Genomic DNA, 72,089 nt, shown 5'->3' on the forward strand with positions numbered 1-72,089 from the left:
CCACTGGTCCTCTGTGAGGGGTATCTGGAGATCTGGTTCCCACTGGAGTTAGCAGCGTGACTTTTTAATGCCAACTGTACATTTGAACCTTTAGGTACACAGATTAAGATGAATTGGAGCAGTATATACAGTTTAACTGATGCTGATATGAGCAGATAATCTGCTTAAATAATGCTTACATTCTCCCTGATTTCACATTGTGAATATAAGAATGTAAAATGTGCATAAAATATACACAAGAACAAAGTGGTCTGATGCTTTTTGCTTAATTGCTGCAAATAATTTTTATTAGCTAGTTAAGCAGACATGGCACATGTACATTGCTACAAGGCATAAGGGTAGTGTCCCATTCAATACAGAGAGATGGGTAATATATAGCACCGAAGTCGCTTTACAGCTATCTTGTCTTTAAGCATTTCCAATCAGCAGCCAGAGACCAATCCCAACCAGCGAGCTTATAATTCAAGTGTTCTTCAAGGAGGGAGCAGAGAAGGGCAGAGTGGAGAGGTAATACTGCTATCGAGTGCCTGTTATATTTATACAATGTAAAGTAACAAATGTTTACTTTTATATCTCAGCAAAATATATCCCATACATACTTATATTCATTGTATGTAGCTATATCAATAACTGTTTGGATTAATTGTAAATGGTGGTATAGTGCTCTTGCTGGGTGAGAAAGTTAATGTGAAAACACATTACATATATAAATGGTGAGAAGGAATTAGAATATAAAAGAGGTAACAATATCACTATCTGGGACACAGGCACTTAAGAGGAAGGAAATAGATAATGGTAACAAAACCCCTGAACGCTACTTAGATGACACTCAAAAGAAAGAAAGGAATCACTCTGTCAGGATAGCACAGGCTCCATGGTCTCAGGGGAATTCTGATATTTAGAGGTGTTACAGAGGCATCTGATCTCAAATTATCATTTTACTTCTCCCCTTCAGAAGATTTCTCCTTCCTGGACTCAGTCACAACCTGCTGTATGCAAAGATGAAAACAAATGTTATATATAGCCACAGACATACACAGTACTATTCTTAGCAAGCTATTAAGGTGCACAATAGAACATTAAAGGGGTTGTCCATTTTTGTACAACTTCTTCTGTTTCAATGATACCTTCCACAATTAGTGCTCCTCTCACTGCTCTGTTATATATTGGCAGCTACCATTTCCAGGAAGAGGAGCAAAGTGCTATCATCATGACTAAGTCTAACAGGGTAATTTAAATCTGCTTAGACTAAAGCTGTGTGTTTAAAGTGGTGCCTAACTGGACAGGAGCTGCGGCCAATCCGATCATGTGTTACATTAGTTATATACCTCCCATCTTGTAGTAGACAATGCTATGAGTGCGTGTGAAGCTCTAAGTTCTAGAAGTGATGGAGCTCCTCCTTCTGTGACTGGGGCAGTAATTAGGTAATGATAGGGGTCTCAAACATTCAGTCCATCCATAGTAGTAATTGGTTAAGGGTGAACTAGTGTTAGTGGACATCCTCTCTAAAATATAATATACCCTATTGAAGGGACAATGTGCTAGTGCCCACACTGATGGATATTACTTCCACAGGACTGGATCTGTGGAAGACAATTTGCTTACTGTCGGGATTTGTGAAATTTCTATGCCACAACATTGGGAAAATTGGTACAATATAAATGGGCAATCTGATACAGTTTGGGGGCCGTTTGGTGCTTTATGCGCATGTTAGCCCTAACATATATATGCAGTGTGACTCACCTCTCCATCTCGAGTCTCAATAGTTTTAATTACAACAGTTTTCCTGGTGTGAATCTCAGAGCTGGGTTCTAATTCAGGAGCTGCTGTGGGAGACAAGAGGGTGAGGGTGAGTATTGGCACAATTTGAAAACTGTCAAAAATGTTAAACTTGTAAGAATAATAAAATTGCAAGAGAATATTATCAAGAGACCATCATGAACGTAATTAAAATATTAACCACTAAATATCAGTATCAGTGGTCAGCATTGTTGCCTCACAGTGCTTGGGGCATGGGCTCGATGCCAACCATGGAATTACCTTTGTGCTCCTCTCTTCTCCCTATGTATGTGTGGGTGTTCTCCAGGTGCTCAGTCTCCTCCCACAGTACAAAAGCATACTGGTAGGTTAATTGGCCTCTGACTAAAGTAACCCTTGGGTGTGTTCTTGTAGTAGGGAATATTAAGCCCTGCTGTGGCAGGGACTGATGTGAATGATAACATACTTCCTGTATAATGATTCATAATATTTAGGTACTATATAAAGAGAGATTAACAAATAAACAACATAGGGTGTTTTATACCTTCATGACAGACTCCATTTTTGCTTCAGTGCATGACTACTGTTAATCTACACACAGTGGTCGAGTAGGGGTTAATTTATACCTGTGTGTAGGCAGACGTTTTCTCGGCTGAATCAAATGACAATCAATACGTGACATTAAACATTTATGAGGCACTAATGAATATCGGTTCAGTCCTCCACTATGGGTAGGCGATTAGTACAGTTCAGTGAGACTGCAAAAATTAAGTAAAGATGAACACAGTGTGTAGCCAAGTACAATGGCGAATTCTCATCTGCAGGGGTGACTTTTGGCTCCTTTGCTTTACACATAAATCCATAAATGGCTTTCAAGAACTATTTTAAAAACACACTTAAAATGCTTAAAAACTCTAATTAGAATCACTCACCTTGGCTTTTAAAACTGAGAGATGTCAGTGAATGAATGGGGACAGCAATCCTGAAATAATAGAGCAAATTCAAATGGTAAAACAAATTCTATGTAAATATGATACTATCCACAGATAGTACACAAGATCTTCATCTGAAATAATCTGTTTGCTTTATCACAGAGCACTATACTTCATATGCTGGCCAAACTCAAGCCAAGATCAACAATGATAACGCATGTGTGGCTAGAAAATAAAATTGGATCATCAACACACCCTTGTAAATGTCAGATAGTCAGTATTGCCTGAGACCACTATGTGAGTTAACTACTTGGCAAAAGTTCTGAATGTCCAGATTTGTTTTATTTGGGCAAATTGAAAAGTGATTATGTTGTTGCATACACAGACTGTGTGGCAGGATTGGCATATTTGTGGTTACCTTCGTCCTCCAGCATCAATTCTAGCACCTCATTTCATTTTTTGTTGTATATTAGATATATAATAATGTACATAGGATATTGGAAGTCATATTGGTGTTCTATAACAAAGCACGGTGGCTCAGTGGTAAGCATTTCTGCCTCACAGCGCTGGGTTATGAGTTTTTTTAATTCTTATAACTAATTTCAGAAACAGAACGTTCCAAGTTGTACAAGTAGACGTGACTGAGCATACGTGAAATGATCTAAGTAAAATCACTGAAATCATTCCAGAAATGAATAAAATAAGCAGTTGCTTTGTGCCAGTAAACTAGAAAGGCACATCTTAGGTACCATTGCAAAATTGTCAAGTGAATGTAAAAGAGGAATTTCTCAATTTAATCTGATAGCAACCCCACCAAAATCATCTCTGCTGATACAAACAACTTCTGCACTTATGTTCATCAAAATCATTGGGCTTCCTCTTACATAGTTCAACTCTACCAAGGATGTAGAATCATGGCTGCTGCAAGTCATCACTCTGCAGTGCATACTAACAGCAAGAAGTGATCACGACAAGCTTAAAGTGTGTCTGAAGGCTTGTCCAGCATATAGAAACTACTATAAATCTTGTATCAACTTGTAACTTTAGGTGAGTACCGGTTCCTTTTTCATAGAAAAAAGTGCTACCTATAATACTTAGTAACCTTACTACCAGTGGAGGCCAATTACTAAGTGCACTGGTTATGCACCACAGAACACTTTGGTCTTGCACTTGTGCACTACAAGGTGTATACCTCCTCTACGCTCTTGGGGGCTATCTCCACAAATTAAACCTGCACCTTGATGTGCAGAGAGAAGCTTCACATCAAAATCTAACCTCCTACCACTTTAGGACCACCACTTTAATTAAATAACATTTTAACTTTTTCTCCTAAAATAATGCTTGTTTTAGCTCAATATATGGCTTATATTAATCACAACAGTGTGGGGACATGGAAACTGTCTTGGTTACAGGTGACAATTTTGTGTGTGAAGTGTTTTTATATATTGCTCGGAGTGCTCCTGGAAGTGTATTTCTCATGCAGGGTCCCATTTAACACACAGAACAAGAGCCGAATTCCACCAGCTTAGAACTATGGCAAAATTGTATAAATGGCCGTGTGACTCTGCACTGAAATTGCACCCTCTCCATCTCTTTATCTCATTAAAAAATCTTGCTGAACTCTCCTCTCTTCTCTGCTCCGTAAAACAAGGATTGTCACTATGCCTGCTGTTGCTTCATCACAAATCTACCCATCATGCCCCACACGTGTATGTCCTCATCTAGGTGCACTTGTGTAAATTGAGGTACGCTGCTGGACCAAAGTTGATTTTGTGTTGCAAAGAGGCCGTTTTGTGGTTAATGCTTTTTACACAGAAAATTATAGGTATATTTTCGCCTAATATGTTTTATGGTCATGTCCACTATGATTGTTCCCTTCAATGAAATGAATCATTGCTCACCTGCTTTCTTCTCCTTCCAGGAGTTTTCGGTAAGTTGCAATCTCAATATCTAATGCCATTTTGACATTGAGCAGGTCTTGGTATTCTCTCAAGTGACGGGCCATTTCTTCTTTCATATGCTGCACTTCCAGCTCCAGACGTCCAATTGTGTCCTGGTAATTAACTGCCTCCACCCCAAACCGTTCCTCCATATCCCTCATTTGACGTATCAGTGCTTCATTCTGTATAGGAAAATAAGTGTGCTTGTTACTAGTTGTACCTTAAAACTAGGCTTGGCAAATCATAAAAAACTGCAGAGACCCCCTACAGTATTATCATTAAACAATGTAATAAAATAAATTCATGTCAGGGGTGGGCGGACAACATTTGGCCAAGGCATTAAGAAGAAGTAAGGTACAATGCTCTCATAGGAAGAGCTTCCTTATGAGAAGGTATGTAAAGGTAGTTAGACATAATTATTGGGCAGCTGTATCATCCTTCAGTTTAGTTAAGGTCAGGACTATTTCTTGTCCTGAAGACTTGTAGTGATATATACTATGTGAGGATTCATATGGAACAGCGACATACAGTAAATAGAGGTGCTTTATACAGTAATTGTACAGTACTGAGTTGACTATAGGCAGGACTGTAGGAAGCTCTAAAACCTTGCAAAACTGCCTGTTAAGCAATGGCTCTCGTCCACTGCTGTGTCATCCCAAAGTCAGTGTGTTTGAATCCCAAAGGACAAATCGCTGAGACCCATTGACCCCAGCAGATGTGTATGTATTTACAGCGTACACGTATGCAGGGCCACCTTAACAACAGTATGGGCCCCCGGGCACAGCAGTGCACGGGGCCCCTATATATATAAATATATAAGTAAAAAAAAAAGAAAATAAAAAGGATTATATCTAATATATATATATATATCTTAACTTACCTTTCAATCGCGATGCGTTGAATCCTCTTCTGTACTTCAGCGCTGTGCTCCTCCATGCTGTGCTCGCAGTGAATGTCGGGCGTGATGACGTCATCACGCCCGACATTCACTGCGAGCGCATCACGGAAGAGAGGACCAGGGAGTGAGCCGGATCGTCACCTGACCTGAACGGTCAGGTGACCGCAAAAGGTAAGTTTCTTTTTTTTTTTTTTTTTTTTTTACAGCAGACCTGCCAGGGCCCCCTTTCCCCCTGGGCCCCCGGGCACCTGCCCATCGTGCCCAATGGGAAAGACGGCCCTGCACGTATGCTCTTCTCTTTTCAAGTACTGTTTGAAGTACTTTACTAGACTGCTTTAAATAAGCTATCACAGATAGGTAGAGATTGGAGAAATATATGCCTTTGGGTCTTATACACTGACTGAAAAATCCAACAAAATATATATTCTTGCATTATGGGTCTCTATAACTTTAGAGCCTCTCTTTTTATGTGGTTTCTTTGCACTCGAATTGTAGCAGTTTTTATAGTAGGATTTAATAGATAGTAGTTTATTCACTTGTACAAATGTATGACACATACTGATGAATAATTTTCTTTGCTGTGTTGTCTGAAGTCAAGTTTCCATTATTGATACCACTCTATGGGGAGAATTCAAGAAGACCAAAAGAAGCTCTATCACCAATGACAGTGTCAGAGATAGAGTTCCTGAACAGCTAGCAGTCTACGAAGGAAAGTGAAGCGGCGCAGATAAGTGATGAAGTCTGGAATAGAATCTACAAACCAAACAATTGGGGCCTGCTTTTTACACTAGCCACCAAGATTGGGGTCTGCTTTCTTCACTAGCCACCAGGACTCGGATCTGCTTTCTACACTAGCCATTAGGGTTGACTGACTGAAACATGAGGTTGGTACTAGCAATGAAGCACCAGCAGGACGAGTGGAGGGAGAGGACAGAACGCCTGAGCCGAGGAATTACTTACTGTTCCTTTCAGTCCATCAACCTCACATGTTAAGCTCTGGATCTGTCGCCGTGATTCATTCATTTCCTGCTTGGCCTGACGCAGTGCCTCATTATTACGGTTTGCGGCATCGGATAGGTCAGCAAACTGTCCCAGAATAAGTAGAGAAAATATATATTTAAAGGTAACATCACTCTGCCTGCAAGTGTTTCGACTGCTATCTATGTAGATCTTAGTCATAGTTCCTTGTCAATGGTAAAGACAACAATGACAAAAAGACTATAATGTGATAAATTCCATTATACTGGACTTGGAGTGCAACATAAATAATATAAAAAGAAGCATACACAAATTCTAATGAAACAATTTGAAAATGTAAATTATATTCACTTTTTACAACATAATAAAATGCATATTTGGACAGCTGTTCTTTAATAAGTCTTGTTCAAAGAAACAGTACAATCTTGTCAATATTTGTGCCATTTTAATTCACTTATAAGTGAATAGTTTGAATAATTAAACGTAATGAAATTAATAAATTTCCCCCCTATCTAGTCATTACATTATCATGTTATCATGCTATGTCTCAGTGACAAATATATAAGCTAAGACAAATAAAGCTACACTTTATATTTACAACCTGTCTCAGATATCTAAAATATAAAGAGGAAATTATTATAACATGTGCTAATCTATGATGCTCTCCATTATTCCACAGTTACTTAGTCACCCATTACCGTGTCTATGTTGACCCATGTACCTTGGATTTGTACCATTCCTCAGACTCTTGCAGATTCTTGGCAGCAATGTTCTCATACTGACTACGAATGTCCCGAAGTGCAGAGGTCAGATCAGGCTGCTTTGTTGCTTCAATTTCCAGGTGAATTGGCTGTGCCTGTACCGTCACCTGCATATCTTGGAGTTCCTAAATGGGGATATTCACAGCATGAGGTTAAAAGTGACATATCAAGCTTCGGTCTACTTGAAGGAGCTTACAATACAATCTAGGTGATTTGCCACTACAGAAACCTGATAAATAGGTTGTACAGGCTGTGGTCAATGGAGATCAATGAATGCCATCATGCCACCCTCTATAGCACTGACTGTTCCCCTTTCATTTAAACCTCTCACGGGTGATCAAAACCAGAAATAGCATTTACAACAAGAGACACATACTGACTAGAGGTGCTCCTGCATTTGGCTGCAAAATGGCCTTTAGTTTCCACGGTTCTACCTACACCACATGGCATAATTAAATGACTGTCATTGGTCCAGCCTTATTCATAGACTGTAAATTCTACTAAATGCAAATGAATAAATACAATTTTTGCATTCTCCTTCTGCTTCTGCATTGTGGCCTGAATTATATAATCAAAACTCTTCTGTCATAAAACGCAAACTTACATGACATTATGATGATTTTGTGACTCTCTAGTACAAATCCTTTAACAGTTGACTTGTGGCTTGTACATGTTGTAATATCTTTATAATATCACAAACCTTTTAATACTGAGTAGAATATATAATAGTGTAATACCCCAATCCTTTAAATACTATGGATTAAGAAAAAGCACTATAGGACTTTTATCCAGTAGAACCAATATTATATGTAACATACAAGTAAGGGGAATTTAGGTAATAGCAGTTATAACGTGATAACTGATTTGTAGAGCTGCAAAATCCATGAATTTCATCTTTTTGAAAGAGGGAAAAGCCCTATTGTAGTATCACAATTTTTGGGGAGTTAATTTGTGGTGATAAGTAATTATTTTTTATCACCATGCAATAAAAAGACTTATCGCAATCAGGGCTAAATAAGAAAACATTAGAAGTGATAAAGGAAAAAAAAGATCTTTTAACATGTTTATCCTAGCATATATTATGGATGCATTAAATTAATACAGGGAAAATAATACAATCTGGAAATGAGCATATCAAAGATAGAAATTGAATAAAAAATTATTATAGAAAGTAAGTTTAATCCTAAATAAAATGTAACTGCACAAATAGCATTGGGCCACTAAAACATAGACAGGAGGAAAATATGCTAGGAAATATGTTCTGTCGTAATGAACATAACAGTTCTTTCCTGGTTCACTTGCTACTTATCAAACCACTCTTAGGGCTAGATTTACTAAGCTGCGGGTTTGAAAAAGTGGGGATGTTGCCTATAGCAACCAATCACATTCTAACTTTCATTCATTTAGTGCTTTCTACAAAATGACAGCTAGAATCTGATTGGTTGCTATAGGCAACATCCCCACTTTTCAAACCCGCAGCTTAGTAAATCTAGACCTTAGTGTCTCTACCTCTCCATTCCACTCCCACAATCTGTTGGGATCCCACAATGCTCTATTATCGTCCAGGTACTTTTCTCACTGTACTTCTTCTTTTGGAGAACTAATTTGCTCATATGACATCCAATACCACTTCTACACCGATGATACCCAAATTCCCTGACCTCTCTCTTTCTGTACTATCTGTGTAACCAACTGTTTCTCTGCTATCTCTACATGGAAATCCCAACACTACCTAACGCTCAACGTGTTCAAAACAGAGCTTATCATTTCCCCCACAGAATCACCACTTCTTGTTAAATCTCCTACACATCCCAATTACAGTCAATAATACTAGTATTTACTTAGTCTCCCTAACCCACTGCGCTGGTGTCATACTTACATTCAGTTACTCTTCCGGTTCTCTCTCTGTCACCTTCAGAAAATTCACAGAATATGCAATTTTCTTACCCAAGATGCTAAGAACGCATCCATTTTCTCATCATCTCCCACCTTGACTATTGCAACCACCTTCTATCTGTCATTCCCCTCACCCATATATCCCTGCTTTAATCTATCTTTAATGTCACAGCAAGACAGATCTTCCTCTCTTAACACTCCGCATCTGCTTCACCATTCTTCAAATCTCTATATTGACTCCCCGCGTCCTTCAGAATCCAACTCAAATTACTCACCTTTACCTACAAAGCCCTCAACACCACCACCCCTTCATACATCTCAAATCTCATCTCAAAATACTTAGATCTACCTTGTCTGTGGCAAACATCCCTCACTCCCGTCTACAAAACTTCTCCTTTCCTGCTATATACTTATGGGATCCCTACCACATTGAATCAGACTCTCCCACAGCCTACAAACCTTTAAACCCTCTCTGAAAACCAATCTCTTTATTAGAGTTTGCTGTTCTCCCACCTATACTACCCACACTAATACACCCTCCCAATGTCCCAATCTGCACTGCACCATGCTGTGCCCTCTTCCACTTGTAAGGCTTCTCATAAGCAGGGTCCTCCCTACCCTTTGTTTTCATGTCTGCTACCTATACTACTATGGGTGCTGCTCCCGGGTGCTATCTCAGGGGAAAATAATGTGGTGTCCACAGTCAGCAGGGAGTTTAATGATACCTCTGTTGTGTGACTGTGGACACCATAATTCATTTGAAACCTCTGAATGTTATACATGTGAAAAGATAAATTGATAGCTGCTTCACTGGAGTTTTGTTATCCTATGTTATAAAATATAGGAATTGGTTGGACCTAAAGAACTTTTTAAGTGGGCTTACTATAACTATATAACACACTTAAGTGTGACATTATGATATAATTGTGGTAGACATGACATGGACAGCAAATGTAAGTACAGAGGTCAAAATCATGTCTTAAACAAAGTGACAATTTCCAAAACACAGAATACATTGCAAGCTCACAACTTGTGACTCTCCAGCTGGTGTTGAGCTTCAAGACACCGAACGCTGGAACTAGATCTACAGGTTGCCTAAGCCTGCATTAGCTATATAAGCACCACTAAACTTTTTACTAACATGCACCCCCTGTCCAAGAACAAAACACCTATCCACCCGCTTACTAAAAATCCCTGCTGGGGAAACATTGTTTAGACTTGCTAATCCAGGAGCCAAATGAGTGCAGTGCAATACCCCCCCCCCCAAACCCTCACTCCTCCGCCCCGCCAAGTTCAGTTTTTAATGAGACAGTCCAAATGTTTGGTGTTGGGATGGGTTGAGTTACCAAAATATTGGGAAGGTATAGGGTGTGTTGAGTTTGTCCTGATTTTTATTGTTGGTATAGGGTGTGTTGAGTTTGTCCTGATTTTTATTGTTAAATGTTAAAAAATAAAGGAAAGGCTTTAGGAAAATGATGACTAGTGGATTTTTTTGGTGCAGATATACCTCCTCGTGAAGTTTCTTCAGAAATTCTATTTCATCCATTAGAGACTCAATCTTCCTTTCCAGCTCCAGGCGAGACAGAGTGGCATCATCTACATCCTACCAGATAATGGAGAGGAAAAGAAGTGATCTACCACAGCTGAGAAACTAAGTACATTTGTATATTCTATTAATATGTAGTATAATGCTATTCTGTAGACAGTGCTGTCCATGTTTTCCATGAAGAAGCTGCAAGAGAGAGACAACCCCTCCAACCCCCCCCCCCCCCCACACCAATTGCACCCCCTATGCTATGGTAGTTACATCTTTGAATCTGAGGATTAATCTAATGCTGAGGACTTCCTCCTTATATTTAGATAGATTGCTTTAAGCCTGTCTCTGAACTGTTCATTAGCTGCTGAAGTCGTTCCTTTTATTACAGCTAATCTGTACTTGTTACATATATGTGTAAATTCCTATTACTTGACCAATTAAATTCAAAGCAAACGTGTAGTGCATTTTAAAAAACAACTCATTTGCAGCCACTAAGAGTAGATTAGCTTGTAGGCTAATCCAATGACCAGTATAAAAGGATACATGGAGAGGGCAAACAATGAGAAAACAAAAACCTAAAAGTCTAATGTCATCAGGAAGCAAATTTACTAAATTACTGCCTGAGACCAGATAGATTTGTGCTTCCCTTCTGACCTGTCTAGAAGGACACAGCCCTATGTTGGGGCTTGCCCCTGACCTCGGCATACTGTGTAGCTTTACTCTCACTCATATTCTATGTTTTTACCTTCTCTCTTGTAAGTGAGCTAAGCTGGCTGTACACATATGTTTGTTTTCCTGAATTTGTATATATGCTTAAAATTAAATGATCAGGATAGATTGGAAATTCTTATCGATACAAATTTCTTCACAATCAAATGATTTGAGCGTTCTGGATTTGCCTTCAGAAAAAAAGGCAATACGTCCTCATTTGTAGGATGCATGAGTAGCAAACAGGAAAGTGTGGTCATTTCATCCATCACATCACAGAGTGATTGGCCAAACAGCAGAAATGTGGTTGTACAATGCATTTGGCGAGTACAAGTGACTGTTAGTCATGCACATATGTATAGATGCACACTCATTGTGGGAAGTAAAGTAAAAAGAGTGTGGAGTATGTACATTTATGCAACAATAAAGCTTGACTGATGAGCGAAACTCAAGAGCTTCAGGGTGGGGATCAGACTACTTCTATTTGAGGGATATAGCTTTATTTCCATGGAGTCTGAAGGGCAGGGGCGGATCTAGAAAATTGCTATACCCTGGGCGATTTGGGGGGGGGGGGGGGGCGATTTAGGCTCCGCCCCCTTTGTGACATCTAAGGCTGCCGGCGGCTGCACACTATGTGCAGGTCCGCTCGGCAGTGACAGTGTGCTGCCCGGCTGCTATGATTGTGTTTAAAACACAATCATAGCAGCCGGGCAGCACACTGTCACTGCCAAACGGACCTGCACATACTGTGCAGCCGTCGGCAGCAAGTCCCTGCTAGGGGGGGCGATTGCCCCGATCGCCCCCCCCTGGATCCGCCACTGCTGAAGAGTCACTCTGGACTAGATGTGGTCTAGTCCTCCATCATTTCTGCAATGGAACCTCTGGCTCTACAACCATTGAAAAACCAAAAATGTCAGTGATCCAAGCATGACATCAGACCAGCAATATACAATATAAGGACATAAACCAAATGAGCATGCCTTATCATACCTTATCATGCAGATGACATGAAGAGCAGGACTGATTATGAAGGGTATAATAGTAGGTTAATTGGCTGCTATCAAATTTACCGTCTGTTGTGTGTATGTTAGGGAATTTAGACTGTAAGCTCCAATGGGGCAGGGACTGATGTGAGTGAGTTCTCTGTACAGTGTTGATGAGTTAGTGGCGCTATATAAATAGATGATGATAATAAATGGACTTGTGAAGTGCAAATGTAAATTCCTTGGCTGACTCATGCCATCCATGGTGAGGATAACCAAATACGTCTCACTGGCCTTAGGACAAAACTGGAGCATCAGTTTTCCATTTTAATGACATTTACGTGGTTTACTGGTAGTGATAGGAAATGGAGAAAAGAAAATATGATTTCACATAGGGACATTGTAAACTCCCAGACTGAGATATGTTGCAGCATTTTATCATATATCAATAAGAGTACTAACAATAGCTCAGTTTAAAAAGGAACACAGCATTATCAAAATAAGTATAAAACATGTTTTTAATATGATATTTTATAAAATAAAATTATTTTGAAATTATTATTTTTTTTACATTATAGGAACTGAAAGTCTAAATCTGCAACCCGGATCAGCCATACACTCAGCTGTAAACTCTACAGGCCAGAATCAGTTGAGCTGCCTCTCTGACATCTTTTATTAAATTGCAATGATAACTGATTTTTTTATCGGCGTGCTAGGAGGTGATTAAAAAACATATGTAACAAAAAAATCAGACTTATCGCCGTGATCGGGATCTAATGATAAATAGATCCTTAAGCCCTACACCAAGCGTGAATTCTTGTCTTACAAATTGTGCATGTGAAACTATACAAACTACTTTGGGTCAAGTTTGGTATATTGACAATATTTTATTCCTGCCACAGAAAGTGCTACTTTTCCGCACAGGTTTGTTTTAATAGTCATATAAATTTATCAAATTCTGGACGAAAATAAGTCTCAGTGACAGATGGTTGTACATAAACTTTCAGGTTGTATAGCTCACTTCTGTCCATCTATCTACCATGAAGGGACACATGTATATGTAGAAGCTGAGAAGCCACAAGAAAAGAAAGCTTTGGAAGCAGGAAGGCTACAAGTTGGATAACCATTCCGTCGATAAACAAAGTAAATGTCTAATAAATGTGTCACTTACCTTCCTGAACAGCACTAGATTATTCTCAGCATCTTCTCTCTTGTGAGATTCTTCATCCAGCCTGTATGAGAAATCAGAGCAAATTGAGAATCGCTGACTGGCCGATGTGTTTGATTCATCCACAACTTAATAATTAAACTATGTACGGACACTCTAACATCTCTTGCAGATTACAGAGCTGTCATGTCTATTCTCCATGGGTGGGAAGGCACTCTGTGTGCACAGTTACTTCTGGCTCCTTCAATTCCATAATACTCTGCATGGCAATTCCACACCAGAAACTAAAAATACAGTGTGTAAGAATTGCTTAAACTCAGTGGGAATCTGTAAATTGATATGCTAAAGAAACCATTGGAGCTGTAAGCTTACTAACTGACATAGCTATTGTTGAAATGCATGAGAAAAACAAGCAGTTTCCCATTCAAAGACCCTGATTTCCTTTTTTTAATCATTCATAGATTACTAGTGACAAAGGGAGTGGTTTTCCACAGGCCTCGTAGAGAGGAATTAGGTATTTAGCTGACAGTCTACAGAGCAAGGCTGCAAACAGAGTTACACATTTGTACAGTAGTGAACCTAGGTTAAAGAGATCCAGGGTGGAGGACAGATGTGTGACAAAATAAAATAATAGTAAAGAGTGTGATGTATCTTACATATTTTGTAGAAGTTTAGAAGGACTTTTTCCACAGCTAACAGCAAGCTGAAAGGGTGTGTCTGCAGTGAGAGCAATCAAGCAGAGCACCTGATGAGAACTCCTTTTTAAAGGCAAGGTGGAATTGTCACCTGTCTATCAAACTAGGGCTTTGGGAGGAGTGTATACTATGTATGCCTGTCTTTTTTATTACTCATGGGTGACTGATGCCAGACAGTGGTTGGTGTCTTGGAAGTTGGTCTATGTCTATTTAGCATTAGGGCCACAAGAAAGTGTGTGGTGCTTTATGGAGGCAGCCATTTAGTTGTACAACATAATATCCAGTTCATCACTTTAATAGAAACTAACTCACTGTGACATGAAACACTTTGTGTGTGAACTCATAGGCTGCATTCTCATGATTATTGGCTGAACACACACTCCACTGTGAGTAGGTGACGGTCCTCATTAGTTAATCTTTCCATCCTGTAAATGTTGCTAGGCACAACTTGGGAACTATTCTCAATTAAGCTCGCTGGTCCAAAACAGGTAATTACGCAAAAAGCACTGTAAGACTTGTAAAGAATAGCATTATTCTATTCTTAAGACAATAAAAAAGACAAGTAATGGTGGGCAACACTATCTTTCTCTAATATATGTATAATCTTTATTGCTAGTCACTCAGCACTTTACTATAATACTGCTATTTATTAGAATGTCTAATGAAGTTGTATTATTTGGTTCCAGCTACATTGGCACTGGTCTAGCTGCGCATCTGCCAGATTTTCAAGTAGACATTCGCAGCCACACCCTAAAAATTATCTGTAATGGTCAGTCTGCTCTCAAGAAGGACGGAGTGTACGAATGTGCCTGTCTTAGAGATCTTACGAGTCAGATTTATTATTGAATAAAAAAACCTGCCTTCCACAAGTTATCCTGGCAACTGATTAATTGTATGCCCTGCAAACAATAAACCAACTTTTTCCAAACTGTATCTATCTATTGTACTGTTGGAGCTCCCTCCATTAATATTCCTACATGGGTGGGAATCTGTACTATGACAATAGACTGGACACAATAGATGACCATGAGTGTGATGAGTGTATTCAAAATCATTACTGGGCAAAAAGACTGTTTACACTGCGAACTGGAGACACAGCAATTGTGTCCCAATTATCCTGCTGTCACCTTCATTACATGTAACCTGCCTTTGTCTTGGCTCATCCTTCTTGTATCTTAAAGTGGATGGGTGCCCCAGTCAAATTATGTTATTTAATGCAAACCAGCCTGGAGGCTTGACAGCAGTGGGTGTATCTGGCCAAAGAAGGGTGTCACATGATGTCAGGAGATCACATGGTGACAACCTTTTTGGGCTGGTGTGCCCCACTGCTGCCAAGCCTCAGCGACAATTGCATTAAATAATAATACCATTTGCCCGTGAATATCAATCCCATTTATCACTCTGATCATTCTGAAATTTATTTTAGAAAGTATCAAAGTAAGAGAAAGATCCTGCAGTTAATACCCCACTTAGCCCTTGAACATAAAGTATATCCCATGATGTAAGGTTTGTATGTGTTATGATGTGGATTCAAGTGATACTTTAGCTTGGTAGTTATAACTTAACTGTTTCTTGTAAACGTAAAAAAACTATGTATGTTCTGCCTGTTGCTTGGACATTAGCTTCTTCTACAAAATACAATAAGGGAAAAACAAATCAGAGGGTTTACTTATATAAGTAACTTGCAGACATATAAATAATTAAAGCAAATATATGGATAAATCACACAATAGGAGAACTAAAACTGCAAAATATGCTTACAGTCTTATTCTAGATTTTAAGTCTTAAGAATACCATTATCTAATAAAGGAATGCCACTAACAAGAGAACAGCATCAACACAAGACAGACAATAGGCATCCTGTGGCTGTGCATGTTTAGGTCCTATTCTTTGCTTTAATTAAAGTGCAAATGTAAAGGGTCCCATTCTTCATGGAGACCCAGTAAGTCAGTTGCCCTGGGAAAATTAAGAGAACAAAAGGATAAAGGCTGCCTGTATCTTATGGTAACCGGCTGACATGTATCCATATGTAACCCTATTGTGCATTTACCATAGAAACAAGTGGTAAAGCTGAATCAGTACATATATCGCATGTTCAGAGTTGTCACATGTCATTAAAATCCCTTTCATTACAGATATCAGGAATTGTTGCTAATTATTATTTAATATCTGTTTGTCATATATGACAGTGACTACTCTAGGTTGGATTATGGTAGGGAAATGACAAAGGCTGAATTTACACTTGTTATGAGAGCCACACCCTATCTCAAGGAAACTTCTGTTTTGCCCATGCCTTACCTGTGGGGGGCGCCAATTCTCTCTTATAATGGATGTGGCATAACACTGTCTCAGGGGAAGTTCAAGGCTGTCACATGAATGCTAAATAACATTTTTATGTTATTTTTCTCTTACAAGGTTAACCAAATGAAGGCATGCCAGTAATTCAGATTGAACTTCTAATTCATGACTGGAACCCAAACATGGGAGACAATTATCTTCGCTTTGCAAAGCCATTGTGTACTACTTATTCATGCACTCATTGTTAATCAGGTTAAGTATTTTTGATTTACACAACACCCCATTTTCCTACTCATCTAGCTCAGTGATATATAATTATTTTGGAAACAATGGTGAAGTAATTAATTGAAGCACATTTCTCATGAAAATACTGAACAATGACTTGCAACACTGACTACAGACTTAGTTTGGTCCCAGTCGGAAATCCCTGTTCTATTTCAAAGGTAGGCAACTAGTGGCTCTCCAGCTGTTATATTGTTTACTAGTGCCAGCATGCTTGCTGTGGCTGACACAGCATGTTGTACATGGTAGTTCCACAACAGCTTGAGAGACACAGGCTGTCTAAAACTGCTCTAATTCATAACTAACTCAGTTGAACTTTCTGACATGAAAATACTTTATATCCTGATAACCAAGTCATCAGTGAATTTTCAGTGGCACCAATCTCATTGACAAGCACATGTCACTGTGCATATGTCTGCTCAAGAATACCCATTTCTCCAGCTATAGCTCTGTCAGACCTACACCCTCTGAACCCCCAGACTCTCACCTCTGCTTAAGATAATTGAGGTCCTCTGCCAGGTTGTCTCTCTCCACCTGGATGTGGTCTCTGTCCTTGCCCAGGGCATCTAGCTGTCTTCGCAATTCTCTCAACTCTTGCTGACACAGATCTGCTGCCCGGGTGGGCTCCTTGGACCTGGCTTGGTTGATCTCAGTCACCAGCACGGCATTCTGTTGCTCCAAGTATCGAACTTTTTCTATAAAGCTGGCAAAGCGGTCATTGAGTTCCTGCATTTCCGCCTTCTCATTGCTGCGGGTGGTTAGGAACTCCTGATTTAGAGCGTCAGCCACAGAGAAGTCAACTCTGTCCAGAGTGACGCGGACTGGAGTGCTGGACCTAACTCTATAGGCAGAAGATGAGGAACGACTAGAAGGACCAGGAGAAGGACTGCCTAAGTGCCTGGAGGGTTGAAACCTAGAAGAAGAAGAGTAGGACACAGGCGACAGAAGAGGAGCCCCAAAAGTACGGCGGTACGAAGTTGAGGTGGCTCTTAACCCAGAGTGACTCATGATGAGAGAGATGCTGTTTGCTACCAAATTACTTGTTTTGCACCCAACAAAGATGCTGCAGGTTGCTAGTTCTGGGATGCTGAGCAGAAAGTCTGTGTCTCCAGCAGGCTGCTTTATAAGGCAGCATGGACTATCATTGTGCAGTGCAGCCCCTCCCTCTGAGACCACATCTATCTATTATCCAGAGCTCAGGGAGGAGGGGGCTGCATCTCCATCCTACCACACCCCACTCTAAGCTGCTGGCCTCCCTGCATCTTATGCCAGTGCTGCTGAGATGCAAGTTTCTGACTTTCTTCATGTCATCTTACATCAAGGTGGCTGATGATACAGCAAATTAATACAGGCTGGTAGGCAAAATATCCTGCAATAAAACTAAATAATAGAATACCATTACCTCACATTTATACATATTAATAATGCGGAGATCAAGTTTTCCTGCAGTAATAAAAAAAATGCAAAGAACAAATGTTTGGGACTGAGTTTTACATATTGCAGTAGGAAATAAAAGAAGTGTTAGATTAGATACTGATCGATCCTGTGAAATAACCACATCGGCCAATGATGTATTTTGAAGTAGTTCACAGACATTGCATTCAGTCCACTTTAAATCATTATTCTAGCAATAGAGCTCATAGCATTTTTTTCAGCTTCATCTAATACACCGATATTGCAATCTGATCTGTCTATGAAAACACCAGCAGCACCGTGAGTGTCGTATAAATCAGCCTCATTTTTTGTCTTTGGAGACATGGCATATCTTTTAAAGTTAATCACATCAAAAATAAAACATGTTTTTACCTCTGACTTTAAAATAAAACCACTAGAAATAATTTCAATTTGCAGGTGATTTGTTTACAAATAAATAAAGTATAGTCATGTAAGAAGATATTTAGAGAAATTTAGGGCAGCAGACAAGTACTCTGGCTTTTATCACAAGATCTTCATCTCCGCTTCGGAAGCAGACAAGCTGTATGCAATGTCCCTAGCTATAGTTTACTTATGAAACTGGGAGGTGTACCTTTAGCCGGCCTCATACAATGAACTGTTAGGCATAGACATCAACAGAACAGGGACAGCTGGTCCCCAAATGAACATTTCTAGGATCCATGACCTGCATTAGCCGTCAATAACCTTTGGCTCATCTTACAGAAAACACAGGAAAAGAAAAAGACTTGTAGCATTGATCTTTATAAAGTATATTTCATTATAACAATGTGCTATGTATGAGCAATTTAGAGTGTTATTATTTTTATTTGCTCTTCATACAACACCAATGACAGCACACTCTACATCACTGTAAAATATGCACATGGATTATAATATATATGAATAAAAAGTATAAAGTATAAAAAAATATATGCATTCTATAGGTAAAAATAGAGAGAAGTAATTAATATTGCAAATTAGCCTAAAACTAGAGGATACATGGTGAAATGCAAATTAGGCTGTGGAGTATGCTAAGTGATGCGGCATGTGGGTGCTGGGGGTGTGTGCTACTTTGACTTTCCTGTACATTGCTAAACTCTGATCATGTCCACAAATGCACATCTCACATTTAGGGGCATCTTCAATTGTTGGCGGTTTCCGCTGCGGAAAAAGTATTACCGTTATTACGGTAATACTAAGCCGGATTTCAGCTCGCAGCTCCCTGAGCCGCAAGCTGAAATCCAGCGTGAAAAGTACCGTAATAACGGTATTTACGCGCTCTATTACCGTAATGACGGTAATAGTGCGCGGGACGCGTTACTTTAGGCTGTAACGCCGACAATTGAATATGCCCCTTAGGCTGCTGTCATAGTTGCATTTTGGAAACAATGTTTTATTTGTAAGTAAGAAGTAGCCGATATCTGTTATTTCATATCAGTAGAGTCCATGGAATCCCTTCTCTTCACAAACGCTACATACTTTCCAATTTTGTAACTGTCCCCTCCGGGAGAACCTTGAGGGGAGGTTAAGTGGCAAGGACAGTGTGGCATGGCGCTGCAAATCACAGCATTTTAGCCCCGCTCCCTGTGGCGCATACCATTATCGAGGCCACCGTCCTGCCCAGTTCACTAGTACGTTGGCAGGATCCGGTAAAAAGTCCTGCCCTCCCAGGAGTCCTGGAGAACTACCTAAAATTCCGGAGTCTCCCAGGCTTTCCAGATTAGTAGCCAAGTGTACCTAGCAGATAACAAAGGCACAAAGTTGTCTAACTCCAGGTTTATTGAATATAAAACATTATAGCCTCTCACAGATAAGCTGCAAAAAGCTTATTAAGTATAACAGTGTTCTTCCTAGTAGATAAAAAAACACTCATCAACATTCTTCTAACATTTTTGCATTTGTAAACAGCAGAAATGCTTCTGAATGCAGGTTATAGGTATTTAATTAATTCCATCCTGTGTCATTGATTTTTAAATAATCAAAGTAGGTTAAATAGAGTTCGTAGCTGTGACCTGTCATGAGATCTTGCACAGAACACTGTATCCTCATTGGACATACGCTGTGATATAAATTCTAAGAAGAGATATTAGTAGAGTGGAAACTGACAGTTATGTCAGGAAAATGGTGAGGGAGAGAGAGAGAGAAAGAAAAGGACAATAGCTAAACTGTAGCTGGGATAAATGCATTACATCCTCCTTGGGAAGCTTCCAGACAGACCATGGCAATTACCAGCTAATGGAGAGGTACAGACAGCTGCTGCTTACTATTATTGGAACGTCCCTCCTCCTTTTAGAAACTTTAATTCATTTTATCCTCTCTCATTGATTTGGAACCAATCACAGCAGATCTATTTTTTACACATCATAAACTAGCTAATCTGCCAGCAACATACTAATAACTGCCTGGCTACCAAAAACCCTTATTAGGAAAATCATTTTTATTGTAAGCCCACATATTCATTTTGTGCATTAGGTCCAGTCACACACGATATTGGTGTGTTAAAGGTCTCAAGTATGAAATATTCAGCGGGTATAAAAAACCATGAGGGGAAGCAGTAAAACAACACCCATCTCATGCCATGCTAAAAATTGCATGAACTTTTGTAGTGGGTTATTGTACAAATATTGTCACTTTAGTCATTATTAGACAAATCCCCATAATACATTGCAGTGTTATACAGCAAGGAGCCTATAAAGCCACCTGCTGACAGTGGACAGAGAACAAATATGATCCTTCTGAAGGGAGGTGTTGGATATATCAGTGTATTCTTTGCTAAATGTGATCCAGTTACAATGATGCATCTGATTCTGCAGACAATTAGATTTTTGTTTATTTGGAATATAAATTCTAATTTGTGCCCCAGAATCTGATTTAAGGGCCCAATATGCAATATATTCTACTAGGAACTGCTTCTTCTGGGGACTAAGAACAATTACACACTTAAACGGTGGGTCCCAGCTGAAATAAGGCTGAGCACCACTGTCATAGACTAAACTAGTAATTCCTATTAGGGGGATATGTCCACTGTCACCAGGGAGCTTTGTAGGCTCCTTGCTATGTAACCTTGCAATGTATTTGAAGTCCCCCTCGAACGCTGTGCATATAAATCAGCATTCTAGGGTTACAACATTATATTCTGCTCAGTCGGGAAGGGAATCCTGGAGAGGAGTCAGGTGGCCAGATCAATAAGCTAAGTAGGAGAGGGAATGGGAAAGGAGAGGCGGATGTTCCTCCCAAAATATATTATGGGCCTTAAAATATTTTCTGTGGTGTCCATAAATTTTGAGTTATACCATTGCATGTGAGCCTAGATTTAGCCTAACCTTTCACATTTTATAGTATGAGTTTTTAATAGTTTGAAAATCATTGAAGCTCACATTTTATTAGCCAAATATTTATTCCATTTAATTCAAGTGGTATATTTATGCTAATTTTTTTTTACTATACTGCTGCCCTTTAAATAAGGGCAAATTACTGCCTACATGTAACATGAAAGCACTTTCCTAAAATGAACCTGACCTGCTTCACCTAACTAATATACATGTCCCTTTCTCCATAGATGCCCCCTGGGAGCTCACTAATGGCATTGAGCACAGCTGTCATCCTGCTAAGTTTACAGGATCTCAGTGATCAGCAGCCAGGGAAGAGAGAACGGCAGCAAGCTGGCACAGCTGTGTCTTTATTTAATTAGAGGGGTGTGATGGAAGGGGTCACTGTCACTAGTGCAATGCTCTACCGTATATTAATGCTAATTGTAAAAATTTCTTTATGGCACTAAAAAATTTATCAGACAAGAATTTATCAGTTATCAGTTCAACCTTATCACCATAAATGGAACAAAATTGCATATGTTTAGAGAAGCATGTGTCATAGATTCAGGGCCGCCAAGTGGAATTTCAAGCGTCGGTACAGCAACTTCTTGGGGCCTTTTCTATAGACTCTAAAGGGGAGCGCCCCCAGACAGGCCCGGGCACCAGTATTTTGCACCTGCTCCCCACCCTCTTTTCACCCCCCCCCCCCACCCCTGCATATATTCCCCTCAATATTTTTGTTTATTGATTGAATGCTGCCTTTTAGCGTATTCCACCAAATTAAATTCTATAGATTCTACCTGCTGTAATGTCCTTTTGTTTGCACACAGCAGCTACTTTGGTGGCAGCTAGAAAATAGTACTATTGTTTTGTAAAGACCAAAGTAAAAATGAGGTTATGTGACATTCTCCATGAAAAAGATTTAAGGCTTGTTCCCAATGTTGGTGTTCCCACCATCGTTTCAAAATTTTAACATCACGTTTAAAATGTTACGTTGAGACATGACTTCTGTCTGCACTACCTGTGCAATATATTGTACTGGTAATAGTGCTATGTATGAATAGTGCAAGAAAAACCCATTAAAAATACATCACTAAACGAGCCCAGCGCTGAGTGCCGTAACTAGACATTTTAGTGCCCTGGGCGAGACAGGGCACCGGCGCCCCCCATCTAAGTGGGAGTGGCATATGACAAGTGGGTGTGGCCAACCTAATGTGTGGGTGTGGCTAGAAATGTACTGAAAGAAATCTGATATGTATGCAAAAAATATATAGCGATAGGTATTGTAATATTTTATGCACTTAATACTCAAATAATTACAAATTATTAGATACATTTTATAAATCACCCCGAATTATACAGCTTTGCACCCTGAAGCAGAATCCTTCCCAGATATAAATATTGCACCCAAAAACAGAACACACCTTAATACAGAGAGCAGCAGCCAAAGCAACACCCAGAGGCAGACCCTCCCTCACTTTTCAATCCCACTACAGAACATAGCAGCAAAATATAAAGCATCCTTCCAGCACAGCCGGCACTCAAAATGAAATGCAGCTTGTCACACCCAGGATTTAAATCTAGCAGGATGGCTAGCATAGATGAAGAAACTGAAGCCATTAGAGGGATAGCAGGACCATGGTGCCCCTTTTGCTGCTAGCAGCAGCTTACAATGGGGCATTGTGACTTTTTTCAGGATCTGTGAAACAGCACACAGTAGACACTTCTTAAGTGAACAGGAGAGAACCATAAACCATTCCACCCAAAAGTACAAGCTCTTTTTTGTACTTTACAATGCTTAACCACACACTACAAATACATAGCTTGCCCACACACACTACAAATACATAGCCTGTCCACACACATAATATAAATACAATTTAACTTACCTTTCCATCGCCTTTATCTCTTCAGTTCTTCTTTCTCCTGTGTTGCGCTGCTGCTCCTATCTGCCCCAGCAGTGCTCCTCGCTGAATCCTCACTGAAAATTACGTCGGGCGTGATGACGTCACGCCCGACATTCAGTGGGAGCGAGGAGACTGCCGGGAGCCACCGGGAAGTCAGGTGACTTCTTTTTTTTTTTAATCTTTATTAACACTGCCGTAATTTTTTTTTTACTATGCCGGCGGGGAGGGGATGGTAGCGGACGGCTGCTGCGCCCTCTTGGGCTTGCGCCCGGGGCGACGGCACCGCCCGCACCACCCTAGTTACGGCTCTGCCAGCGCTTGTTAGTTTTCATGTGTTTGTACTCATTTTCCCAGTGCATATGTGTGAACAAGCCCTGCTCTTTCTATCAGCTAAAAACTGAACTTTTTTACAGCAGAATTCACAAAAGTTGAGTTGTAAAATCAATTGCTGAAAAAATGAAAGATTTTGTTTCCCACAAAATGAAATTTTTTTCTATGAGGGAATTCAATTGACAGTGTTACTAGTGAGTATAATAGTAAAATACAATACAGTCATGGCCAAAAGTTTTGAGAATGACATAAGAATTGCTTTTTACAAAGTTTGTTGCTTCACTGTTTTTAGACCTTTTTGTCAGATGTTGCTATGGTATACTGAAGTAAAACTACAAGCATTTCATAAGTGTCAAAGGCTTTTATTGACAATAACATCAAGTTTATGCAAAGAGTCAATATTTGCAGTGTTGACCCTTCTTTTTGAAGACCTCTGCAATTCGTCCTAGCATGCTGTCAATCAACTTCTTGGCCACATACTGACTGATGGCCGCCCATTCTTGTCTTATCAATGCTTGGAGTTTGTCAGAATTTGTGGGTTTTTGTTTGTCCACCCGCCTCTTGAGGATTGTCCATAATTTCTCATTGGGATTAAGGTCTGGGGAGTTTCCTGGCCATGGGCCAAAAATGTTGCTGTTTTAATCCCCGAGCCACTTAGTTATCACTTTTGCCTTATGGCAAGGTACTTCATCATGCTGAAAAAGGCATTATTCATCACCAAACTTCTTGGATGGTTGGGAAATGTTGCTCTTGGAGAATGTTTTAGTACCATTCTTTATTCATGGCTGTGTTCTTAGGCAAAATTGTGAGTGAACCCACTCCCTTGGCTGAGAAGCAAACCCACACATAAATAGTCTCAGGATGCTTTATTGTTGGCATGACACAGGACTGATGGTTGTGCTCACATTTCCTTCTCCGGACAAACGTTTTTCCAGATGCACCAAACAATCTGAAAGGGGATTCATCAGAGAAAATGACTTTACCCCAGTCCTCAGCAGTCCAATCCCTGTACCTTTTGCAGAATATCAGTATGTCCCTGATGTTTTTCCTGGAGAGAAGTTGCTTCTTTGCTGGCCTTCTTGACACCAGGCCATCCTCCAAAAGTCTTCGCCTCATTTTTGGGATAAAGTTCATTGTCATGGCAAAAAGGGACTTTGAAAATAATTGCAATTCATCTAATCACTCTTCATGACATTCTGGAGTACATGCAAATTGCCATCATAAAAATAATATTTGTGTCAGTCTCAAAACTTTTGACCATGACTGTACACTAGAGCCCAAAACAGTAAGATCACTTACAGTGGCCATTTTGTTGTGGTCAATGTTCATTAAAACATAGGCAAATACTCATGAAAATGATTCGTTAATTGTAGACAATGTCCTGTAGTTTATTTAATGCATAGACTAACTGTGAAGTTCTTAAAAGTCGGCAGATAACTTAATTGGAGCAAGGGCGTATTTTCTGGGTAACTCCCCCTTAGTGCATCCCTGAGAGGGAATAGGAACATATTTGCTGATTTTGCGGACCACAGGAGATCCGGTAGGGGAGATGCAAATTGCAAGTGTGAGGTGTATGATGATGTGATTTGTGCAATGTCTGCATAATCGTGCAGTGGTTGGTGGGTCCCGGATGATCAAATTGCATCATCAAGGCCACGCTGTGTACTCTTTACAAGAGAGTAATTTGTGATCTGGGAGGGTTGCATATGCTCCCAGGAGTCTAGGAGAACCCCCCAAAAGTTGGGAGTCTCCCGGACATTCTGGGAGAGTGCACAAGTATGTGCAAGAATTGTTGGCAGCATATCTGATATCCAGAAAGCTGTGGCCCAAATGCAATCTACAATGCTAGTGAGAGCAGAGCCTGCAAGAGGGGGTGGAAGCAGGTACAAAGTACCTACTTGTGTAGGGGAGAAGCCCCCCTCAGTGGCTATGGAAGGGGTACCAAAAAGTTAATGTACTAGTGCCTAAATTCCGCTTGGCTGCACTGAGTAATAGGTCTGAACATCAGGAGTCAGTCAAGTCAGGCTGGGTACATCAGCACGTCAGCACCCTTTGTGGAAACCCTTTGGGACCACCTGCAGAGCATAGCATGTCTCCAGTCACCAGCCATGGCCTGTGCAGCAGAGGGCCTCCAGGCCTTCTGGATCAGCACTGAAGAGAGTGGCCAGAAGAGATCTGGGTAGAAGACTGGGGCTGTGCAACAGGTCAATCTGCCCTCACAATTATAATTAGCAGTGAAGGGGCCTCATTTGGAGATAAGAGACCAGCTGCAGTGGTTTCTTTGGCACCATAATGGAGTGTTTGTTAAACCTATGGAACAGATGACGATAGCAGAACATTGGAGACTCAGGTACAGGAGTTTGTATCCTGGGGAAGCCCAGTAGTGACAGAAACCAAAGATAAATGTACTGAATGAGGAGTCAGAACCTGCAAGACTGACAGGTCTGTGAAGCTCAGAGGTACATCATGCTATTCTTTAAACACAAGTAAAGAACTGGGTAAGAGAAAGAGAACCACACCCTCCGGCTTCCCTATCGGGGTCTGGTATGCAAGGTGGCCCGCCTCCATTGGAAACGGTCCCTCTGTCTTCCGATGTCGTCCCCCATCTTGGATTGACAGAGTGTTCATGCACACTCCCATCTTTTATAATTTCCTATGTCCCTGAATTGGATAATTATTTTCAACTCCCCCTCATCCTGCTACCTATTTAAAACACCTGTTTTGGCAATATAGTGCCAGATCTTCATGTCCTGTTAGCCTACAGTCATGGCCAAAAGTGTTGAGAATGATACAAATATTAGTTTTCACAAAGTTTGCTGCTTCAGTGTCTTTAGACCTTTATGTCAGATATTGCTATGGTATACTGAAGAAAAATTAAAAGCATTTCATAAGTGTCAAAGGCTTTTATTGACAATTACATTAAGTTTATGCAAAGAGTCAATATTCACAGTGTTGTCCCTTCTTTTTGAAGACCTCTGCAATTCGCCCTGGCATGCTGTCAATCAACTTCTGGGCCACATACTGACTGATGGCCACCCATTCTTGCCTAATCAATGTTTGGAGTTTGTCAGAATTTGTGGGTTTTTGTTTGTCCACCCGCCTCTTTATATTGTATGACAGTCACTAGGATGCTCTTTGTATCACTACTACTGGCTAAACTATCGTGCAGTACATACAGTATAAACCTTGCCACACATTTTGTATGGTGCATCCATGGAAGTATTTTAGTTTCATGCAGAAAAAAAATTGTTTACTTGTTCATGCATAATATCACAGTTTTATTTAAAAGTATGTGTTTTCCAGCTGTAAAATCCTACCCCTAACCCCAAGAAGAGGTACAGAGTACATTGGAAGGAATAGAGGACATTGGGAGGGTGGAACCTCTACTTGTGGGTAAGGGCACACACCACCATAGTTAGGACAACCAAAGGTTTTGCATACAGGTAGGCAGAGGCAATGTGTTTTTTTGTGTTTTTTTTTATTTATACTACTAGTTTGAACTGATAGGAGACCTACATACTGTTAAATTAATGCTAACCCTGGGAATTCCCTACTGCTCCACTCCCTGTGTATTTACAGTGAAGAAAGTCCTAACAGAACTTTCTAAAATAAAAGTGTATATATATTAATGGGCCTAATGGGATACATCTAAGGATACTTAAAGAGCTAAAAGGGGTGCTGGTAACACCATTAACAGAATAATTCAAGTAGTCACTAGCTACAAGAGTAATTCCAGAGGACTGAAGAGAGTGAATGTAGTCCCACTGCACAAAAGTGAGCCTTACATCAGTAGTACGAAAATTGAAAGAGTTGTAGAAAATCTCAAATCCAGCAATTAACAGGATCCCAAGCAGCACAGATTTACTGGGGGGGGGGGGGGATTGTGTCAAACAAATGTTATTGGCTTTTTTGACTGAGTACCCTAAAGTAGCTCAAGGGGGGCTGTAGATGTAGCTTATCAAGATTTTTGTAAGGTTTTTGACACTGTGCCACATCGCAGACTGTTAAATAAACTCGATAGCTTGGTATTGGACTCTAAGATGATTGAATGAATACGATTTTGGTTGCAGGATAGAAAACAAAGAGTTGTAGCAAATGGAGTGCATTCACAGAAGGGAAAGGTTTTCAGTACAGTACCCCAGAGATATGTACTTGAACCAGTGCTTTTTTAAATCTTTATAGGTGACATTGCAAATGGTATTGAAGGAAAGAATACCTTTTTGCAGATGACACATATATATGCAACAGAATAGACACACTAGAATGGATAAAACAAATGATTGATGATCTAGGTAAACTACAGTTTAATGTCAAAAAATACAAAATCATGCACTTGGGTATCAAAAACCCAAAGGCTAAATAAAGTATTAACAACACTTTAATGGAGAATACTGAGGAAGAATGAGATCTAGGAGTCACTATTTCAGGTGACTTATAGGCAAGTAAGCAATATAACAAATCAATGAGAAAGGCAAGTCAGGTGCTTAGTTGCATAAGGAGAGAAATCATTAGCAGAAAGAAGGAAGTAATAATGCCGCTAGGTCATTGGTACTGCTTTATCTAGAATACTGTGTTCAGTTCTGGAGGTGATATCTTCAAAAGGATATAAATACATTAGAGCCTGTAGAAAGAAGGGCAACTAAAATGGTGCATGGCCTACAGCACATAACTTACCCGGAAAGACTAAAAGATCTTAATATGTGTAGTTTGGAGCAGAGAAGAGAAAGGGGGAACATGATAGATACTAACAACTATATCAAGTGTTCTAACAAGATACAGGAGGGAAACATTCTTCAAAGAAAGAGAAATATTAGAACACAAGGAAATGCAGTGAAACTCGAGGGAAGTAGATTAAATTTGAGGAAAAACTTACTTCACAGAAAGGATAGTGGATAAGTTGAATAACCTCCAATCAGATGTGGTAGAGAATAGAGCAATCTAAATATGTTTGGGATAGATATAAGGATATCTTTAAAAGGAAATAAGGATTAAATAGGGTTGGAGGTTACCATAGGTTAAAACATTGGCACACTAGATGGGCCAAGTGGTTCTTATCTGCCCTGCAAATTCTATGTTTCTCTCAATTTGATCTTAGAATAACCTATAGAACTGGTTACAGGAACAAGAAAGCAGAAGCCCTGTCTCAATCCTTGCTCTGGAGGACACAGAGAATTGTCCTATACTGGATCCTGAATTTCTCCTCTCTACTTCTGTAGATCATCCTGTGACTCCCCGTCACAGCAAGACCTTCAATCCTCCCTAATTTTGAAAGAGTCTTCTCTATTGGACACATTCTTCTCACTTTTCTGGGCATGCTGGTTGTCAGAAAACACTTGAGCTTATATCTAGTAATTATTGATGGCCAACCCTTTGTCTGGATGTAAGGGAGTTTGTTTCTGCCTGTATAACTTGTGTTCAACCCAAGGTTCTTTGTCAAGCTCCCATCGGTTCTCTGCTTCCCTTACCCATTCCCGTGAGACCTTGGACTTAAATTGCAATGGACTTCATTACTGACTAATCTACTAATAAAAAATGTAACACAGTTTGGGTAGTTGTGCATCACTTCTCTATTATGGCTCATTTAATCCCATTGTGGTTTACCTGTCACCTCATTCCTTGGTAAGCAAAGAAATATTTTGACTATACCGGTGCCCCTAGGAGATCGTTTCAGACCAGGGATTTCAATTAATTTCCAAATTTTGGAGATCACTCTGTAAACATTTTAATATTCCTCTCAGTTTTTTCTCAGCCTATCATCCCCAATTAAATTTCCAAACAGAAAGATTAAATTAAGACTTGGATAATTTAATTAGATTTTACACTTCCTCTAACAGTGTGCACATAACAATTTGTTTCATGAATCTTCCTCTTCTACGATTTTTTCTTCACTGTATATGGACTCCATCCATTAGTTCCGAATATTTACCCTTTGCGTCCTTCTGTAGTTCCTGCAGTCAATTAATTGTGCCGGAACTTCTCTACTATTTAAAGCAATTAAAACCCCAATTGTTACAAATTTCTTGTCTGACAAGATGAAGACATATTCTGGCTTTCAACTAGAAACATACGTCTAAAAGTACCACATATAAAATTTGCTCCTAAGTACATTGGACCATTCAGAATTCTTTCATTTATCAAGCCAATGGCATTTAAGTTGAAGTAACCACCTTCTCTTCACATCTCCAATACCTTCATCATCATCATCATCATCTATTTATATAGCGCCACTAATTCCGCAGCGCTGTACAGAGAACTCATTCACATTAGTCCCTGCCCAAAATAGAGCTTACAGTCTAAATTCCTTAACACAAACACAGACAGACAGAAACACAGACAGACAGAAACAGAGACTAGGGTCAATTTGATAGCAGTCAATTAACCTACTATGTATGTTTTTGGAGTGTGGGAGGAAACCAGAGTACCCGAAGGAAACCCACGCAAGCACGGGGAGAACAAACAAACTCCATAAGGCCATGGTTGGGAATCAAACTTATGAACCCAGTGCTGAGAGGCAGAAGTGCTAACCACTTAGCCACCATGCTGCCCAATAAATACCTTACATATTTCTCTGCTGAAACCACTCATTATCAATCGTTTTATACAATTTCTTCTCCTCCATCTGTAATGTACACACGGGATGAATTCGAAGTTAAACAAATACTTGATTCCTCTTGAAGTCTTTTCTGGGGTCCTAGAACAATTACACACTGAAACTGTGGGTCCCAGCTGAAATAAGGCTGAGCAACACTGTCATAGACTAAACTAGTAATTCCTATTATGGGGATATGTCCACTGTCAACAGGGAACTTCATAGGCTCCATGCTATGTAACACTGCAATGTATTTGAAGTCCCTCCGAACGCTGTTCATAGAACCAGTATTCTAGGATTACAATATTATATTCTGCTCCGTGGGGAAATGAATTTTGGAGAGGTGTCAGGTGGCCAGATCAATAAGCTAAGTAGGAGAGGGAATGGGAAAAGAGAGGAGGGTGTTGCTCCCAAAATATATTATGAGCCCCCTTAAAATATATTCTGTGGTGTCCCCAAATATTGAGTTATACCACTGCATGTGAGCCCAGATTTAGACTAACCTTTCACATTTAATAGTATTAGTTTTTAATAGTGTGAAAATCATTGAAGCTCATATTTTATTAGCCAAATATTTATTCCATTTAATTCAAGTGGTATATTTATGCTAGTTTCTCTATACTGCTGCCCTTTTAATAAGGGCAAATTACTGCCTACATGTAACATGAAAGCACTTTCCTAAAATGAATCAGACCTGTTTCCTTCAATTACACTTTGGCCGTCGCCTAACTAATATTCATGTTCCTTTCTCCATAGATGCCCCCTGGGAGCTCACTAATAGCATAGAGCGCATCTGTCACCCTGCTAAGTTTACAGGATTTCAGTGATCAGCAGCCAGGGAAGAGAGAACGGCAGCAAGCTGGCACAGCTGTGTCTTTATTTAATTAGAGGGGTGTGATGGAAGGGGTCACTGTCACTAGTGCAATGCTCTACCGTATATTAATGCTAATTGTAAATATTCCTTAATGACACTACATCTGCACTAAGGAATTTATCAGACAAGAATTTATTTTTGGGTAGAGAAAGAAAACTTAATCAGTTATCACCATAAATTGCATGTTTGGAAAAGCATATGTGATAGCTTTCCCTCAATATTTATATTTATTGATTGAATGCTGCCTTTCAGGGTATTCCACCAAAGTAAATTCTATAGATTCTACCTGCTGTAATGTCCATTTGTTTGCACAGAGCAGCTACTTTGGTGCCAGCTAGACAGTAGTACCATTATTTTGTAAAGACCAAAACAAAACTGAGGTTATGTGATATGCTCCATAGGAAATATTTAGGACTTGTTTAGCAATCTGCTTTTTTTGCACTTTTCAAATTCATGAAAAACTCAGTAATAATAGGTAAAATAAGAGTCAATTATGGTGTTTCCACCGTAGGTTTTAAAATTTTAATGCTGTGTTTAAACTTTTAGGATGAGGCGTGACTTTTTTCACATGACATTACTCTGTGCCATTGCTCACAGAGAAACAGGAGGGGTAGCAGTGTTCTTGTCAGTCTCCAGTGACATTGCTCTGTGCCATTGCTCACTCAGAAACAGGAGGGGTGGCAGTGTTCTTGGCAGTCTCCAGTGACATTGCTTTGTGCCACTGCTCTGTGCCATTCCTCAAACAGAAACAGGAGGGGTGATAGTCCTCTTGTCAGTTTCCAGTGACATTGCTCTGTGCCATTGCTCACTCAGAAACAGAAGGGGTAGCAGTGTTCTTGTCACTCTCTAGTGCTATTGGTTCTGTGCCTTTGCTCACACAGAAACAGAAGGGGTAGCAGTGTTCTTGTCACTTTGCAGTCTCCAGTGCCATTGCTCACACAGAAAAAAATCATGTGTAAAAGCCGTGCTGAAAAAAACAGAAAGCCAGTCGAAGAAACTGTGTTTTCGAAATTACACAAATCCCTGAGGAGAGTCAATGCACTAGTGCTATATCTAAGCCTGACCTTTGTGGTACTGTACTCATAAAGAAGCCTCCTTTTCGCATTTCTGCAGATGTGTAAATGAGCAGCCCAAGTGTAGCTGACAGGGTTTGTCTGTAGTGGAGAGGAATTACTTAGCACCTGAGGAGATTTCCTTTTAAAGACAAGGTGGGAGTGTCACCTGTCCGTCAAGGTAAGGCTGTGGGAGGAGGTTTAACTATAAAAAACGGTTGTTTACTGCTATGCAATGTGACCAATGCAAAACAGAGGCCGGTTTCTAGACAGGATAGATTACCTGGTGTTATCCTGATGGAAAGTGTATGCTGTATTATTGTGATTGAACAATAAAGCATTGTTTTCAGCAAGAAGTTGTCGGTGTGTATATAACCAAAAGGGTGCCTTATATATAGATAACTAGAACGTATGGTGCTCTACCACTAATATTTAATGAATGAAAAGAAATTAAATGAAAACAGAGTGGTGTGACCACATTATATAAAGGGTCTGAAAGTGTACGGTAGCCTAAAGTCAGCTAGGGATTACCTGGAGATGGTTAAAGATACATGAGTAAAGGAGATGGACTTGGGGCAGATGGGGGTTTCTTTGACCAGCCACCTGTGGAAGGATGTAGTTTTCAATAAAGAATTAGGAAGCTTAGGCTAATCTATCATCTGTCATTGCCAAAGGGTGACTTGATAAATGATCAGATCAGCAAAGAGATATGCTTGGTGGTTTAAGAGCTTGGGGCAAGGAGTGCTACAAGTTGTGCTACTAGTGGAAACAGATATATAGGGGTAAATGTATCAATGTCCGGATTCTTCAACTCCGGCGAGATCGGCGTCTTCAGCGCTTAAATTTAAATTGGCGCTGCCTTGTAAAGGGAAACTTCCCTTTACAAGGCAGCGCCGCTTTAAATTTAAGCGCTGAAGACGCCGATCTCGCCGGAGTTGAAGAATCCGGACATTGATACATTTACCCCATAGTCTCCATTTTATTTGTCCATGTTCATCCAGAATGTTTTCACCCGTTAGTGTCACAATTCACAAGAATTTGAAGGTAGCCACCTACCAGCAGTTGTCGCTACTAAGCAAGGAGGCACAGAGTCTAACACGCCACAGGTCTTCACCAGGACGCCTGCAAGGAAGAATTGACTCAGCTGCAAGGTACATGCAGGTCACGGCCCTCTGTGTCAGTCGCTGGTAGGATGGATGATAAAAGAATAAAGTGTAGCAAGCTGGTTTGGTAACAGTTGACAATCTGAGCCAATACAGGAACCAGTTGAATAGTCAGACAGCCGGGTCAGAACCAGCATATCAGTCAGAACTGAATCAGGAAGTATGAGAATAGTCAGGCAACTGGGTCAGAACCAGAATACCAATCAGAGCTGAATCAGGAACCAGGAGAATAGTCAGGGACGAACAGCAGTCAGAATCAGGAGACAATCAGGAAGCAATTCAGTTGCTGGAGCAGGATGTGTGACCCAATTCTCTGGCAGTCACAGGCTGCCAGAGTCAGCTATTTATAGGGGCCGAATAGGGCAGTCAGTGATGTCATTGACCACCAACTTGCCAGACAGCGGACTAGCCAGAGAAGGAAATAGCCGACACTTGCGTCTCCTTGCTTGGCAACGAGTCGTGGTGATCAAGAGAAGGCGTCTATCCCTGCAAGGAGGCAGGCGAGCGGGGACGACACCTGACAGTATCTATGTGTGTGGAAGTAATATGTTTGCCCATAGACTGTTCTATATCATATTCCTTCTTTGAAGCCTTCTAAGAGTTGATTCTAAAGGAGTAAATGGGGATCAAGTTGGTTTTCTGGTGACTTTCTGTTCATGGGCCCAAGAGACTCTTTGGTACGTGCTGTATTTCGGGATCCCATTAACACAGGATAATACCCTAAAATTTGTCAATAAAATCCTTAGGCATAAAAATGATTACTATTTGAAATGGAATGCAGGATTCAACAGGATAAGTTATTGCAATTGAAGGTGTCTGTGCACAGTGTATGTACGACACGTCACCTTACTTTACATCAGCTGCAATAGCTCCCGCAAATGCTGAATTTTGCTACAAGATTCATCTCTGTTTGACAAATCTTTAGCTGCAGGTTGTCTAAGAGTACAGTCGATGTGCGAGCTCCTCATGACTTTATTGGGGTAACAAAAGAAATGAGGGAGGATTTTGAGATATGGGATAATGCAGCATCTAGTTCTGCTATGTTAAATGTGGAACCTTTTTTATGCTAATGTAATGGGGTTTGAGAAAGAGTGATTTATCTTAATTCCATTTACAGGCAGATGAACACGGCTGCAATTGACTTGGGTTTCTTTGGCAGATAACTTGCAGGACTCAGGATGGTCATTGTCAGGCTGCATATGTGCAGCGCTTGATCTAGTATAGTGTGGGTGGCAGATCTTGGTGTCACAGGTGGGTGAGCACTCTAATGACCAAGAGCACTCAGGACAATTTTTATGTTTGGGAGACTTGTAATCCACTTGGACTGCACTTGCATCAGTGAACCAGTGACTGGTTGGGGCTAACCATTCTATGTTTCTGGGAATAAAAGGCCATGAACGGTTATAGAAAAGAAGGAGAGAAGGCGAAGGAGAAGGAGAAGGAGAGAAGCAATGTGAGGAGAGCAATGACTTTTGAAAACCTTAAGGCAGTAGGGTGCAAAGACTTGAAGTCCTGATTCCTGCTTTTAAGACTTTAATAGTGCAATATATACTTCCACCAGAAGTACCTGCTGTCCATCAATGCAATAGTTTAATATACACTGCAGTCCTCTTCAGCAGCCTTTGTCATCACTTGCCTATGTTTCAGAGACTATGCATCCAGTGGCTTATACCTCTGTCCAGGTACCTAGTTTTCTTTGTGCAATCCCGCTTTCCAGAGACATTTGCTACCCTATGCTAACCTGAACTTCAGTTACATGTTATCCCTGAGCAGTCCTGTATTCTGAATACTTTGATACCTCCGTGCCACCCAGTATTCCAGAGACTCACTATCAGCATATCATCCACTGTACCAATGGTTCACCTACTGGTGTTCTGTCCAGTATTTCACATACTGTACCCTGTATGCCTTGCTACGTCCATGCCAGACTGTATTCCATACCCTTACTACTAGTATTCCATCCACTGTGTCAAAGGTCATGCTCCTGGTGTCCTATCCAGTATGTAGACTTGCTCCCTACAATCCACTCTTTGTCCTTGGACTACTCCCATCATCCAGGACTAATTTTCAGATAACTGATACTATATTTGTTCTATTTTTCATCTGATTGTTCAGTCTTTATTGCTGATACCATTCTGCTCTCCAGTTCCTGCATCTTGGCTACATTGTTTAAACCTGTGTGTCTATCCTACAATAAAGTTTGTCACATTTTATCAACTCTTGAACTTGCAACACTATTTGTGATTGCAGTATCTCACATTATTGTGACATAGGGTTTGTGTCAAGGCAGATATGCTCCTCAGAATTCAATTGTCTTCGATTCTGATTGGCTTCCTTTGAGGCATTAAGAACAGGTAAGCTGGTATGCAGTGCAAGAACATGTAATACTGGATAAAAAAGGATGTAATATGCAGCAGTTATATAAACCATTGCATTTGCTTTTAAGGGCATTTGCCAGGTTGTCAGATGTGCCTGTTATTGTGCTGGATATGAGAGTCTATGTCCAGTGAGTCCACTGCTTCAACATGAAGACATGAGTTTTCTGTCTCATTTTCAGTTCATAGCTATTTCAGATAGTGTGTCAACTACAAATAGGTGGTAAATGTATCAAGCTGAGAGTTTTCCGGCGGGTTTGAAAAGTGGAGATGTTGCCTATAGCAACCAATCAGATTCTAGCTATCATTTTGTAGAATGTACTAAATAAATGATAGCTAGGATCTGATTGGTTTTTCAAACACGCTGGAAAACTCTCAGCTTGATACATTTACCCCTAGGAGGTTTTTGTAGAGAATGCTCAGATATGCCTCTTAGACGGCATATATTTTGCAAGTATTGGAGGCCTTGTGTAAAGATGAGCAATAAAGCTGATAATCATTAGTGTCTCTGTTATATTAAATCAAGTTGCGGTCGTCTATTCTCTTGAATCTTTTTTTCATTTGCATTTGAACTGCTGCAGCAAAGAAGATTCCCATTGGATTTTTAAAGAGGTAAACAACATATGTAGGGGTGTTTGTATTACATTACATTTTACACTGCCAAGCCACAGCTCTATGCTATTGTTTGACACAAGTATAAATATTTATACACCTGACATAGAAATGCTGAGTTAGATGCATATATTCGGGGAGCAAAATGCATCAAGCTCTACATGAGGTTAAAGCTAAAAAAATATCCCCTGAGGGATTTTTAGCTTCACCCAATTTTAATGCTTCCCCCATATTATTTATTATTATAATTTGAACTGCTCGTCACACTGAGGGTGGCAAGTAGATTCAGGCACAGTGAGATGTGAGCACACATGTGCTTTGGTCCCCCACCAATATACACATAGATACATGTATTGGTATGTTAAAAAAATCTATTTGTTGAGGGACGCTGAAGCAGAAAAATACCATCCCTGCCACCAATTAATTGAATTACCTGGTGGGATGAAATCCATACAGGCTGTTATACAATCCCACACCAGGTAATTTCCATAAACATGCACTTCAAATAGCTGGCAGCACTAAAATGATGAAAGCACCAGTGTGCAGACACACCATGGGCTAGATTTACTAAGCTGCGGGTTTGAAAAAGTTGGGATGTTGCCTATAGCAACCAATCAGATTCTAGCTGTCATTTTGTAGAAAGTACTAAATAAATGAAAGCTAGAATCTGATTGGTTGCTATAGGCAACATCCCCACTTTTTCAAACCCGCAGCTTAGTAAATCTAGCCCCATGTTTTCTCATGGTTTTTTTGTCCCTATTGGACAGATTGAGAATGAAGAAAAGAAATTTCCAATTACACCATGATGGATATAAGATTTTTTTTTATACTCATTAAAGATGGTTTGAGGAGTTTATTATTCAACCTTTATTTCTGTGTTTATTTTGTGTTACTTATTTGATTTAATGCTAAGACGTTTGGGGTGCTATTCCAATCATCTTCATTATCCTTGCCCAGCAACTGTGATCAAGCTGTCTGCCTTTGGGCTGGTTTGGGAGGAGACAAGGGCATAACTGCCATAATAGCAGAGGGTGGCAACTGCTATGGGGCCCACAGATGCCCATTTCCCATGTCAAAGCCCCATATGTGTTTTTCTCACGCTTGGACAGTGCATGGAACCCCTAACCATATCTTGCTATGGGGCTCACAAATATCTAGCTATGTTGGTTTTTTATTAATTTACTTATAGAGTGGGATTCAGACGCATTTAAGCTTATATCACATTAGTATTTCAGTCAGGTCTGCAGAAAACAATTATGTCCACACTGCTCAAAGTTATATGCAAAATTTTTAGTTTTAGTCTAACTTTCCTGTATGCCCGATACCAGCATTCAATGCCCTGAGCCAAGATGAGTGGCAGCAAAATAACACTCTTCTGAGATGATTCCCCCCAGTGCTGGGAGATAGTCTGTGACCAGTATGTAGTCTATCGACAGTCAGCCTCCTGGAACTACAGTGGTATCATTAGCTCAGTGATGAAAGAAAGTGAACAAGTACTTTCTTGCAATTGAGGGATATTCTGGGTGCATTAAGTGGATTATTGGGAGTGAAAGAGAGTGCTATTTTCTTGTCCATGAAAAGCTCTACTTATATGTGTTCAATACGGCACATATAGATTAATAAGCCTGCTCCTCAGGGCAGGGTAAGTCTCCAATTGCAGAAACAAGAAGGGCCATATAAATTACAAGCAAGTACTTTGATTTATAGAAATATAAAAGGAATATATATTTATACAGGTTTTGACCATTCTGAGGTTATGGCTGTCAGCCATGTCTCCATTACAGGACTGCAATGCAGAGTAATCTTTTCCGGTAACCTTTAAGATGATTTGCAGAAAATGAAGGATTATGGGTAGGTTTTCAGGATGCTGAATCATTATCAGCGAAATATGCATCAGCAATGGTAGCTCCCAGGCAGACTGCCAAAGCTGAGCTAAAATGAGTTTGCGTTATCTCATCTTACCTCCAACCTAGCAACAAGTCTGTCTCAGCCTGAGCAACATACATAAAAGATTATTGTAAGCGACAAGTGGAAAGCATTACCAGTGAGTTGTATATGTGTATGTTGCCATTTTAAAACTTGAGGATTAATCTACAATTTGCAGCCACTCAAAACATAAATTGGCTGTTTGTTATTACTTATTGTTGCACATTACCATCAGTTGTACATCTCTGAACCTGCTTTATTCCCAGCAAAGCTGTAAAGGTATAAAATAAACATGTTTTCATGCTGATCATTGCATCCCATAGACAATATCAGATTCAGATTGTACTTTCAACATTATGGCCTATAAGGTGGGTTACTAGTAGAATAGGTTGAATGTGTCTAGTAAAACAAAATAATCACAATTGATTGAATAAAACACCCCTACCACTCAAGCTAATGTGAATAACAAACAGGTCCAGTGTCAGACTGGGGCATGAAGGGCCCACAGGGGGACTGCAATGGTAGGGGCCCGCCAGAGGGGGTGTGGTCAGCCACCATAAAGGCGAGACTAGACACTAGAGGGGGAGTGGTCAGCCCATTAAGGGCATGGCTAGCGGAATAGTGTAGTATATAAAGAGTGCAGTGTATATAAAGAGTGCATAGTCTAGGCCTCACCCTTTAGTCTTGCCCACTAGAATCAGAACAGTGGGCAGACTGTCCTGCTCTCCTACCTGTTCTTGCAGCGTTTACTACCTGCTGCTGCTGATGTCTTAAGCTCAGTTGCTGTCTGGACCCTGGAATGTTGGGGTCCTGCTTTGAAAAAGGGATATGTACATTAAATATGGAAAGCCTAGCAATGAGGGCACACTCTAGCCCCCCTTCCCCAACTAGTAACAATGTTAAATCAATAGCTCTCACATTTAAAGGGTGAGTGTGAAAAGCATTAGGCCACTTCCCTACAGCAGAAAACTTGCATTGTTGCATAAACCATTGACAGAAGTGTACACTGCCTGCTCAAAGAAGTGTGACATATCTCCCGGAAGGCAGAACAGAAGTTCTGAGTTTCAGGGACAGTGCCCTAAAAGCACCACATACGTAGTGGAAGGTATGTAGATGTTATAATAGGAAAAAATTATGTTTGAAAGAAAGACAAAAAGTGAAAACACACACAAAACACATATACAAGCAGAGAGGCACCTTGTCTCAGAATAGTTACAATTAACCTGTGAATCCGCATACTATTACTACCCTTAGTGAGAATATACAGTGCCACCCCCAACCATGGCTCCATGGGAATTACCTTTGCTGCAGATCAGGGTTTGGCTAAAATCTAGTCAAGTCCAGGTGTGCCAATTGTGCATTTAGATAGAGAGATTTGATATTATATAAATTAATAATAATAATGGAACCAACAAATAAATGTTCATATTATTCTAGACAATAATGCCCCAGTTCAATTTATGCCACAATGTTCAATTTATGCCACAAATCATATTATGCCGTACAGTAATGCCCCCAAATCATATTATGCCACAGAGTAATGCCCCCAAATCATATTATGCTACACAGTAGTGTCCCAGTTCAATTCATGCTTCAAATCATATTATGCCACACAATAATGTCTCCAAATCATATTATGCCACAAATTAGGCCCCCAAACAATATTATGCCACAGAGTAGTGCCTCCAAACATTATGCCACAGAGTACTGCCCCTAAACAATATTATGCCACAGAGTACTGCCCCAATTCACATTATGCCAAGAACAGGATCCCCCCCGGTAAAAAAAACCTACTTCTCGTTTCTGGGTTTGCTTGGGTTTGGTGATTCAAGAAAACCCAGCATCGTTTTAGACGATAAATGGAAAAGCGACATCCCGGTAGCGACTTTTATAGCCATGTTGTCGTGAGCAAGGGTTTAAAGTTTGTTCACACTGAAGCGACATTTGCGGGTCATGTAACGATATACCAAAGAAATTAGCATATATGGGCAGAGCTTTCACTATAGTTAACACCCAAAACTGCATAAAAAATAGAAGACAACAAAATTTAGCTAAAATTCTCCATACACGAGGTTATTATGCGCAAATAGTCTTCACCCACAATGCTCCATTCTGTCAGGCATCATCGCTGATTGGTCCACAGAAGAAACAAACGCCCATGTGTTAGTGTATAAAATTACAGAGGAGCCTGTCTGGCACAGAGGAGCGTGAGAAGATGACGGATGAGGAGCAGGTGTCGGTGGGGGTTGAAGCAATGGAGGCGGAGATGGTGCTATAAGGCCCAAAAAAATATGAAGAAGTTGGGGTCGGGGATGGAGGTGGTCAAGAAAAAGGAGAAGAAATAAAATTTACAGCAGTTAAAAGAGCAAAGCCAATGAGCCCAAGAGAGGTGGAGATGATGGTAAAAGTACTGGACCACTGGAGACTGGTGAAAATTCATAGAAACATAAGAAAAGTGAGTACCACGTGTAGTGTACCAGTTTGAAGGAGTTGATTTATTTAATTTAATTTTAACATGAAGCAATGCAAAAGCTAGATTTGTAACATGGGTTGTTGTTTTCAGAACGAAAAATTAACATTGATAAGAGCAGCTTAGATACCACTGATACCACTAATGTTACACCTGTTATCAAACAAGAAAAAATTGATATTGAATTCGGACATATGAAAGACGTTATACAAGAAGGTATTTAAATGAACATGTGTAGGCAACACAATGCTTTGGCCACATACCTGTACCGTTATAATAACCAAACTGGCACCTGTTTTACAGAACCCAGGGAGGTTAAGCCCGCTATTGTTGCGATTGTACCAGAGGAACCACAACATAAACTGATCTCGAGCAAGATGAGCAAATGGGACTATTTCTGGTGTTGGATAAAGCCTTTTGTTAACTTTATTACAGATATAGAATTTTAATGCTAAACATTTTTTATTTCCTTGTTTCCTAGTTACCATCATCATATCCGATGAAAGTTCTGAGGGACAAAATAAACGTTGTAAAGCTCAGCGATTATTTTAAAGATAAAACAGATATTATAAGTGACGTCAAGAAAAAAGTTAAAAACTATTTTTATAAGTTTTATTATTCTGCACTAAATATTTTTGAACATTTTTCTGCAATAAAACGGTTGCATTAGCACTTTGTGGTTTATTCTGGGTATGTTACAAATATTAGTTAATAAAAGTTAATATTAGTTTATAAGTTTATTTGTTTATACAGATATAAGTTTAAAAAGGGTAAATATGAATAGGTTAGAAATATTAACTTTATTAAACTGGCTGCCATAGGCTAGATGCATCAATGTAATAGACTACTGCTATTGCTATTCTGTTACAATCATCTAATTAACAAGTCAGTGATGTGCGGACACCACACTATGTGGGATAGGTACAGGCATCTGTAATTCCCATACACACGCCCCCAACGGAGCCCCAACTCGAGGAAGTATCGGTAGATTATCGTGGATCGATCGGAAATTTATACCCACTACACAATGGAAAGGTGATTGGAACGAAAATATTGAATGGTACGACTAAGTATGGTGATAATCGTCAATTTGGGAAGACTTTCGACCATCTTGTCACTACACACACTAACCCAACTTTGGACTGACCGGTCGTATGTCGGCTGGTTATTAGACAAAAAAAACCTGTAGTGTATACCCAGCATTAGTACCAGTGCTGTAGGAAGCAATGATAAACATTGTTTGCCTTAAGTTTTAGACCCCTGAATGGGAGACCTTTGTTTTATTTTTTTCAGGCTGTCAAGAAAATTGGGATAAAACATAGCTTGCATTTCTCATTATAAGGGTAATGGTAGTAATCCCACAAGCTAATTCACTAAAAATTTAAGGGCCTGATTCATTAAGGATCTTAACTTAAGAAACTTCTTATTTCAGTCTCCTGGACAAAACCATGTTACAATGCAAGGGGTGCAAATTAGCATTCTGTTTTGCACATAAGTTAAATACTGACTGTTTTTTCATGTAGCACACAAATACTTGATAGCTTATTTGTACACTGAAACTTAAAGTTGATATTTGTGTACTACGTGAAAAAACAGTCAGTATTTAACTTATGTGCAAAACAGAATACTAATTTGCACCCCTTGCATTGTAACATGGTTTTGTCCAGGAGACTGAAATACGAAGTTTCTTAAGTTAAGATCTTTAAAGAATCAGGCCCTAAATTATTAAATCATTGAAGTGATTCAAGTGAACCCTATGAATCTTTAATACTGAATATATGGTTTCACACTTCAAAAGCCTGCAAAATATTATGCAATTATGATCTGAGCTATCCAATAAACCATTTTTATGTACTTATCATTTGCCTGTTATTCTTAACAAGTAAAATAACAAGTTGTTTGTGTTTTCTCTGAACTTTGTTCTGGCTCTTCAACCTGCTGTAATCTATCCCTTAAACCTTCTTGTCTCTAATTGTTCTCTTGCAGAAGTCAAACTGCTTCTAGGAGAGGCTAGGTCAGGGATGGGAGACCTGATACACTTCAGGGGCAGCATGGTGCGACCCTCTTACCGTCAAAAGGTCTGCACACCATTCTTAATCTCAGTAATAACTTAAACAATCCATTTAGTCAAAGAAAGAGTCAACTATCTGTAATAACATACACCAGGCATTTTAAGTGTTACAAGTCATAACAAACAAATCTGACAATAAAGAAGGAAGGAGCTGGGGGCCACAGGTGAAGACACGGAGGGACGCCTGTTGCCCATCACTCGACTAGGTTGTCTAATCGTCGTGGAAATAAGTTGGTTAAGTAGCTGGTTGTCTTTGATTGAATGAAATATAATGCGGGTGTTGTATTGAATCAGGGGCTGATACACTTTAGTGGAAACTGAAGACTAATACAAACAATAAAGGCATTTTAATACAAATAAATTAATTTAGAAGATGAATTCAAAGACATTTTTGGATGCATTGCAGACTCTCCTTAAGAGTACAACAAGGTATATTTGTGAACATTAAGCTTCTCCTGAGTGTGCAGGGGAGCAGTGGACTAATAAACATAATCCCAATTGAACTATGCACCAAGGCTCTCATCACATGTTTATATTTAGTGGATTCTGAGGTCATGAGTTGAAAAACCAAACACCAAGCACAAAATTAAAAGTACTGCAGGTTAGTATCATGCATTGAACATTCTGTTCTGCAACAGAACAGTCAAGGCTCATGTTAACGGGTTGTGGTAGTAGATTGTTACTGGCTTGGGGCGCAAAGGTTTATAAACCTACAGCATACAGTAACGTAAATTTGGATCTGTCTGTTCCTTGTATGAGTTGAGTCAATTTACTATTAAAGTGTTACATTTATCACTACCTCCTGGACAGCTATCATTCAATAAAGAGGGGGAGGGAGAGGGGGAGGGAGAGGGGGAGGGAGAGAGAGGGAGAGAGAGAGAGAGAGAGAGAGAGAGAGAGGGAGAGAGAGAGAGGGGGGGGGAGAGAGAGAGAGGGGGAGAGAGAGAGAGGGGGGAGAGAGAGAGAGGGGGAGAGAGAGAGAGGGGGAGAGAGAGAGAGAGAGAGAGAGAGAGAGAGAGAGAGAGAGAGAGAGAAGTGCATTTATATCTTTATATCCATCATTATTTAATTTAATATAATGGAAAAACCTATAAATTATACATTGATATAACCTGTTTAAGCTCAGCACATATAGCTAAGCTGTCTATTATTCTGAAGAGACTGCTGCTGGTGTCAGATTTTGTGCTGTGTATGCTGGTCATAAATGTATAGCAATGTCAGATTTAATTTGTTGTTTGTATTTAGTTTGTTTAAAAAAATACCAAATTAAAAATACTGTTTTGGCGCAATAAGTGTACTAAGTTTCTTTATTTAATGGTAATTAAAACGCAGAACATAAAGAGAAGCTGGAGAGGAAGGACACAAATGAGGCGTGTGGAAAAACACAGATTACCATTAAAAAAGTGATAGCTTGAACTATGAGTGCACGAGGGTGCAAGAGGAAAGGGAACAGAAGAGAAAGAGAATTGTGTTGGTTGCTGGGTAACTTTGTAACCTCTGAGCAGTTAGTTGTACATCTGAAGCATTCTGTAAATACGCACCCTGTGAAGATTTATTTGCAGTGATGCAGAGGAAAGGAATAGAAAACAAAGGCTCTGTGCTAATTCAGGAAGGACCAGGCACAAGAGTGGAGCCAGGATTTCTTGCCTGACCTTAGTAAACAGTGATGGGAACTCTCCATGGATGTGCTTGGAGACAGTGGAAATCCTTCATCCTCTCTGAGCTTGTCTCCCAAGTGAATGAAATCTTGTGTGCTGAGCAGTTCCCTTTGTGCTCACCCAGTGGCCTCCGTGAATTAATAACGCGGTGTGAAAATCCTGTGAACTGGAGGGGTCCAGGGTGATTTGGTAGCTTTGTCATGTGGGAAGAACGGTAAAATACTTTACTTCTGACACCGTGACAATGTTTTTTGTTGAACAGCCTATGCCAATGTTAGATGCTAATCTTTCAATCTCTAAGTCATTCCGTTTCAGAAAGTCTTTAACCTGAAGGTGGTATGAGTAAGGATTTTATTTACGTTTCTAATCTGGTCCTTTAAGTAGCTTAAATTACAATTAATGTCATTTTTTTACTTATGGCTGAGTTACAATATAAATGTGCACCACACGCTCACATAGAGAGCATATTGCTTTGTTGGTGATTGTGTGATATAGTAAAATGTGTGTTGGTAATGTACATTTGGGATCTAACTAAACACTTCTACTAAGCTGATCACACATGTATAGAACACGTTAAACTTTCTCCATTTCAAATAAAAGACCATACCAGAGGGACTCAAACTTTACTGTGGAAGACACTATAAAGCCCTCTACCCAAAGTAGGGCACCAACAAATACATTAGATATGCAAATTAAAGTATCAGAGCAACAGGGCATAAGATAACGTCCATCCTGTATGAAAGTTATATTCATATTCAATTGCATGAAATTAGAGTCTGATTTGAATGAATACTAATAAAGTAGATACATTTAAAATCAAAACAACTTATTGGTGGACTTCTGAGTGCTCTGATGTGGACATTTTTTCTTTTTCTTTTCTTGGTTTTGAATTATACGAATATTAATGTTCAAAGGTGTCCCATCTACAATAATAAAATGGGTTTTGTCAGAAACCTTTTGGATGAGTAGATATTAAAATCCAAGGTTCAGTAGTGCGGACTGGACAACTTTATTGCTTGTGTTTAGAATGTTGTTAAATAATTAAACAAAACAAATTTGCAACCAGTTTTAATCCCTGATGAATGATAGAAAATTGTGACTCATAACATAATATATTGTAAGGAAATTAATAACGTATGGATAATTTAAATAATTTTGACATTCTTGAGTCAATAGAAGTTTATACCCTATCTAGGTGTTGAGGACCCTTGAAGATATTATTCCTCTTTTTAATAATTTCTAAATACACAATTTTCTTGCTTATTACCTCTATTTAATTTTAATAATATTTTGCAGAAAAGAACAGCCTGGAGTTAATTATTTTAATTAATAATGATAAAGAATAATATTTTAACCAATATATAATATTAGTGTGGATTTTAAGAGTGCCTCAAAGCTGGAATATTATTTTATTTTTCTTAATTTAAGAAAATGATTAAGACTAATAAGAGATCAGAATAGTCAGCAAACTAACATTAGCAAGATACAGGAAAAAGGCAAACATAGGAAGGCAATCACTTACACTGTAGCATACAAACAGGATACTCACTAATGGGAAACACAACTTGTGAAGCCACAGAATGACCATGGTAGCTAAACAAAACAATTCTCAACACAACCATTGGGCACATCAGTGAGAGCATAATGGTTTGTCACAACCCCCATGTAGCAAATGCAGATTCCTTTCGTCAGCCAAAGTTAGCACTAACAGAACAGAGGCACAGAGTTTAAGAAGCCTCTTGGTTTTCACCAGGAACCTCCACAAGGAGGTATGAACTATGCTGGGGGGAGTGTCCAAGTTTAAACCAATCTGGACCTTGTCTGGTAGTTAGTCTGGTAAGTCTGGTATGCTGAGTGAAAGACTGACTGCAAGGATATAGAAAGATCTGTGGTCCAGATATGTGCTGAGCTGCGTTCCGAGTGGGAGATTAGTAAAAGTCATGCAGAGCTGCACAGACATTAAGTGCATTGACAGGTTTGTAGGCACCGAGAGTCTGAAGCTGTAGAGTCAACCCAACGTCTGAGTAGGACTATGAAGCTGATTAGAGAAAAAGGGGAAAGGGCCCTTAAGTGCTGTGAGGACAATCTGATGTTGGAAGATCAGGAGAACTGCTACAGAGGAGAGTGTACTGCACAAGAGTGAGAGTGATTATCCCCAAGTCACTGTCCAGTTCTATTGCAACTACTAAGTTCTAATCCACTTATTCCTGGCCAGTATTTTATGTGTACATGCGTGTACTCAGACTAACAAACAAGATGGAAAAAGATAAGGACATTCAGAGACAAATGGGCAAGTTGGAACCTAGAAATTGTGGACTTGGTTTCTGAACTAAAATAAAATCCTAAAATGCATGCAAAATACCAGCTAAATAAGAACACTGAGCTAGCAAATTAGACTGCAGTACACAACAGATCACAGGGGACTATGCACTACCATTTCAAGTTGTAACTGTCAAATTATTAACTGACTAATAGTAAAACTGTTTTAACTAATCAGATATAAGTGTATTCTTGTATCAATTTTAGATGATGTAATGATAAATGTTTATAAATTACAATAGATTTAGAGTAAGATACCAATAGAGAGCCACTAAAATATTTACAGATAATGAGAGAGATAGGATTATTTATTGTCAAACAGTAAAGATTGTGAATTTGTGTACCACTATCTGTGATTGACCCATATCCACATTCCCAGAATTCTTCCCCAATAAAAGCCTTTACTTACCTAGAGGTTCATAGCATTTCCTCAGGGGCTCCACCAAGTTGGGCCTTGCCTCTCTCTGCCTCGGGGTCGAATGTTCTCTACGGATATGTCGCTGGTGTCTCTTGGACCCACACAGCTCCTCCAACACCACCATAGTCCATCATCCCCAACATATTATTATTATTATTATTATTATTATTATTATTATTATTATTTATATTATTATTTAGAAAATGTGAGAAAGGGAACATGAGAACCACAAGTTGTAGACTCACTATGTGAGACGGTACATGAAAGAAGGTAAAAAGAAAGGTACTCTCACAGAAATATCACAGAAGAAGATTTGGGGAGTGTACAAACATTTATTTCAGTCCTCAACACAAAGGATCCATGCAGTGAAAGAGCATATTAAGATTTATCTCCTGCCTAAACAATGAAAGTCCTTTATATGATAAAATTGAAAGAGTAACAAATCCATATGATAATGCCCATATGTAAGAAAAATCATAACATTTACATTTTTAACAATAAGGCAGTAGTTTAACAAAGAAAATCTTGTAAATCGAGAACATTTGGCTGTGAGGCTGTACAATAACATCCATCGGATACTCTATAGTTAGATCACAGTCTTAGACAAATGGATTCTACAACACCCCCCTTTTGTTCCTCTAAATAGTAAAATATTTTGAGAACGCTCCATGTTTATCATCTGATATACTCACAAATCATTGTTCTTGTTCCTTTTGGAGGGTGATTTAAATGTCTGCTACACATGATCTTACATGTTTTAGCCATACAACATTTAGTCACCATAACAAGCAAATAAAGTCATACAGTCATACAGACAAAAATTATGATTCTTTATGCAATTTTGACTCCCAGTGCTCCAAACATACTTATATGAGCCCTATTGCTAACGTTCCAAATTATTGCTTGGGGATAGAGATGGCAAATCTCTCATTACTGGCAACAAATAGCTTATGTAACAGCTTCCAGACAAATTTTGTGGAAACCATTGATAAGTGTATAGAGCAATAAGTATCCTACACTTAGGAGTTTTAAGTGAGTATGATGCATACATTGTAATATTTAGGATTGTGAGGAGTCTTGTATAATGTATAATGTTGACGGTCCTGAGGAATTGCTATACAGCGCTTGCATGTCAAGGTGAGATTCTGAATTTATTCCTTATTAGGATGCCATTGGACATTACTGTCTTGGAATTGTAAATTGAATTTGCATTTGTTTCCTATACTTATTGGCCCTGACATTCACAAACTTGACTTTTATGAGTAACTGAATATGAATTATGATTAGTGTTTTAAAGTGTCTTACTACACTTTGTAAGAACAATCCAACTCAGAAGACTGAGATACATGTGCTTGTAGATATTAGGGATACATATACAAAGGAAATCAAGGAGCAAGTCAAGGTGCAAGATAAAATGCTATAAACTATCAAGGTGGGGATACTCAAAACAATGAAGAAAAAGGCAAAGGTAGCAAACAGAGTCCGTAAACAATTTTATTTTATTTTAGTAAGAAGTGCAGGGCTTCCATCAAAGTCAACGTTTTGGGCCAAACACAGGGCCCTTTATCAGGACAATGGCACCGTCTTGACAAAGTCCCCTGTGTTTGGCTTGAAACACTTTGAGTTTGATGGGAATTGGCCTGAAACTTTAACATTGATGGGATTCCCAGTCCTCTTAATAAAGGGAATACCAATTTAATTCTTACCGGCTTCAGCTTGAGAATATATTATTCTATGTGCTACCAATCCTTTTTTGCTGTCCTGTGAAGTGTGTGCCTCTATCCAAATTGATAATGGAATACCAAACCTAGGAATGGATTACTTTAATAATTTCTTATATACATCATTACATTTCGCAGACAGATTGACTTCATTTCTATCTGAATTCAAACAAATTTATGGACCCAAGGATTGGGTTGTATGGCCCAAATATATGGGACTCTCATTGTTTAGAGTTAGAACCACCCTATTAGCAAAAGCGCCGTGGAGTGGCGGGTGGCTTTAACATACATTTGCCAATGTGTGCAACTAAGACTATTGCATTTTTATCTACAGTAGAAATGGCAGATATGTTGCTGGCTATAGCAGTGTGGGGGATCTCTCTGTGTGTTTGTTCCTTTTAGGATAACCCCACCCTTTCATGCACCTGCTATAGCCTATAAATTGATTTGAGCAACTTCCACTTCTTTATTTTTCCATTGGCATATATACAAGCACACTGTTATGTGAGTGTGACCATACAGACTTTTTCAGATTCGGATTGACACTGGATAAGTTGTTAAGTAACTAAATACAAAGCTATCTCAATACATTATGGTCTTTTGAAGTGTCCTTTTGATCACTTTAAGTCTAAACAGGGTTGAACTGAGGGCTCTCCACACTATTGGACAGCATAAAAATGTCCTGTACCCAGGGCTGCCAAGAGGAATTCAGGGCCCCGGTACAACAACTTCATGGGGCCCCCTTATAGGTGTGCATGTTGAAAAATTTTGCGCTGCCCAAAATTAGGAGTGGGTGTGGTCATACAATTGGGGGCGTGGCTATGCATCATTGGGGCATGGCTGGTGGGGAAAAAAGCGCTAGGCTCTGAATTCACCAGAGCGTGACATATGTCCAAGCACTCCTGACTTTCAAGACATCTAGCACCACAGTGTAGTACAGAAAGAATGCAGTGTGTACACAGAGAGTTCACAGTCTTTGCCTGTACCTTACATTGGGCAGAACACTCACCAAAAATTGACAATGTCCCACTAGAATCACATTTCACACACCCTCCTGCTCTTCTCACTTTCACCCCATGTGGCCGCAGGTTTCTTTAGTTGCGGCTTGTCTGGGTCCTGGAATGTTGGGGGACCCTATTTGAAAAAAAATATCTACATTAAGAAAAATACAATCAGCCCCGCCGTTAAATTAATAGCACCCATGATTAATAATTAGGCATTCCTCCAGCCCCAACATTAAAATAATAGTATTCCCATTGCCCCGCAAACAAAATAGCAACCATTAATTATCCACCATCTACCTCACACACTACATTGCCAAAAGCTCGCTATGCCCCCTTATGATGGCACTGCGCCCTCCATGCTGCCTTTGCCCCTTTCTTCACCCCCCTGTGCCATGCTGCCTTTGTCCCTTTCTTCATCTCCCTGTGCCATGCTGCCTTTGCCCCCCCTTTCTTCATCCCCCTGTGCCATGCTGCCTTTGCCCCCCTTTCTTCATTCCCCTGTGCCATGCTGTCTTTGTCCCTCCTTTCTTCATCCCCCTGTGCCATGTTGTCTTTGTTCCTCCTTTCATCATCACCCTGTGTCATGCTGTCTTTGTCCCTCCTTTCATCATCCCCCTGTGCCATGTTGTCTTTGTCCCTCCTTTCATCATCCACCTGTGCCACAGTGTCTTTGTCCCTCCTTTCATCATCTCCCTGTGCCATGGTGTCTTTGTCCCTCTTTTCATCATCCCCCTGTGCCATTGTGTCTTTGTCCCTCCTTTCTTCAACCCTCTGTGCCTCTCTGCATTTCTCCTCTCTCAGTTACCTTTGTACTGCTTTCTTTCAACTCTCCTTTCTTTTCTTCTCTTTTCTGTCTTCTGTGCTCTGCTCTTCACTGAATGTCAGGCGTGACGTGATGACCCAGGTAATTAGTACCCGATCCCCCCCCTCTCGACGGCCCTGTCTGTACCTTAATGCCATCTAGCAGGTATACAGCAATGTTCTTGAATATCTTCCACAGGGCTTATCTATCTTCTCTCAGCCACTTCCCAACAGGGCTATTCACTTCATCACAATGCTATAAATGTAAAGAAGCAGATGCTAAATGTATGAAGCTGAGAGTTTGAAAAGTGAAGATGTTGCCTATAGCAACCAATCAGATAGTAGCTATCATTTATGTAGTATATTCCACCAAATGATAACTAGAATCTGATTGGTTGCTATAGGCAACATCTCTTTTCAAACCCGCCAGAAACTCACAGCTTGATACATTTACCCCAAGAAATTAATTGAATATAATTATGTTACCTTGAGATGACAACCTGAGCTACCATTTCAAGTAATGTACTAAATGAGCTATAGAGCGCTGTTTATCCCTGTGCTCTTGGTTCAATGCCTTGTGCAAAATGATATCTTTCATGACTGTACCATTCTTGTAACAAAAAATAATCATGAAGATTTGGATGTTGAATGTTATTCCTTTATAAAATAGATCTATTCTGTAAGAGAGTATTCTGACATTTATCAATGCTACACAATTACAGCAAACAGCTGCTCTCTCCCCCTCCTAGTTAGATACAGTCCCTAGTGTAATGTGTAATGTTTAATAATCTATTACATTAGATAATTGTAATTAGTTTTTATAAAACTCACACAAGCTCCCTTGACTAAAATAAAATAGTCTGACTAGAACCACTTAGCTGTACTTACTGTGGAGAAATCACATTTCATGGCACTTGAGTGATGTTTCACATAACTTCTTTTGTAAAGTTGGCTGCACCAAGTATCTGACTAACTTCTCCCACAGGAGTCGGTTACAGCACTAAGCTTCTACTATCAGTTTCAGTATCACTAGTCTTTAGTTCTTAGTGGCTAAAACATTATGATGGTGCATGGTTGTGACATGGTTGTGACTTCAGTATCCTTCATGAGAGGGCACTAATGGTTGTTGTATAGTGGGAGTCATCAGTGATGTATAGGTCACATTTTTCTTCTCTCCATACTTGTGTACCCTGTCCATAAATCATACCCATGTTCATGCCCCCTTGAGATACAACATAATTATACATGGAAACATCCCTCTTAGGTGGCATATCTCTTGCTGGTACTGGGGGTCTGGTGCAAACATATGTGATGATGATGATGACCATATCTAGCTACTTCTGAATGTCTATTGCATGTTGATCTCTTCAGCTTATAGCACTTCATTCATTAGCATCGTGGCAATATCAAGTTGTGGCCGTCAGTTCACTTTATTTAGTTGACTCTTGTATTTGGATTACTGAAGGAAAGAAGATTCCCATTTGCTTTTTAATCAGGTAAATAACAGATGTGGAAGTGCACAACTGGATGGACCACCCAGCACACCTCACTGATCTCCATACACAGGGGACACCTCCACAACCTAGAAGGGTTCATATGTGGGTGCAGAGGCAGAAAAATCTACAGAGGCGCACTATGCAAAAATGTCAAATCAAAGTCCAACCTCCTATCACTTTAGAACCAGCTTTTTCATCAAATTAAAAAAAGAATCATTTTACGTACTCACCCATGTTTCTGAGAAGAGCAGACGAGCACCAGCATTTTATGAAACTATTTATTTCAACAAGAAACAATGGTTACATATCAAGGATTAAATCTTACAAATACAAAAAATGCAGTTGTACACAAAAAACACTATTTTGAAAACAATGGTAACACATATATAGGCTTCATAAAAAATAATCCAATATATGTGCAATTGTAATAACATCTCATCAACAGGGATCGAATAGAAATCTTCTGTTCTTTTTGTAAAGTCTTAGGTTAGCATAGATGTAGATGCATATAACTGAAACTATTCGATAGTAAAGGCCAGCTCACCCGAGTTGCCTGAGAGTGAATCAAATGACACTTGATCCTCCTGTTATTTTAAAAATAGGACAGTGTATCTGTATGTGTATGTTAGGGAATTTAGACTGTAAGCTCCAATGGGACAGGGAATGATGTGAATGAGTTCTTTGTACAGCGCTGCGGAATCAGTGGCTGATAATGTTCATCATCATCACCATTTATTTATATAGCGCCACTGATTCCGTAGCGCTGTACAGAGAACTCATTCACATCAGTCCCTGTCCCATTGGACAGGGACTGTCCAATGGTTCAGGCCCTGTTCAAAGGGACAGGGACTGTCTGATGTCTTCTAATGGATTTATTTATTAACCGACGGTGAAACAAGGAGCTGCTTATAGAGTCCTCTTCACCTGATTCCAATCCCTGGAGTCCTATGTAACTTAAAATTCACTTTGCCCAGGTAGACATTTCCTCAGGATGCCATAAGATTGTTGTAACAGTGTATCTTTAAAAGATCCAATAGATCGCTGCAAGTGCAAAACTGCCCGAGAGATTCTTTCTCTGATCCACTAAGACTTAAACTGGTCTTAATTGCATGTGAATATTAAATGAACTGATGCATTTTGTCACTCCAAAGTGACTTTTTCAAAGATAATGTGTATCTATTCTGGCGGTCTTATATAGTCATCACACTCCAATCTGCCAATCACAAACCACTTACTAGACAAATGGACAGCTGTAGTCAGTCCCATAATTAGTGGGCTTGAATTTACCTGGATAAATGGAACATGCACTGTGAGGAAACGGGGTGCTATTGAACTGAAAACTTTTTATTCATCACCTGTTTCTCACAGTTTAATGTACTTTTTAATCTTTGGCCCAGTCTAAGTATATACACCAGAGCATCTGTGTATTATGTGTATTATTATTTCATGTTATTAGGTGCATTTTGCCCTTGCTGTTACTGAATGTATTAGAAATAGAAAGAATATTGCTATATTGTGTGAAAATAACAGGATAGCAGAAGACATTTTGCTCGTTTTAGCTAAGGTAGTTACCATTTGTCTCAAATGCCCATTGTTATGTGGTGTGGCATAGACTTGGTTTATAATCAGGACATTGTCTCAGTGACTTGACATAGTTAGCTGGCAGCCGATTATAATTAGCTAGGTCAACAGGTAATCTGAGAGGTAATTAGGTTAGAACTTCTAGATGATATGAAATGTGTAGTCATAGTAATATACTGGCTGAAATAGCATTGGAAAATGTATTAATATGTATCAATATAAATGTTATTGTATCAAAATGTATCACAGACTCAGTTTGTGTAATGTTGCAAATAAAATGTGTCAAATGTCTTGTTGTTTCACGCAAGCGTGAAGTGTCATTCCTTGATGCTATGTTGTAACCCTATGTTTAGTGTATCCAGCCAAATAGCTAAATGAGTCAAGCCATTCCATTGTATAACCAAGGCAACAAAGACTGTATGTCTAACAGTTAAAGTGTCCACTGATAGACCCCTGCTGTAAGGGAGAGGATTGAGACATTTGACCCTACTCCCTGTGTATACAGCCAAGAATATAAGGAGAGCAGAATGCCAAGAGAGCTATTTTAGCTTGGAGGACCTTGTGTACCAGACATCAGCGAAAAGGACTCTGGCCAAGATTGTAGTGCCGGTGGAGGAAACCCTACCAGGACAGGGTCTGTGTGAGCCAGTAAACCAAGCTGGGCAACATAGTAACTGTCTAGCTAAACAGTAGCTGTAATATTGTGGAAGGACAAGCCTCTGAAAGACACTGAGATTATTACTTTAGAGTGCTGACTGGAAGAGACTGCTACCATTTACCCTGTATCTTGTGAATGTCTTGTGGTGTTGTGCTGTCATAATAAAGCCTTATTTTGGATTTACTCTGGTCTACACGAGTGAGATGAATCCCACAGAGGGTAACTGCCATCCCAGGTAAGGGTGGTATCCTCACATGCACTTTTTAAAAATCTGTTAAAATATTTCAAAAACTCATCTAACACATTTGCAATAGACAATTGCATAGTCATTGATTATTTTTTTTACTATTTCAACTATCTAATTAATAAAAAATAATATACAAAACATTTTCACGCTACAAAAACACAAAATTCTATCTGGGAACCAAACAGTAACTGCCATATCTATAACTCCCTGGTTAAACTGCCTGAGCCACATGAGCATCTGTAAGAATAGAGAGAATTATAAATATATTTCTCTGTGTGCAAATACAAAGAAGGTAATAAACTTAAAATAAAAAAAGATTTAATAAATACATAGTACTTTATAAACCAATCCATATGTGCCTAATATAATAATTGCATGTTAACAGACTGCCTAAAATTAAAATCCAGGGTCTCATTCAACCCCATCGGGGTGAAAGTCTGCAATTTAAAGATCCAAAAAATCTCTCTTTACCATAGAACATGAAATCTATCACCCCCTTGTGCGGTTGGTCTAATCTGTTCGATAATAGTAACATTGAGACTTTATGGATCTGCATTATGGGCCTGAGTCATTAAGGAGAGTAAAACATAAAAAAGGAGTAACTTTGTATCTGGACAAAATCATGTTGCATTGGAGGGGGAGGTAAATGTAAAATGTGGGAACAGATTTATAGTTGGGGTAGGGCATGTCCTAGATCATCTTTAAATTTCAGTGTACGAATAATGCTATTACGTATTTGTGTGCTAGATGGAAAAAAAACAGTATTTAACTTTCTTAGAAAACTAAGGGCTATCCAATTTTTTACATTTCTATTCTTTTTTCTCAGGAATAACATTATTATACAAAATAGGCAAATTGTGAGGAGAGCAGTGGATAGAACTCGATGAAGTGATACCAATAAGCATCATCACAGTACACATCAATGGTTGTGACCTCACAAGGATCATGCATTTGTCAACAAGAGAACACATAGGGGGATCATATTAAAATAGAAACAGAGAAATGGAAATTATTACATTTATTTACACAAACTCTTTACATATTCTCTCGAGGTTCCATCACTGGAACCTAAATTACTTATCCAGATTCAGTTGTTGGAGCATTATTCATCATCATTATCTCTTATACCATCTTTTATCAGGCTTCATAAATGCAGTATGAATACAATGAATCACCTGATCCAGCAGACTTGATATACAGAGTACGTTCGGGTGGCCACCCACACAATAATAGCAATTCCGTTCTAAGATCCACGGCTTTTCATTAGGGTCAGTCACAAACCAGAGATCTTAAAAAATCTTTCTGCATGTCCTCTCTGGACTCCAATAAGGTGCCCTGACTAGTGGGATATCCAAAGAGAAAGGCACAGTTCCTGCCGCAGCTGACACGTTTCGTTCAAAAGTGAGTTTTTTCAAGAATGTATTTTTGCGAAATATATTAAGCTGCATTTTTTACTGTGAACTTCAAAATCGCTGGTCATCTCTCGCTGTTTGCTGGGATTTCAAACACGCCTGTGTTTAGCTAACTCTACCGAGTTTAGGTTAAAATTTCCATATACAACACATTGCTTCCTAGCTGTGAGATTAGTAAACACATCACTGTTACACTGCCTGTCTATAGAGCCGCAGGTCCCGGTGGCTGTCAAAAGTTAAAAGATCGATAAAGATTGAAAAGAAAAAAAATATGTGGGGTCCCCTCGTCCGACCACTATTAACCCTTGTTCTGCCAGCCTACTGCTGGTTGCGCGAAAATTGGGGGTTCCCTAGATTTTAAACTAACCAGCACTAGGCAAACCAGCCAGGGTGGTTGGCACTATAGCAGGGGGACATGTGGCAGGGGTCCCCCTGCCATAATGACATACCAACCCAGGCTATTCAGCACTGGGCTGGATTCCCTAGCGAGTGAGGTCCGCAAAGAAAAAACATGCGGGTCTCCCCCTCTAGGAATAACCAATCCAGTTCTGAAAGCACTAGGACTCTTCCTACACCCCTGGGCAGTGGGTGTAGGATAATAACGGCAAATAAAGTAAGAAAAAAACAAACAGCCGCCATTTTGTTTTGTGGAACTACAGGTCCCAGCCATGCCAGGGTGCCATAAACAGTCTGGGCATGCTGATGATTGTATAACTACAAGCACCAGCATACCCATGGCAGCCAGATCATGCTGGCACTTAGAGAACCACAAGTGCCAACATGGCCTGACACCCATGGCTGGCTGCAACTTGTAGTTCCACAAAACAAAATGTTATATAAACCACCACACCCTGATTAATACCACACAAATTTAATAAAATAATTAAAGAAAATGCATAACACAACCTCTTTATTACCGCATCAATTTACTAAAAATAATAAATCCCAATATACTCACTAATAAGATGTCTTCTTCTTTTGTCAGCAGCTTGTAATCCAAATTTGCTTGACAACCATGTCCCAAAATAATTGTATTCCTAAATGTCCATGCTTGAATAACATCTTCTTATCTTCAGGTCAGAATGACACCCATATTTGTAAATCCAAATCCGGAACATGCTTGTGAAAAAAATAAACCCAGTACACAAACGAAAGAACCCCTGCTTGTACTGTGTACAAGCAGCCCGATGCTAATGAGTATAAAACAGCCGTGAGTTATACTTATACTCTATGGGGATTACCCATGAAATCTCCATAGAGTATATGTGAAAGCTTTCCTTCAGTGTTGGTTGAGTCCTGGACAGCATTGGAGTATTCTGGCCTTGAGCATTGGAAGTACTGCATATGGTCCTGGAAAATTTTGGGCCTTGTACATTTAGTTTGAGTGCCTCACCATTAGTACACAACATATGCATAACAAATACATGGAAACCCAGGGGTGCCAGGCCAGAAATACTACAGGAGCGTTTTGGCCCCACGTGTCAAAGATCCCCGTGTCCATGTCTCACATTGTATCATGTCTCATTGTGGCTGAGGGGATGGGAAATCTCGCACTCCCATCTCAGTAGCTCCAGTGATAACTTGCAGGAAGGAGGAAAAGTAAGAAATAGAGAGATGTGGAGGAAAGTAAGAATTGATCGGGGGAAATTGTTGCTTCAAAGGAAAAGTGTTGCTTTGGGGGAGTTTGCTACTAAATATAAACTGTCTGTAAGTTCAATGTCTGCATCATGTTGAATAAGAGGACCATTTTCAGATCGAAGTCATCTTGCAAGGCTGAGGACTGCAGACCACGCAGGTCTAGGGGAACCAGCCTGGGCAAAATAGCTAGCTCAATCCATCACAGTTGGCGCAGCTTGTGGCACATCCTAAGGAAGTAAGAGACAATATTCCTCCTATTCCTTCCGCAGGGACTTTAGTGATTGATCCCCCTTCTCAAGAAGTGTTTAAACAATGGTTGCCAGAGCATGTCAGTGGTCCAGAAACCACCTTGGGCTTGTAATCTGGAAAAATGTGTTCAGGGTTTGAGTTCTTCTTCACTGGAGAGATTACTGGAATGTTCTTCAATTCAGAAGACTTGCAAGCTCCATGGGTCCACCCAGAGTTCTCCTTATGGGAAATTTTACTTTCAAGAGGAAGACAAGATCCCAGGACACTCAGATTTTGAGGACACAACAGGCTGGAGGAGGAGTCCTCTAGCAGACAGGGCATTAAGGGGTTAGTGCTAGCCATTCGACAGACCCTAAATGTTCAAGAACTGCTGGTTCATGTTATCTTTTTATTCAAGAGACAAAAGAAAGGTGAAGCCTGGCTTAAACCTGACCAAACAGGTTTCGAGCTACCTATACTTTCCCTGAGGAACAAACTGGCAAATGGGAAATCTCACCAAGGGTGGATGCACCAATTGCCCACCTTTCTTAGTCTACCACAATTCTTGTTCTAAATGATGCCTCCATGAAGAACAACATAGATAGAAAATGTGACATTATTCTAAGATCTATTTTTGTTGCAACAAGAAACTCAGGCCAATTCTAGAGGTCTCTTGGATAAACAAAGTGTAAGAATTCTGAGCAGATTAGATTCTGGTAGACCAAGATCGGAATTGTTGCCCTTGGTGGATCATGCAAAAGAAGCAGCTGAATACTTGTGCAAAAAAAACCGACTTAATATTTCAGCTCTTTTTGATCCTGAAATCCCCAAGCACTGTGCAGATTGGCATGTTCAAGATGGAGGTTTTAAGATCTGTCCTCAATGACATGTAGTAAGACAAGTTTATGACCTACATGGACATTTAAGACGCACGTTGCAATCTTGGAGGGGCATCAGAGCCTCCTCACATTTGCTGTAGCAGGCATCCACTTTCAGTTCAGAGCACTGCCCTTTGATCTAGCAAAAGCACCTATCTTATCCACCAAACTTATGGTGAAAATGGCCACCATCTTAAAATTGAAAGGGATATCTGTGGTACCCTATTTCGTAAAAGCAGCATCTGCATCTCTTCTTCTTAACCATTTGCAGATAACAATGGAGATGCTGGAATTGTATGGCTGGGTTATAGACTATCATCATCACCATTTATTTATTTAGCTACACTAATTCCGCAGCATTGTACAGAGAACTCACTCACATCAGTCCCTGCCCCATTGGAGCTTACAGTCTAAATTCCCCAACATACATACACACAGCGGGAGAGACTAGGATTAAAATTATGCTTTTGGAGTGTGTGAGGAAACCCACACAAACACAGGGGTACAAACTCCACACAGATAAGGCCATGATTGGGAATTGAACTCATGACCCTAGTGCTATGAGGCTTACAGTCTAAATTTCCAAACACACACACACAGACAGACATGGAGACTAGGGTCAATTTAATGGCAGCCAATTAACCTACTAGTATGTTTTTAGAGTGTGGGATGAAACCGGAGCACCCGGAGGAAACCCACGCAAACACGGGGAGAACATACAAACTCCACACAGTATAGCAGCTTCATTTCCAAGGAAAACAGGTGGTGGGTATAGGAATCCGAGATATAGGCAAGTGACAGTCAAGGGCAATGTGCAATAATCAGGCCGAGATCAAGGAAGGCAGAAGTCAATAGATAGTCCAGTAAGCAATTTGACACACAGATAAGGCCATGGTCGGGAATTGAACTCATGACCTCAGTGCTGTGAGGCAGAAGTGCTAACCAATTATCCACCGTGCTGCCCCACCTATCAGAACTTGAGCCTCATGCCAGCCCAGAGCATAATATTTCTGTGTCTCCTCTTCGATATCAGACTTCAGGTGAGTCTGCCACATGTCAGAGCAATATAAGAGTATTCACATTTAGGAAGTGCCCTAACATCGTTCCTGATGCAGGGTAGCACAGGGGCACTGAGGTTAGCATTGGTGCCTCACAGCTCTGGTATCATGGGTTCAATTTTGACATAGGCCCGATCTGTGTGGAATTTTTATGCTCTCCCCATGTTTGCGTGGGATTCCACTGGGTGTTCCAAAGACATACTGGTAGATTATTTGACTTATGACAAAAAGTACGTGTGTGTGTGCGTGCGTGCGTGTGTGTGTGTGTGTGGGTGTGTGTGTGTGTGTGTGTTAGGGAATTTGAACTGTAAGCTCCAGTGGAGCAGGGACTGATGTGAATGATCTGTACAGCACTGTGAAATATGATTAGTGCTAAATAGATAAACGATAATGTAAATTAAATACAATACAGAATCTGACCATGTAGCAGGTTGGCTCCCAAGGGCTCTACTATTACTGGGTGTCAAAAGAAGAGCATCAGCCTCTCCAGACCTGTACAAAGACAGGCAAGTCAGCAGACAGAGGGAAAACTTTGTACAGATATTTTAATTACTTTCCTTGCTGTTTGCTTATGTACCATAAACTGTATCTTCATGATCATCATTATCATCAACATCAACATTTATTTACAATATATTAGGTTAATGAAATGTTTAGCTTTCCTTTAAGTATTGTAAAATAATATGCTGCCCTTTAAATTTAGATGCAGTACAGTTTTAAAGGATTGTATCTTGGGGATAGGTGAGTATCCTAAACTGTTGTCTTCTGTGCAGTGTGATGAATTTTTCAGCCGAGTGAGAGATGTTGTGAAGTCTTGACCCTCGAGGGGAGAGTCTGGCGCCAGCAAACTGCGCCTGTGCCTTCAGCCAATCCATCAGGCCTCCTGTAATCAATAGAGGTCATTACAAAGAGAATCTTCAGGAACATTATCTTTGCATTTAGCCTCAGATGTATAATCCTTCTGAGCTCTGAACGATTTCTATTAGGAATGAAATGAAAAGTCTTCTCCATATCAAATTACCTGTATATGAGACATTATTATGGAATAAATGTTTTGTTACACGTAGGAGACATACATTTAATTTAGTATCAGGTTAATCACAATAAACTACCAGGAAATGGTTACTCACACTAATATTCTTAATTTTCAAATGAAACTTTTTAAGACAAAGTTTAAAAAAAAACATAAGCTCTCACATCAGTTCAGTCGTTATGGAGGAGACTGTGCTATTGTAAGAAAACGCAATTGGCTCAGCAACCAGGATTATGCATCAAAGTGAGAGACACTAAACCTGGTGGGATATAGGAGTGTGTAGTTCACGGTGTGGTGAACCCTCTGGTATGTTTTATAGGTATAATAAAAGGGTGTGCCTTTCACTCTCTATTTGCCTAGGTGGTTTATTTAACCCATGACGACCAGTCAATTGGCAGGGCGAACAGGGCTAAGCATTGAGAGAGGCACTATGAATCAGGTATGGTCTATCACAGGGTTGTCCAACCCGTGGCCCGCGGGCCGCATGCAGCCCAGCCTGCCTGTAAATGTGGCCCAGCGGTTGTGGCAAGGGGGCAGCGCTGTTAATAAAAAAAATAATCCTACAAAAAAAAAAAAAAGAGAATACTTACCTTGCGGTCACGTCAGCTGGCGCTCCGGCTCCCTCCCTGGTCTCCTCCTCCGTGCGGTGCTCGCAGTGAATGTCGGGGGTGACGTCATCACACCCGACATCCATTGCGTAGCGCAGCACAGAGGAGTCACCCGCGCGAACTATCAGCAGCAGTGTAAGATTATCCAATATCTTATTGTTGTTACTCTGAATTTGGACTTTCTGCACCATGCAATTGTCACGGGCACTAGGAGTTGCTTACCCGAGTTTCACCAGATGGAACTCTGCTAGAGAGGCGGGGTTATGGCACGCACCTCAAAGCAGGCAGGTGAATGATTGGAGCGACACAACAGCAGGAGAGTAGAGATAGTCTGAGGAAGTCAGCGACTTGCAGCTATGGTTAGAGGAAAGTCAGCGACTTGGAGCAGTAAACTGGAGGCTGAAGATAATGTAGACACGAGGAGTGGACGTGGATAGGTGATGGTAGGTAGAGGAGAAGTCAGTGGTCTGCGTACAGCAAGTTGTACCACTGCAGTGATGGGAAGAATAGTACTGGTTCAGGTAGGAAGCAGGGTAGTCGGTGGTCTGCGTTCAGCAAGTTGTACCACCGCTATGGTGAGGAGTCTGGTCCAGGTGTAGGTAGGTAATAGGAGAGTCAGTGGTCTGCGTATAGCAAGTTGCACCACCGCTGTGATAGGAGGACTTGTCCAGGTGCGGGTAGGTAGCAGGGAAGTCAGTGGTCTGCGTGCAGCAAGTTGTACCACTGCTGTGAGAAGGAATGAGGACTTGTCCAGGTGCAGGAGAGTGAAGTTGAAAGGCAAACTGTGGCTGTATGGAAACAGCGCGAGTAGAGCAATGTCTTGTGAGGCAGAGATGGAAGGCACAATGAATAGTCTGTATGGAGTAGATGCCTTGCAGGGAGGAGAAGCTGGTCACAGCAGATATGCACAATAACGCTAAGTAGTAGCGTGAGGAGATATCGTAGCTTGAGTGAAAGCTTGTCCTAAATGAAGCAATGCAGTAACACAGTCTATATGGGTACTTGTACCCTGTGCAGCAAACAACAATGGATACAACTGGTATTCGAGCAATAGGCAATAGTCAGTAGAGCATACCCAGTTGTGTAGATCCGGAATCAGCTGAGAAGTGAAGAGTTGTAGCGGTATGGGAACCACCGCTGTGTTGAGCAGGGAGCAGCGTGGAAGCTGAAGCACGAGTAGAGCTGGAAGCAGTTTGGAAACTGTACACACGAGTAGAGCTGGAAGCAGTTTGGAAACTGCACACAGGAGTAGAGCTGGAAGCAGTTTGGAAACTGCACACAGGAGTAGAGCTGGAAGCAGTTTGGAAACTGCACACAGGAGTAGAGCTGGAAGCAGTTTGGAAACTGCACACAGGAGTAGAGCTGGAAGCAGTTTGGAAACTGCACACAGGAGTAGAGCTGGAAGCAGTTTGGAAACTGCACACAGGAGTAGAGCTGGAATCAGTTTGGAAACTGCACAGAGGAGTAGAGCTGGAAGCAGTTTGGAAACTGCACACAGGAGTAGAGCTGGAAGCAGTTTGGAAACTGCACACACCTATAGAAGTTCACTGGGAGTGAGACTTCAAGATCAGGCAACTACCTAAGGCTGCAGGTGCCTTAAGTAGGGAGGGGTGATTGATCCATCAATCACATTAGTGGTCAGGTGTAGTTGTTAAAGGGACCTGCGCATGCCCAGTGCGACAGGATGGCGGACGGCCGCGGTTCCACACAGGTGTGAGCGGGAAAGATGGAGAACCACGTACCAGAGTGGAGGCACTCACACTTCGGTGAGTGACAGCAATTATGAACTAGCTGTGTTCTCTGTATGTATCTAATATAAATATTAAGAGATGATTGTATTTTTATTATTTTAAACCATTTTAAATGTGCAGTGCTGAGTGGGGTGAAATTATCACCCACTGTTACCCTCATCGGAGGCTGCTCCATGAGTCATTTTTCCCGCCACCCTATCTTTAAATCTCTGTAGATTTCTATTAGTCCTCCTGATGCTACCTATATCGGTGACCATTTCAAACTGTTCAATAAAAAAAATGATTCATGGGTAGAGAAAGAGAGGAAAAAAAAGTTTTGGGCATTTAATCCCCCGAACCCCACTAAGGGGCAGATGCAGGTAAGTTAAATTGCAGCTGGTAATGGGACTACTGCTTTAATCATGATTCTGCAACAGGTTTCCTAACTCTTACTAACTTCATTTCCAAGTAAGTTTAATATGTTAACTATGTTTTCTATGGTTTTTTTGGATGATCAGCTATCGTTAGTGTTAGTGTATTTTATGTGCGGCCCAAACCAACTCGTCGTCTTCCAATGTGGCCCAGGGAAGCTAAAAGGTTGGACACCCCTGGTCTATCATATCAATTATATTCAACAGGCAACCTATAGTACTTTGAGCAAATATATTAAGAATTTGGAATCACTATGTTCTATAAGATATCTAGAGCTTAGACATGCTTTGGTGGTGATGTTTGAGTGTGGACATCAGTCTTGATAGAAATCCCTATAAAAAAATGTCTACAGACAAAGGGGCTGATGCAGAGTTGGTCGTAAAATGAGAGTAAATTACTTGAACAAAAAAAGCACAGAAACAATATGTATCCGCCCATATGCAGAGATGTACACATCTAGAGATGCATCTGCCTTCCCATCAGTAGAATATGCCCCTGGTTTGCAAAAAAGTTATCAGCAAAAGTGAATATATTCACCTGTCCTATAGCAGGTGTAAAAGATATACCTCCTAACAGACGTATATTTGTCTTTCTGCAGGTATCCATGAGCCTTTATTGTACTTGGTCAATGTTAGAACACCCCTTCCCCCTTGGAGAGTTCAGGCTCTCCAGGCTCAGGCTGGTGTAAGTGCCACAACTGAGCAAGTCTGGATATGCATGCGCCCACTTTCTGGGAAATAAATCTTAGGATCCTTTCTGATGGAGATTGTTCACATATGATAGGGAGTGCCTATCCGTTAAATTCCAGCAGATACAGATATGGGGCCTGATTCATTAAGGCACGTATCTGCCACTTTTTAACGTATCGTATGCAAAATCATACGCCAGTAAATCCAGCCCTGTTCACTCTGTCTTTCAACACAAAGGACACTTACTTCAGCCTTCAGATTTCGTGGAGTGAATGGGGGGCGGGGAAGGAGCGTTTTGCCCTATTCACCTAACAGTAAGGATGTGCCAATCGCGAGCGCACGCAGCCACGTCCGAATCAAGCCCTGGGTGACTCAAAGTTACTTGCTTTTCTGCCGTATCTCTTGCTCCAGCTACAGGGCTAGTCCTGATCAGTAGTGATGACAGTTATGTTTGGATACTATAACATGGAGCAACTGTAATGTATTTTATGTTCAGAAGACATGAACAGCACACTATTATTTCATGAGAAATAAAAATTATTTATTTTTTACAGTTTGATCATTAATGCCTTTATTTTTAATTGGTGCCATTATATATAAAATACAGACTTTTTATAGCTGAAATTACACATTGTATTAGTAGAACTGATACTTCTGTTCTCTTGCTAAACCCTGGATCATGAATTTTCTTTGTGAATTGTGTTGATAAAATAACTCAGCAATACATAATACATTTGCTATAGAGACTGGATGGTAATAAATAATGATATAATGCTCATGAAAGGTTCCTTTATACTATTTACACAAATATTAACTAGTTTTGAATGATAGATAGAAAGTGCTCAGTCCCCAGCCAAATACTTGTGAGTGCTCAGTCCCCAGCCAAGAATTATATTTATATTATATGTATATGATATATTACTATATATATATATATATATATATATATATATATATATATATATATATATATATATATATATATATAGGTTTGGGATTTTTAGACATAATGTAATACATATGCACTGGTAATATGTGACATATGTAGTTTTGTTTTATGAACCTTGGTTTTAGTTAATTGTAAGGGGCTCCTTGAAGTGTAAATATATAATATTCTCATGAAATACCCATAGTAATTCTTCTCACCTGGTGATATCATACTATACCATATAATCCTTCTGATTCATCATCATCCCAGGATTGCATGTCTCACCAGCTACGATTTATTCACCCATTATTATTTCCGTGACACTACACCTTACTTATTGTAATTTCTGTCACAATTATTATTATTATTATTATTATTGCAAATCTCTCAATAACATTATTTGATATTCTCTTTTATTAATTTTTCTCATTAATTGTTATTTTTTTAAAATTTATTTTAGTAGTTAATATTTTATGACCATATATATTTTTTCCTTTGTAATTTTCTTTACTCAGTACCTTTCTTGATGGTTCATCTCACTCACAGTAATTCTGTTCACTCACTATTATATTTTGACACCACCCTTCACTTATTAATATTTACCCTTACTATTATTCCTTGATATTATACTTCATCCATGGGAATATTCTTTATTCACTTTCACTCCCTATCACTAGACCATATCCATTGTAATTTCTCTCACTTTTCATTTAACATTACCTATCAACATTATACTTTATTCTTTGAGAAGCCTTATTATGCTTTAGCATTACACTGCATTTAATGTAATATGTGTTACATAATATGACTCCCTGATTCTATAGTTCATGTACAAAGGCATCCACTTTAATAAGGGTATAATATGTTCAGGGAAATTCTAGTTAAACCTCCTATAGGTCTGGGCTTTTTATTAACTGAATACCTTTAATCAAAATGCATTGTTTGAAGTAAATAGTATCAATGTAATTTGAATTAACGTTAGTTAATTGGGTGTAGGCATCCCTAGTTACTGTGTTCAGTTAATTCAGGGTTGTCCAACCCGCGGGCCGCATGCGGCCCAGCATGCCTGTAAATGTGGCCCAGCAGGAGTTTTGGTTGTGGCAAGGGGGCAGAGCTGAAAAAAAAAATCCTGCAAAAAAAATTTAAAAAAAATACTTACCTTGCAGTCACATCAGCTGGCGCTCCAGGCTCCCTTCCTGGTCTCTTCCTCCGTGTGGCGCTCGCAGTGAATGTCGGGGGTGACGTCATCACACCCGACATCCATTGCGTAGCGCAGCACAGAGGAGTCACCCGCGCGAACTATCAGCAGCAGTGAAAGATTATCCAGTATCTTATTGTTGTTACTCTGAATTTGGACTTTCTGCACCATGCAATTATGAACTAGCTGTGTTCTCTGTATGTATCTAATATAAATATTAAGCGATAATTGTATTTTTAATATTTTAAACCATTTTAAATGTGCAGTGCTGAGTAGGGTGAAAATATCACCCACTGTTACCCTCATGAGCCATTTTTCCCGCCACCCTATCTTTAAATCTCTGTAGATTTCTATTGGTCCTCCTGATGCTACCTATATCGGTGACCATTTCAAACTGGTCAATAAAAAAAATGATTCATGGGTGCAGAAAGAGAGGAAAAAAGTTTTTGGCATTTAATTCCCCGAACCCCACTAAGGGGCAGATGCAGGTAAGTTAAATTGTAGCTGGTAATGGGACTACTGCTTTAATCATGATTATGCAATAGGTTTCCTAACTCTTACTAACTTCATTTCCAAGTAAGTTTAATATGTTAATTATGTTTTCTATGGTTTTTTCGATGATCAGCTATCGTTAGTGTTAGTGTATTTTATGTGCGGCCCAAACCAACTTGTCGTCTTCCAATGTGGCCCAGGGAAGCTAAAAGGTTGGACACCCCTGAGTTAATTGTTTGAGAAATTATTATTTGTTTGATGCTATGTGACTTATTTATTGTTAAGTTTTATTTTATTTTTTTTGAGAAAAAAAAGCAATAAAATAAATGTACTGTTAATAAATATTAATTTACAAGGGTAACAGTACAGGGAAACAGAAAGGGAAAGTTGTCGAGCTAACACTTTGAAGACTTTCATTTAACTCTTTTGGATAATCATTCTAGAAATATCTATTTGAAATCTTACTGTTTAGTCCATGCATGCCATTCCAGTATTGTAAAACAAATTAGATGTAGTATGGATAAACACTTGGTTTTCTTTTGTACAATATATTTAACTATTAGATTAGATCTCTAACCCCCGGACCTAGCGCTCACCTGTCCATAGGGGTTGGTTCCAAAGAGTATAGAGACAGGAGAGGAGAAGCCGGTAGTTCAATGCTACTTTGGGTGCTGAAAACTACATGTCCCAGCATGCCCAAGGACAGAGAGAAGAGAGAACAGAAGTGATGTCAGAGTCAGCCACTCACAGAGAATTTTACGCCAGAGATAGAGAAGCATGGGGGTGTGACTAAAGAGGAAAGAGGCTCAGAGAGTTAATCTCCATTATAGAGAGAGGCTAAATGTGATCAAGAGGGCTGCAAATCCTGACAGTCTATCAGAGAAAACTGCCAGTCTTGCTAAGAGCAAAAAGGTAAAAGATCCACACTAGGCGAGGACTCACCTCATATGTTTCCTATGGCAACTCGTTGCTATCTCATATTCTAACAGAGCTCTTTTAACTTAGCAGGAACATATTTACTCCATACTTGCCTACTTAGTTCCTGTGGGACAGGTCATGTGACAGGGGCACAAGGGCAGAAGGGGGCGTAGTGACATCTTTGTGTCACCATAGCTCTGCCCCCACTATAAAATGCAGAAATCGCGGCATTGAATAGCGGGATGAGGCTTAATGATGCGATTAAGCCCTGCCCCCGATATTCAATTACATGAATTTCAGCATTTTTTAATGGTATAACTATGTCACGATCTCCACTCTGAACCACATTTGCTACTCTTGTTTCAGCTGTGCCCTCTTCCACTTAGAATGTACAGTCATGGCCAAAACTTTTGAGAATGACAAAAGTACTGGTTTTCACAAAGTTTGCTGCTTCAGTGTTTTTAGACCGTTGTGTCAAATAAGTGAGAGAAGGTTATTACTCCCTTAAATCTAAATGAAAACAGAAGTTACACAATCTACAACTAAATATTGGAGGTATCTGTTCAGGACTTAATCATTTATAATATGTCCATATACGTTAAAAAAGCTGGACATTCCTGATGCCTGCCAGTAGACCCAAATTGCTGAACCACAATGTGCATCTACCTGCTCTGCCCACCCCTCTACTTTCTGTCATCTGATGACCTCACACGTGCACACTGATTTTCCTTCATGCTGGATCAAGTCAGATCTAAATGGATTCGATTTGATCGGCACAATGGAGCCACAAATTGTGTGTAAGCTAACAGGTGACATTCTCCCATGCTGCTCCCCACTTATGGATTTCACTACCACACCCAAACAGGCTTTCCTAAAGCTTTAAAATTTTTAGAAGTTTTCTAAAAACCTATCTATATTTTAAAGCTTATCTTATCCCTGATGATACTATTCACACAAATTTACCCTCACAGCTGTTCCAATCTCCACTGTAAACCAGACGTGCTCCTCTTGTTTCAGCTGTGCCCTCTTCTACTTAAAATGTAAGCTCTCTATTGAGCAGGGTCCTCTATATGCTTTGTTTTCATGTCTGCATTAATTTTGTCTGTCTTGTATGTCTTTGTTTTATGTATGTAGTGTTTTCCCCATTGTATGGCGCTGCAGAGCACTGTGGTGCCTTACAAATCTACAATAATAATAATAATAATAATAACAGGTGTAGCCAGTTGTACACAGGTTTCTAAAATGTCTTTTCTCTGAGTATGAGCCACCATGACCTTCTAACAGAGGAGGATCCGATTTGCAGACCTTGCCTGAGTGGAAAGTAATGTCATTGTGTCAGGCCCAACCTTTATTGCGTCATTCCACAAATATAATAACATTCCCAGCATTGTAATTATTGGTGCTAGACTTTCAAATATTATTACAGTGTATCCAGAACAGATATGATGTGATGAGAGTGGGACATGACAGGAAACTGCAGAAATATCCACATACTGGGTCTTCTTCGTGGAGGGATTTAGGGGATTCATCCTGGATGCAGAGAAAAAGGGAGTTTGTAAAAATGGATTGGGACTATTACCATTCATGTACAGGGGTAGTTAATTACTTTTTGAAAATACATTAGACAGGAACTAAAGGTCAGGCAAAACAAACAAGCCATTGCTCATTATTAACAACCATCATCATCAGCTATTTATATAGCGCCACTAATTCCAGAGCGCTGTACAGAGAACTCACTCAGTCTCTGCATCATTGGAGATTACAGTCTAAATTCCCTAACACACATGGAGAGAGACTCGGGTCAATTTGCAGCCAATTAACCTACAAGGGTGTTTTTAGAGTGTGGGAGGAAACCAAAGCAGCCGGAGAAAACCCACGAAAACACAGGGAGAACATACAAACTCTGCACAGATAAGGCCAGGGTTGGGAATTGAACTCATGACAGGGAAGATCTATGATGAAATACATCCACCCAGTAATACATACAGGAAATATTATCAAATGAACCATAAAGAAACAGAATGAGAGAGTATCAAGGCTAAACTCCTCCCACAGGCTTATTTTCAGACCATGGGCCTGATTCATTAAGGAAAGTAAGGCAGAAATAATGAGTAACTTTCCACCTTGGCAAAACCATGTTGCATTGGAGGGGGAGCTACAGTTAAAATGTGATGGCAAATTTATAGTTGGGATAGGGCATGTACTAGACATATTTTAAATTTCAGGGTAAAAATAAAGCGATCAAGTATTTGTGTGCTACATGATAAAACAGCCAGCATTTAACTTATGTGCAAAATAATAAACTAATTTGCATCCCTTGCATTGTAACATGGTTTTGTCTTGGAGCAAACTTACTCAATTTTTGCCTTACTTTCCTTAATGAATCAGGCCCCATAAATTGAGGAAATTAACTTAATATTTGCCTCCAGCATTCACATATGACGTTCTCTGAGGATGCTTAGCATAGGCACAGTACATGTTTTATGCATGCATCCTGTCATTTCTCATTAATCTGCTGTCTGATTCACACGTGCTATGTATCAGTACCGCTGGATGATCTTGTACTTTCTGCCATTGTCAGACCTTATGTATGGTAATATAATAATCACTGAATTCATTGTTCTTCCTAGATGACTGTCAGGGATGTTCAATATATTAACTTTAGCACATCCGACTATTGAAGATATGTAATAGCCATCATAGTGTAGTATTGAACGAGGCCTTGATTAATGTATGAGTTTGAGTTATGACCACACAATGGCCAGGTATTCTTGCATGGTCTTTAAAACATGTTTTACTCAACTACAGTTTAATTCACATAACATGTTGGTTCAATAAATGCAGCCTTAAAAGTTTGTGTACGGGTAAGACTCAAATCATTTTACATAGTATAACAATGTTTGTGTTAAAAGTCTGATTAATTGTAGTTGAGTTCAGGAACTCACCAGACTGGAAAAGAATTTGACGCTACTTGCAACAGTCCCAATTGGAAATTATGCACAAAACTTCTGTGTCCTTTTTCCACACTACTTTCTGGTGCTGAAAAGGACTGTTAGCAGGTAAGCCTGGTGCTAGTTGGCCATCTTAGCATATATATTGAATATGGGCCTCATTTAGAGTTGAACATAAGTTCATTATCAAAATGTGGCCATTTAGATATAAGCATATCATAGAATTGCTACTCCTTACACCTAGCCACAAGGAATAGGGACAGGCACGCAAAAGTTGAGTACACGTGTACCATGCCCCCTGGAGGTGGAACCTAATAAGGCTTGGAATCATCCTCAGATATGCTCCTGAGGATATTGTGTAGGCACTGGAGGCTTGGTGTAAAGGTATGTCATGATGATGATGACAACTTACCACTATCTAGCTGCCTCGGGCTGGCTGTTTAAGTATTGACCGCTCCAGCTGATACTTAAATCATTAATGTAGCGGCCTATTATGTCAAGCTGCAGACGTCTATTCAGATTTGTTAGTTGTCATTTCCCTGTTACAGGCACTAGGAGTCTTTGCCCAGGATATCACCAGATGATGGACTTACCAGAGTAATATAGTTGGTACTATGGTTCTCTGGTAGCAGGGTGACAACGGAACAGGAGAAACAGCAGATGGTGAGAGAATGCTTGAGGAAAGTCTATGACTAGCAGCAACTGGTAATGAGTAGATGAATGTACACGAGGAACCAGATGGACAAGGAAACGTGAGGAAAGTCAGTGGTCTGCGTATAGCAAGTTGTACCACTGCTATAGTGAGGAGGAATGTCCAGGAGTAGCGAGGAGGTAGTGAGAGTCAGCGGTCTGCGTATAGCAAGTTGTACCGCTGTCTATAGTGAAGGAATGGAATCCAGGTAAAAGTAGGTAACAGGGAAGTCAGTGGTCTGCGTATAGCAAGTTGTACCACTGCTTATGTGAGAGGATACTTGAAACTGGTGTCACAGGGAACAGGAGTCAGTGGTCTGCGTCAGCAAGTTGTACCACTGCTATATATATATGT

General features: G+C 39.9%; 1 protein-coding gene across 2 annotated transcripts; it reads right to left on the bottom strand.

Annotated features, from left to right (window-relative positions):
• Nucleotides 1-252: 252 nt before the first annotated feature.
• PRPH (peripherin) lies at nt 253-17,964 on the bottom strand. Of its 2 annotated transcripts, none has more exons than XM_075199624.1 (9): nt 17,322-17,964; nt 13,563-13,623; nt 10,671-10,766; nt 7,228-7,392; nt 6,489-6,614; nt 4,592-4,812; nt 2,691-2,740; nt 1,744-1,823; nt 253-989 (listed from the first exon to the last, which is right to left on the bottom strand). In XM_075199624.1, exons 1-9 carry the CDS (start codon nt 17,840-17,842, stop codon nt 939-941), a joined length of 1,371 nt encoding a protein of 456 aa, XP_075055725.1. In that variant the 5' UTR covers nt 17,843-17,964; the 3' UTR covers nt 253-938. The 2 variants fall into 2 exon arrangements, with proteins under 2 accessions (XP_075055725.1, XP_075055724.1); XM_075199623.1 differs by having other exon boundaries at nt 1,744-1,826; nt 17,322-17,963.
• Nucleotides 17,965-72,089: the final 54,125 nt, after the last annotated feature.

Source organism: Mixophyes fleayi, chromosome 2 (assembly GCF_038048845.1).
Source record: "Mixophyes fleayi isolate aMixFle1 chromosome 2, aMixFle1.hap1, whole genome shotgun sequence".
In the NCBI taxonomy this organism is placed as follows: domain Eukaryota; kingdom Metazoa; phylum Chordata; class Amphibia; order Anura; family Limnodynastidae; genus Mixophyes; species Mixophyes fleayi.

Coding starts and splice junctions, on each gene's coding strand:
- PRPH (XM_075199623.1), bottom strand. CDS start 17,842: ATGAGTCACTCTGGGTTAAGAGCCACCTCAACTTCGTACCGCCGTACT. Junction 6,615..7,227: donor AGGAATGGTACAAATCCAAG/GTACATGGGTCA, acceptor ATTCTGGGACAG/TTTGCTGACCTATCCGATGC. Junction 1,827..2,690: donor TCTCAGTTTTAAAAGCCAAG/GTGAGTGATTCT, acceptor TGTCTCCCACAG/CAGCTCCTGAATTAGAACCC.